The sequence below is a fragment of the Melospiza melodia genome, chromosome 10, assembly GCF_035770615.1.
Source record: "Melospiza melodia melodia isolate bMelMel2 chromosome 10, bMelMel2.pri, whole genome shotgun sequence".
In the NCBI taxonomy this organism is placed as follows: Eukaryota; Metazoa; Chordata; class Aves; order Passeriformes; family Passerellidae; genus Melospiza; species Melospiza melodia.
This window is the reverse complement of record NC_086203.1, coordinates 11,975,145-12,044,348: the sequence shown is the minus strand read 5'-3', so window position 1 is coordinate 12,044,348 and position 69,204 is coordinate 11,975,145. Positions and strand designations below refer to the sequence as shown.

Below are 69,204 nucleotides of genomic sequence, written 5' to 3'. Positions count from 1 at the left end.
TTTGGTTCTCTGAGCCATGGAATTGTCCTTTCCCTCTCCTGAAGTCTCCTTGTGCCTCTCCCAGCTTCTCCAACGAGATGAATGCTCCATCAGCAAACAACCCTGGCTGACTCCAAAGAGGTGGGGAAAATCAGCCCTGAACTATTTCACTGAATGCTGGTGTAATTCTGCCCACAGGGTTCCTAAATTAGGGCCGTAAAAACAAACTTAACCCTAGCACGTCCCAGTTTTGATCTGTGTTCTGATGTATTCTCATAACTGTGTTTCCTGGATGAGATTTTCTGGGAATTCACAGGCTTCACCACCACTCTGCAGGTGTAGCAGTGCTCAGGTTTGAGGAAGAATTAAATATTTTATCTCCAGCACCAAGGGACTGGCCCAAAGCACCTCTCCTCCCTTTGTAGGTTCCATCTCATTAAATGAAAATTTAGAGGAGTGGGCTCAGACATTCCCTTGGCACCTGTACAGGGTAAGGGTATCACAGAGACCCCTGTGAGGAACAAGGAGCTGCTGGATGAGGCTCTTCCCTCAGCCTGGAAAGCTGCCCAGAGCCCCTTGGGGAGCTCAGCCCCGAGCTGCAGCTCAGTCCTGTTCCCAACACCCCAAATTCTCCTTGCTCAGAGCAGCTCCTGCCCACAAACCTGCTGATCAGGTTGGCTCATGGGAGTGTTTGTCTCCGAACGCTGCAGTGTCACCCTCCCTCCCTGCAGGAACCCGGGAGCAGCCAACACCCAAGGTCATTCCCAGCCCCAAACATCAAAACACATTCTTGAGGTGCTTCCCATTTGTTTCTGCTCCTATCACTTCGCCCAGTCTGAAGCTGGCTGGGAGCTGCTTCCAGGGAAATAACCAGAGCAGATAATGGGTTGTGTCCTGGGATACACTAAAGACAAAAATGAGTGATAATTTCTGGAAAATAACAGCTTCCTTCTGTAAGGAAAACAAACCCAAATAATTCTATTTATTCTTCAGGTTTCAGGGACAGCTGATTTTTCTCCTAATTTCACACACAACCTCCTTTTCCCTATCTTTTGCTAGATACCAGTCTTGTGCCATTTTCAGGCTCCCATGGATAAAACATCCCTCTGGATGACTCCTTCCATTAATGTGACCAACCTTGGAGACAGATATTGATGATATAATGGTGACTGTGCTTCCAGCTGCCTGAATCTTTAAGGAAGAATTTTTTAAAGACTTTAATATGAAGCATGCATGTTAAAGCTGGTGATAATATTAATAATATGAGTCTCAGATGAGTTATTACGTATTTAACTAATGTATTATCAAAATAGGATGGCAGTGAGGAAAAACAAGCCTTACTTGTGAGCCATGACAAGCTTTACACCTCATTTTATTGAAAAACAAATGCTGGAACCAAATGCCATCGTCCTCTTAGGTGACTCTATCTGCTTTTATAGTGTTGACATGAATTCCAAAACAGTCCTAAATAATATATATTGTGCCATCCACCAGGAATTATATAGTGAGTGTGTGTGTGTATATTATATATATGTGTGTGTGTGTGTGTGTGTGTGTCTGTATTATATATACATATATATTTTTTGTATATTTATACACAGACTATATAATTCCTGGTGGATGGCACAATATATATATATATATAGTGTGTATATATATATATAATATTATATATATATAACATATATAATATATATTATATGTATGTATATATATTATATATTTATATATTATATGTGTATATTTTATTTATATATAAATAAAATACACATATATAAAAATTTATATTTTTATATATGATATATATATATGTAACATCCACCAGGAATTAGGGATTGTTTGAAAGCCCAGTGGCTGCAGCTCTGAATTCCATACACACAATTTGATAAACTCTGCAAACACCAGATATTAAATAAATATTAAATAAATACCCTGTTTCTTTTCTTCTGGGGATGTGGCACTGGGGACACAGGGCAGTGCTGAGTTAATGGTTGGACTTCATGATCCTGAAGGTCTTTTCCCACCTAAATCATTCTATGACTCTTTGATTCCACACCCAAAGATGGTGTAAAATTGGTCAAATAATAATGAAGTACTGAGGGAAAAATGCCTTTAAGGTGAAGTCTCATTGCTCATGTGTGGGGTAATTCAAACAGCATTTCCATGTGCCAAAGGGATTGGGATTACTCTGATTCCTCCATCAGTCTTTAAAATCTCCAAAAATCACTATTTTGTATTAAAAAGTCATCAAGTGTTGGAATAAATCAGCCAAGACTCCATCTTCTTCATGCAGAAGGCTGAATCTTTATTGTAAAGGTATTTTATAGGGCTATCAGAAGGCCCTGTGCCATATTTCATTGGTTCACAACACATTTACTCCTGGTTTATTGGTCAGTACGTGGTATTTTGCATATCTATCAAACTTCTGTGGTTTTAGTTAGTTTATATATTTTTTTCTACTGGTTCTCATGGGACAAATCCCTTGTTATTGCAGGTGCATTTGTTTTTCAGATTGTTGTGTCAATGAAGTCTCACTCTCCAAACAGCTTCACATGGGAACTTGTAACAGTTCTCAGAAGTGACAGGCCAGATTTGGCAATTTAGCAGAGCCTGGTTTCATAAGGCCTTTCTTTTATAATTCTTCAACCTGTCCATGCCATCTCCCCCTTTTCATTAATTTAGAAAAGACTCGTGTTCTGATGTGCAAACAGCTCACTCTTGTGGGGGCATTATCTCATTAAGGTTATCTGTTAGATGTGGGATAAGACACATAAAATACCAACTCATCAAATTCTATCATGTCATTGGCACAGGGTTTCACAGCATGAAAAAACAAAATCATGTCCAATGTCTCTTAGGGAAATGGAAATAAATGGCTATTGTTTTAAAGTCCAAACAGTTGAGTTAATTCCCCTTTCTTTTGTTTTAAAAACAGCATGTATGGCTCTTGCTAAGAACACGAAGGGAATAACAAAACAAAACAATGTATGTAGTGAAACAAGAACCTGACAACAATCAGGAATAAGTCAGGTACAACAATTAGGAATATTTCAGATAATACATAATACAAAATTAATAACACATGTGAAATTGGATGATTATTAATCACTAAAATACTCTACCACCACCCCACAGTCGGCAAAAGATGACAAACCTCGATTCAGTAAGGGCTTGGATAATTATTTCTGGATAATAATTCCCAAGCTCACTCTAAAAATAGGTTCAGCTGTCATACATAAAGGGTCAAATTGCCAAATCAAAGTGACTGGAATCTCATTTTGATGCAGAAAACATCTGGGTTTATTGGCAAGTTCTCCATCCAGGTAGAGCCAAGGCCTGGCCACTGCCCAGGCTCCAACTGGGAGGGAATTCCCTGAACACATTTTACAACAAGGCTCCTACAAATAGCAGTTATGAGTGAAGGCCTTGGGGTTCAAGAATAATCAAAATATCTAGTAGCTGGATCCCTCTGAAGCTTCCTTCAGGACAGAGATGCTTCAAACACAGCAAACTGCTGGAGTGCTTCTGTAACAATAACTGGGAAAGCCACAAAACCAGCAGTTCAGAGGAGGCTTTCAATGAAGCTCAGTGATCTTTTCTTGGAACTCTGAAAAATACTTAAAATTATGAGACAGCATTGGGTCAAACCAGTGCAGGGACCAGCCAGAAAGCTCAGCTGGTCCAAGAGATGCACAAGCAGCTAGACAACAAAAAAGAAGGATCCTGAAACATCTTATGCCTTTTAGATAATTGCACAAAGAGATGTTAAAGTAAATAAGAAGTTGCCTATAAATACAATAATAACATCTTATGAATAATGCCTATTATAAAATCAGTAAATTCACTTCATGTAATCAATATATCAGTAGTAACGGCCTTAGGAGGTTAAGATAACACCTTTCCAAACACAGTACCTGTGACAGCAAAATGAAACAAAGGAAAACACTAAAACAGCTTGCAATAAATAACAACCATAATGGAGAATCATCACTGACTCTTCCATGCCATCTATGGAAGACAAAACAGCAGAGAGTGTAATGAGGAATAGAATTCTTAATAATAATACAATCTTTAAAAAGAATAAAACCAAGGGTGAACACACTGGTCTTTATCCACAAACAGGTGTTTGTCAGGGTTTCATCACAGCTGTTTTAGTCAGAGTAGTCTGATCTCTAAAAGAAAACAACTGTATGTCTTACAATGCAGAAAAGCAATATTTAACTGTCTTAGAGTGCAGTGCAAGATGTAACCAGAAGTTTGTATTCTATCACTGTCTGTTAAACCAGGTGGGGGAATGTTCTTTACCTCTTTCACAAACCCATCCTCCTTCCAGGAGATATTTTCTGTTAATGGGCCAGTGAGTATCCCTGCAGGGCTGATAAAATTCCATGAAGATAACTCATCCATAATCAAATTAATAGAACATATCTTAGTATTACTCAAATCTGACAATATTGGACCTTAACTTTGCTTAATCTTATTAATAATAAACCTGCAGACAATCTGTGAACAGAATGATTTTTCTGGAGGTATTAAAAAGGGTGTGAAAAATCTGTTGTAAGTTTATTAATGTAGATTCAGGTATAATGGAAGATCAAAGATTACTCACTGCAAACACTTTTAGATATATAAATTCCTAGAGCTGTGGCAATAAACCAGGTGCACGATTAAAACAACTCTGTCTGCTTCAGAAGCAAAAATTTTTTTTTGGTGAGCTAATTATTTCCAAACTTTAACGAACTGCTGCAGATAAAATTCAAGGTTATGGGGCTTAGCTAAGAACTCAAAATGAATTGCTGCAAATAATCTAGGGAGGAGAGGAGGGGAGCAGCCATGGTTCTGAGGGCCCTCTGGCCCTGTGGTTCCTGAGGCAATGCTCCAGGTGAGGAGGAGCAGGAAAGGTCCCCCGGATGTCTGGGAGCTGATGGAGCCCAAGCTGGACCAGCTGGGTCAGGAGATGAGAGAAGCAGAGATGGAGCCACATGAAGGGAAAAGGAGAGTGGAGACCCTCTGGCCCATCTTCAGCCTCCACCACCAGAAAATCTGTTACATCTTTGCTCCCTTCCACACGAGGAAAGCAATCAGCAGAGAGCTCTGAGTGTCACCATCATGTTTCCTGAAAAATCCCTTAGCCAGGATTTCTCTCCTGGGAAGCTGAGAAGTGTGGTGGTGTTTGCAGGGATCCCAGGATGAGGGAAGAGACAACGATCTGACTCCATGTCTCAGAAGGCTTGATTTATTATTTTATTATATATTTTATATTGAAACTATACTAAAAGAATGGAAGAAAGGATTTCATCAGAAGGCTGGCTAAGAATAGAAAAAGAAGGAATCATAACAAAAGCTTCTGTCTCAGAGAGTCTGAGCCAGCTGACTGTGTTTGGCCATTAATTAGAAAAAACCACACAAGACCAATCACAGATGCACCTGTTGCATTCCACAGCAGCAGATAATAATTGTTTACATTTTGTTCCTGAGGCTTCTCAGGAGAAAAAATCCTAAGGATTTTTCAGAAAATATCATGGTTACAGAGAAGCCTCAGAGAAAAAGGAAAACAATATTATCTCATTTGCTTCTCCTGTGTTTTGCTGCTTTGGAATGGGGTTTGGACATTGTTTACCAACAGGTGCTTGTTTGATTGGTTTCATGTAAATTGTTTTTACTCATTGGCCAATCAAGGGCCAAGCTGTGTGGGACTCTGGAGAAAATCACAAGTTTTGATCAGAAGCTTTCTAGCCTTCGGTCTGTATCCTTTCTCTATTCTTTAGTATAGTTTTACTATAGCAAATTTATACTGAGAATATATAATTTAGAATTTAATTTTAATTTAAAGAATATATAATTTAAAGAATATATAATTTAAAGAATATATAATTTATAAAAACATATATTCTTTTATATAATAGTAACATAAAATAATAAATTAGCCTGCTAAGAACATGGAGTCAGATTCATCTTTCCTCCCCTCATCAGGGGGTCCATGAAAATACCACATATGAGTACTGCACCAGGGAGGAGACAAAAACCTGACTGCCCAGTGGAAGAAGCAGGGCTGTGGGAGCCTCTGCTGCCTGTGCTGCATCCAGACTCGGGGCATGAACTTTGGGAGCAGCTGCAGCTGCAGGATCCCCAAAAGCAAGCTGGAAGTGGTGACTCTGCACTTGTTCCTCTCCTCTGCAGTAGTTGTTCTTTCTCCCAGCTCGGGGACAGCAGAGAGGTGGTGCTGCTCTTCCTGAACACTGTCTCTGCTGCTAGAACTGGTGTCCACTTGGTGCTGGGGTTGCTGTCAGCTTTGGCATCCATTTAAGGTTGTTAAAAGTATGGGAAACAACCCCAGACTGTGAAACCCTTCCCACCCAGAGCCACGGCGTGCCTGGAGCTCTGAGCCTGCTGCTCTGGCTGTGCCTGGCTCTAACACCCTCCCCATGTTTGTTTTTCAGGGCAGAATCACTGAGTGCACTCACTGTGATGCAGAGACTGCTCTGGGTGAAACCTTTTGCCATCAAACCTGTTTTCTGAACTCTGAGGGACATCCTCCTCCTCAATGGACTGTGAGTGCAATTACAGCTGCTTTCTGTGATGGCACATTTCTGTCTAATAACTAAAGCAGCAGCATGATCACCTGGATCATGCAGAAATGAGGGGTGCTTTGGAGAAGGGTTTTGTGTAGCTATTTATTTTAAAATAAAGGCTGCCTTCCTGGGGTAAAAAAAAAAAAAAGAGTTTTGCACTGAATAATTTTGAAGTTACACAAAGCATGCAAGTGGGTTTCCAACCACTCCAGAGATCACTTGGGAAGAAAAATCATCAGGGGAAGCAAAATGTGCTGTGTACAACATTACAAAATAGAAATTGCCCCTCCTCACACTGAGCAGTAGGACTGGGGGTATGTAGCATGAGAAGGAAGTACCTGGAAGGTGACAGAGCACTGGCAAATGCATCCTGAAAAGTTGAATGGAAGCCCCTTCTGCACTCAAATCAGAGTTTATGTGAAAATGTTAAGTCTATGTGCCAGAGAGAGCTATTCCTAGAGCCATTCCTATTCCCTAAGAATGCACCACAAGATTTTATAAGTAATCAATTCAAAAAGCTAGAAAACAGAAGAAAATTATTTATTTATACAGCGAAGATCACACCTCTTATGAATTATGAACTATGCATTTATATAGCAGGCCATATGTGCTCATGAATAAATCCCTTTCTGAGACTCAAGACTTTGGTAGCTGTTCACTAAGTTAAACTTTACACATGTAAATGAGGAGAAGCCTAGGAAATGAAGATAGTTCCTTCCTAAGTAAAAGTCTTGCTTAAGCCAGTGAAACCCCAAGACCTCAGAAAGGTTTTGAAATGTCCATTTCTGGGACTGAAATCCTTAAAACAACTCGAGAACATCCCAGAGAAGAAGAGCAAGACCCAGCTGTGTGCACTGAGGAGAAAAAGCTGCCTCATGTGTTTAGGATGTTGTCACTCTCCAAGAGCATTTAGGCTGAGGACTTTTTGTATTTGGCTAGCATTGAAAATTGTAAACAATACTGTAATTGTTTTGTATTGTGAGAACAATTAGCTTTGTAAATTTAGCATTGAAAAATTATATGATGGTACAATTATGAGGAGAGAATGGTTTCATTTCTATTTAATTTATATGGAGTTGACATAAAAAGAGTCAAAGTGAGAGCAACTTACAGGAGTTTTCACCTGTAAATTTTTACCTTTGCAATTCCAAACACAGCATGTTTGCACTGCTGGGGAACCCCACAGTATCTGGGGATTTTTTAACCTTTAGAACTGCCTCAGCTGCATTATTGCTCCAACTTTGAGCCTATAACATAATGAAAGCACGTCTATTTACAGCATGTCTCACACACACACCATTGTCACAGCTGTGAACTGTGCTATGCCTGTCCCTGTGCTTTTCTACCTCCAAGCCAGCACCTTTCTGTGACCTTTTACTCATCCTCAGCTTGTAGCTTCTCATGCAATTAAAGTGAGCCACGCTTATTTTTAGCACGTACAAACATTCTAGGAACTACAGAGCTGTTTGTCATCTCTGTTGGTAGAGCCCAATTGTTTTCATTTGTTGCTTGGTGGAAATTACCATGGAATTCAGTTATCTTTTTGTTGCTGGCAATGCTTACATTTCTTAGATAATTTCTCCTCTCCTGTGAGTTACTCCCACTGCTCCTTCCTGACAGGCCTATCCCTAACATGGCTTTGCACAGCTTTAGGTGAACATTTCTTTTTAAAGAGTATTTCTCATCATTATTTTGGTATTTCTATGGATTATTAAATGCAGCTGAAAGGATGCTGTCAGGTTTATATCCACATTTCAATTCAAGGTGGGATAACCTCACTTAGCTCACTCTCCTGTATCCTTTGCACTATTTTGGGTGAAACACCTCACTGGAAAAAACAATAAAGCAGATAAACCACTGTAATATTAACACAGATTTTTTCCCATTGGATATCTCTCTTTCTGCAGAGAATTTATGTCTGAAAGGAATGTGGCTATAATATTTTCCATTAAATTATCATGCTGCTAAATCTTTCTTGGCAAAAGTTGTGGTAAGGTGCAACAACTCAACTGCTTGCTTGACAGCTTATTCCAGGAATAATGTAGGGGGAAAAAAAAGTTCTACTCATTCCTTCAGTAATGAGATATTGGCAGGGGGGGGCAAGGTTTGAATCCCTTTTGCTTTGGCAGGCTGCAAACAGGACACCAGATGGGAGATATTTAATAAATAAACACTGCAAAGGCTCTGATCCACCTATAGCCAAGTCCTGACTCAGCCTCCTCTTACTGAAATCACTTGGAGCCTGGTCAAGTGCAGATAAAGAGCTCATTTCAGCATTGGATCTCAGCTGAGCATTGCTGCAGCCAAACTAGGTTAGGAACCTGCTGCAGGGAGCCACAGCAGTGTGAGAGGTCACAGCAGCTCTGCCTTGAGCCCTCTTCAGTCAAGTCAGCCTAGACCAGGCCATGTCCTCTGCTGCCAGCTCTGGAAAACTTGGTAAAGCTGTTCCAGCACCTGGCTGTCTCAGCTCTGCCACTGCCCTCTTGACATTATTTTTTCCCTAAGACTCTATTTCCTTCCCAGAGTTAACTGTGTGGAAAACACCAATCACTTGTTTTTAAAATTTTAAAAGTTTAATAGTAATAAAATGGTTATAAAAATAGAAATACAATTAGAGAAATACAATAGAAATACAATAGAAATACAATTAGTAATAATAATTTGGACAATCTGGATTAGAACAATAGGAGACAATAGAAACAAAGAGTTACAGACATCTGGGTACCCATTTTCTGGGCAGCATAAGCCCGATAAAGGACACACGTTAACAGAGGATTAACCCTTGAAAACATTAACCTGTTGCATATTCATGCATCTCATACATGATGTATAAATTCCATTCAAACACAGGATTCTGTCTGGTCATTGTCAGCTTCTCCCTCTTAATCCCAACAGTGCCTTCAAGGCAGGAAGAAATTCATGCCTTCTGATAAGAGGGCAATAAATTCTTTTTCTCTGAAAGGTTTCGGTGTCCTGTGGCTGCTGTCTCACTGTGAGTCCTTCCTTTAAAAAAGTATCTTACATAGCATAGTTTCTATTTTAACTTTTTTTTAACTAAAACTATATTTACCACACTACTTAAGAGAATTAATACAGCATCACTTTCTAACACAACACATATAATATTCATTTTAATATTTGCAAAAAGCCAATCATAAAATACACATTTTTCACAACTGGAACAGTCATGGGGGGATGGTCCCTCAACAAGATGAAGCTTTGGGGTCAGGTACAGTTGCTCAGTGTCAAATATTCACTGATACAAGGTGGGCTGGTTATTAATCTCAAGTGGAGGCTCCAAAACCCATTAGATCCAGCCCAACAGGACTGAGCAGCAAAGAGGTTTGGTGGTGTGTCACAGACACATTTTATGAAAAATCCTTTCCTTAGGATTTTTTCTCCTGAGAAGCTGGGAGGCCTCAGGAACAAAATGTAAACATTGATTATCTGCTGCTGTGGAATGCAACAGGTGCATCTGGGATTGGTCTCATGTGGTTGTTTGTAATTAATGGCCAATCACAGTCAGCTGGCTCGGACTGTCTGAGCCACAAACCTTTGCTATCATTCTTTCTTATTCTATTCTTAGCCAGCCTTCTGATGAAATCGTTGCTTCTATTCCTTTAGTATAGTTTTAATATAATATAATATATATCATAAAATAATTAATCAATCCTTCTGAAACATGGAGGCAGATCCTCATCTCTTCCCTCATCCTGGCACCCCTGTGAACACGGTCACAGCTGTGGGATCTGATCTCCCTCTGGAGCCACAGCTCAGGAGATGCCCTGTCAGAGCAGACAGAATGCCTCATGCATTCAACTGGTGGCAGCAACACCATGGAACACCCGGGTTTATCGAGTCCAATCATGTTAAATTAATAATAGATATTTTTTTTTATTGCATTTGTAATGAACACTGCAGAGAGATTGTTGGTCACTGATTCCTCATCAGTAAAACTCAAAGTTTGGAATCGCTCGCGCAAGTGGCTGGGGCAGTGAGAAAGAAAAGCATTTGGAGCAAGGGAGGAGCCGGGGCTGCAGATTGACTGCGGCAGATGCCCGAGGGCAGCCACTGATAAGAGAGCCGCACTCCGGGGACAATCCCGGCACCTCCATTGTCCGGGATAACCGCAGGCACTGCTCAGAAAGGCAGCAGAGTGAGCAAAGCTGCCCTTCAGTGGAACCTCCCACTTCAGAGGCACATCAGAGCTCCACCAGCACTGCGCACATAAACATCTCTGCTGTTCTCACAACACAGAGCCTCAGGCACTCCAGGTTTTGGAGGTTATCCTAAAATATTTGGGGGTGTTTGGTGTCAGAGCCACCCTCAGGAATAGTCTTTGCAGTGCCACAAACACATCAAACGCTGCTGGGATTTTTATTTAACATGTTGCCAGCTCAACAGCCATAGCATTGGGCTCAGGCTGAGCTGTCCCTGTGACCAAAGGAAATGACCCCGGGAAGGAAGGTGGGCACAGGGTAAAACCAGCATCCCAAGCAGCTGGCAGCCAGCAGGTTATCCCATAGGCTGTTTGAAAAATAACAGAACAGCACAGGGAGGTTTGCATGTTCCTGCCATGTCCCCAGAATGTGCTTCAGAGCATATTTGGTTGAGACACTTTCTCCACACTGGTTGTGTCAGGTTGGCCTCATGGTGACTTCATCTGCACTTTTACGTTCCTGTTCTCCTGGGACACCAACCTGTGCTGCAGGGCCCCCTTGTACCATGTACCTTGTGGCCTTTTATCCTGAATAACTGACTCCAATCTCTTCAGAGAAACAGAAAGATGATTGTGTAGCTGCAGCTCTCAGTTAGCAAAGGAAGTTCTTTTTGCCTGGTTCTAAATGTAGATATCAGTGCAACAGTCATGAGCTAGCTCATCACTCTTATGTTATTATATGCACAAAATAAAAAATTATTGGAAATCTCATCAGCTAATTATAACAAATCAAAATGGACTAAGCATCTGGAATCAGTCAGTGTGAATGCTTCTCCTCAACCAGACTCATTTTGCCCTAGAAGACTGCATATAGCTAATTTAGCACAGACACACTCCCAAGAAAAGGAAACACAATCAGCCAGCAACTGCATCAGTTCTCTACCCACAGCTCCAACCACTCTGAGGAAAACTGCAACAACACGGGTTGCAAATTTGGATTTGTTGTTTTATTTGGTCTTAAAAAGATCTGGCTCTTTGTCCAATACTTGCAAGGGCTGTGTTAGGAGAGATGTGTTGCTGAAACAACAGACTGCCTTCAGCAGGGAGGGCCTGGAGCTCCTCTGAGCACAGCTATTCACAAATTGCTCTGGAGCCTTGGGGTTTCTGGGGCACACACTGACCTGACATCAAATTGCATTTTCCTTGTGTGCAAGAAATGCAAAGGCTTTGTGCTTCCACCTTGTTTGCTGTCTCCTTTGTTTTCTCTAGGAAGCACTGAGCCAGGAATAGATGCCATGCTCCTCACTTTTGTTCTCTAACTGCAAGATTATCCCTGGCCTAAATATCAAAGAGAAACCTGCAAAACAAGAATTACAAGTTTTATGAAGATACAGCAAGCCAAATTACTTCTTGAGGCAAGTACACAAACTAAATGCTGTTGAAAGACTCTCTTACTATCTGCTGGGGGAGAATTTCCTCCATTATAATGAAACAAGCTAAAAATATCCAGTGTAAGAACACTGGAGCTGAACGTGAGGCAGTGCACTTAGGGAGGATGATTAATTGGTGTGTCACCAGCAGAAACACTTCTTGAGCAAAGCATTTCCACTCACTGCTGCACCCTGCTTCCACTTCAGCCAAGGGAGAGTCCAGGGGATGATTTGAAGTTCTTTTAGATAAAGAGTTTTGATTTGCTCAGGGCAATTTATCAGCTGTATAATCACAAAAACTTTTTATGACAGTAACTCCTCAGGTGCCACCAAGATTAAGCTTGGAGTTTCCTGGGGTCATGGACAGTCCCAGAAGTACAACCATCAAAACACAAGAAAAAGTTAGAAAAGTTTTATTACAAGAGGTTTGTCAGTCTGAAATTCCTGAATCCTCTTACAAAGACTCAGAGAGAAGCCACATTTTATGACTTCAAAAAAAGTAAAGATTTTATGAAAAAAAAAATAAAATTATGATATAAGATTTGTTTCTTCAGCCTTTGTAACATTGATCTGTTGCTTCGTTTTTTTCATGCAGTGAAAAAAATTATGGTTTATTAGCTCTGAGCACTTCCTTAACTCCACACAATATTTTTCCTCCCTTTATCACCTGAAAACTGCAGTGATCTATTGAAACAAAAAGTGGGACTACTTGTGAACAGGATTGTAATGTATCCAAGGCAACCAAAAGCCATGAAAATTATGCTGGACTAGGACTATGACAGTAGAGATTTAAAAAGTAATTAATGGGAAGAAATGCTTTACTGGGGAAAATGTTATTACGAGTTCAGAGTCCGCTGGCAACACTGATGTTTTACTGAGGCTCATCCCTTTCCAAAACTTGGGATGGGTTTAGTTCTTAGTTCTGTAGAAAATACATGTTACAAACCACACCACACAGGCACAGCACTCAAAACACAAATGAACCCAAGTCCATCTTAAATGAGCTGCACTTAACAGGGAGGAAGAGACACACGTTGTTACTCATAGTCTAATTAAAGAAACTTAACAGTGCTATAATATTAGATTTACAGCATGAGGAAAGGTCAATCCAAAGCGTCTCCAGATCTGCCTCTCACACATTTCATCCCTGAGCCCGGGGCTCTGTGGGGGTTTCTTGTACCTGACGAGCAGGAAGAGAAAGACATTTAAACAAAATGATGACAAATTGTGGGTAACGCCGGTGCGTTGTACTTGATGCACTATCCACGCAGGAGTGCAGTTTGGGGCAATAACTAGCCTAAAATAATTTATAAAGTTCCCCGGCAAAAGGGAGATGATTTATGTGAAACATCCTCACAACGCTGAACTAAGCGCTAACGTTACTTCTGAGCTTTGCGTACGCATAGAGGCTGAGAGCAAATCCTGCTCAGCGACTCGAAGAACTTTCCCCCGCAGGGTCTGGGCTGTGGCGGTGCCCGAGCGGAGCCCTCAGCGCTGAGGGAGCCCCGGAGCCCTCCCGGCCCCGCGTCCTCCATTTCCTGCGCCGCGGCGGCGCCCGCGCCCCGCCAAGATGGCGGCGGCGCCTGAGGGCCGGCTGAGGGCGGGATGCGGCCGCTGCCCGCTGCCCGCTGCCCCGAGCCGCCCCCCCAGGGCCCCTCCAGCCCCGCGGGCTCTGCCGAGCGCGGCACCGGCGCCTGGCGGTGTCCGGGCAGCGGGACGGAAGTTTGAGGGAGTCCCAGCTAGGGGAGTCTGTCGGGGGACGGGGAGGCGGCAAGTGTCGGGCAGGTCTCGCTGGGGCGCGCGGGGTTTCCCGCTGGAGGCGTTGGGCTGCCCGGCTCGGGACGGGAATCGGTGCGGCTCCCCGGTACAACATGGAGTCGCCGCGCGGAGCGGAGTGACTAGGCCAGACCGGGCAGACAGGCAGGGAGTGAGACGGGCAAGGGCTCCAACGCTCCCGCCAGCTACATGAGTGTATGCGCCACCGCCACTGCCGGGGCTGCGCTGCGCCGGGGCTGCGCTGTGCGCGGCGCGGGGAGAAACGGGCGGTGAGTCACGGGGACGCAGCGCGCACCGAGCGCCGCCATGGCCTCCCCGCCCGCCCCCGGCCAGCGCGCGGGACGCACGCCCCGCCCACCCTCCGGCCGCCACGGTTGGGCGTCCCCGTCCGCCGCTCCCATTGGCCGCTCCGCAGCGCCGCTCTGCTCCCATTGGCCGAGCGGGCTCCGGCGAGCCGTGCGCACAGCGGCGGGGCGGGGTGAGCCGACGGGCCGTGTGCACACCGCGTGTGGCGCAGGCAGCGGGACCGGTGGGGCCGAGCGGGCGAGCGGAGCTGAGTCGTGCGGGGGCCGCGGCTGCGGGGAACCGGACCGCAGGTACCGCCGGGGGGCCGCGAGGGAACCGCAGGGGAGCGCCCGGGGGTCCCGCGGGGCCCCGAGGCGGCAGCGAGAGCACCGCGCGGGACGGCGATGGCGCTGGCGCACTCCGGCCTAGCGCGCGGGAAAGTCCGGCCGGGCGGGCGCCGGCGCCATTCCCGGCCCTGCGGCGCACTGGGCAGGCCGTGAGGGCCGCTAGAGCCGTGAGGGCCGCGGGCCGGGAGAGGGCGGCGGGCGGCGGCGGGTGAGTCAGGTCTGGGTTCCGGGAGCGCCCAGGGAGCCTGCGCCGCTCGGGGGAGGGAGGCCGGGGCGCTGGGCGCGGGGGGAGCCGCTCCGCTCGGCCCGGGCGCGGCCCGCAGGCGCCTCACGCTCGGTCTGGGAGCCGGGGGTGGCGGGCGGCGGGGCCGGGGCAGCGCTGCACGTGGCCGTGGGGAGAGGGGCCCGGCCGGGCCGCCCGTGAGCCAGCGAGTTTGGGGAAAGATCGTCCTATGAGTTTGGGGGCTGCGGAGAACGGGCTGGAACGAAATATTTTCTTCACTAAATTATTTTTCTTGTTTTTTTTTTTTTTAAATATAATTTTGAATCCCCGCTGAAGTCCCGTCGGCGGGGCCGCGGCCCGCGCACCACGTGGTTGCCCACGTGTGGGGCGCTGCCGGAGAGCGGAGGGTCGAGGTGTCGCAACTGTTCGCTCCTGCCACAGGCACGGATGGTGGCCTGCTCTAAATCCAAATGCGACCTATAAATGGATAGGAAAAATAGTCCGTGCCATCTGCAGATCGCGGGCTGCGGGGCGGCCTTTTATTCGAGTTCCTGTCTGGCGTGGTTCTCAAGTAACCGCTGTTAGTCATTGAGGAGCCGGCATTGTCACAGCGTTTATTAAATTTAATAGTGAGTTCTGGTTTCCTGTGCGCGCTCAACGTGATCCCATCGCCACGCAGCATTGGGGTTGCCCAGCCCGCGTTTCCTCCTTCAGTGCACACTTGCCTGGAGTAGCAATCCTGCATCCGTCCTCAAAGGGAAAAGGTTGAATAGGTTCACTAGAGCTGTGCAACGGTCCTGAGAGTTACAGGTTTAACCTGCCATTTCAACTAACTTTGTTAATGTCTGGGCTGGATGTTGTGTTTAAAGTCTCACATGTTGCTCGTGGTGTTTAAATTTAAGATTTCATACAGATAGACATAAAAATTAAAGGGGAAGATGGTAAAATGTGCATATTTGTTCAATAGGGTCTAGCCCTTTCCATATCAACTAGTATGGATAGGCAGAAAGTGCTAGTGAGTCACTCCTTGATGAACTTTTGTTCTCTTTCTTGTTTGTGTCAACAGAGATATCTCAGAATTACTTGTCTAAGTGGAGTCATGATGTCCTTTTGGCCTGGTTTCTGTCCCCTCTTGAGTCTGAGTTAATGTTCAGCAGTCCTGGCTCAGCCTGGCTGTGACATGAACTGAGGGCTCCTGAATGGAGCAGAGGGATTAGCTTTTCACATCGGCAGCTTTCCTTGAGTTTTCAGACTAGTTTATTCCAGAACTGGGGTGTTGTTACCTACTGATCAGAATACTTCATTTTGTATCTTGTTTTAGTGAGAGCAGAAGAGGGAGACAGGAGCATCACTTTGCTGTTGCAGCTTTTCAGGTTACAGTGTGGAAATAAACTGCTAACTACGATGGCTTTGGTCACAGTGCTGTGTCCAGGAATTCTTACAACGCGTTGCTTAGGAAATAAAAACTCCCAGGTGGTATTTCTTGTAAAATGAGTCATGCCTTGACTTCTCTTTTGAAACGGAATGCTAGCTTGTGATTAGCAGGCCTTTGTGCCTGTTCAGTGCTCCAGAGGACAGCAGGGCTGTGCTTCCTGTCACCTTGGGGTTTCATCACCGGGCTCTGCCTGTCCAGCTCAGGTGTGGTGCTGTGGGTTGCTCACAGCAGCCCGGGAGGGCCCTGCCGGTTTCCCCAGGGTGCCTGTGCTGGAGCAGGGGCTGTCTCTGCTCTGTGACTGAAGGAGTGAAGTCCTGCTGGTTGCAGGTGCTGTTTGTAGGGCACACGAGGCACTGGAGTGAAGAGAATTGCCCCTGTTCTGTTGGATCCTGAGTAATCCCAGAGGTGCAGCTCAGCTTCCTTTTCACTATGAAGAGCCCAAGTTAGTTGTATTGTAGTTAAATTTGTTAAAACAACTTCTTTGGAGGGCATCTAGGTTAAAAGCCATGTAAAATGAGGAGTGTTACAGTGGAGCTTTGTGGCAGTGTTTTACATCATCAGGTCTGAAGGGGCTGCTAAAACAGAGCTGAATATTGCTGAATCTCATGCTTGAAGGCTGGAGATCATTAGCACCTCTCCTGTTCTGAGAGTCTTGAATATGTATTAACTGCAAAGCCACAGAAAAACAGAGTATGAGACAGGAAACTTCTTGTGTCTGAGGTGTCTCCTACAACTAGGAGAATTATCAAGAAACTCCCACTTAAAGTTTGGTGCTCAAGTTGCACTGAAAAACTTCAGCTGTGTCCTAGGAAAGTGCTGTGGTGCCACAGGGATCTCTGTCATCAGTCCCTGTATGGCCACCACACAGAACAAGGTCTAAAATTCACTCTTAATAATGTTTCAGCTTCCAGCTGCAGTTTCAGAGGTCTTTAGGAGGAGTTAAATAACTGCTTTCTGCCTTCTCTAGAAAGGCAAGGTTTGAGGTGAGAAAGCACAACTAGACCTGAGTTTCTGGGGGAGTTTTGGGAGCTAATCCAGGAGGCAGTGCCTTGTGTATTTGACCTGTCTCAGAAATGCCAGATGAGGCTGAAGTTGTAATTTCTTTGCCATTACCACTTTTCCTGCCCTGGTGAGGTAAAAATCTGGTTCTGCTATGTAAGAAGGGAGGGGACGATGACACATGGACAGACAGGACAGGCTGCTTTGTGTAACACATCTGAGCTCTGCAAAACAGTGAGAGCTGGGACTGAAAACTTTCCAAGAAGACTTAGGTAGGTAGCTCTCTTACAGAAGGCTTGCTTAAGGTGGCCTTGATAGATAAAGGAGCTGCTGGAAACTTGCCTGTGATGACAGAATGGAGGGGTATTGACTAACAGAAGTGTTTGAACTTGGGTGGTTTTACTGTGCTCATTTTTTTCTCTTGGAAGTAACTGAAAACTGTAATGGTGTCCAGAGTGCTTGGAGGCTCTCCATTTAAGGGCTTGTCTTCTGAACCAGCCTTTTCTGGATGCTGCTCCTTGAAGGTGGCTCTTGGCTTTCTCTGCAAACTGAATTACTGCAGTTCACACTGGTGGGCAGTTCTGTCCTGTGAGGCTTGGTTGGATGCAGGCAGATGAAAGCAGTGTCAGCTGCAGCCACCTCTCACTGGTAAATCCATTTGCAGTTCCAGACCCTTTACAGGAGGATGCAGAAGTTTAACATGGAAATATAGTGGAGAGAAACTGCAGGCAAACCCTTTGGATGTGTTTAAGGGCTCTGAGGATGAGGCAGCATGTCTGTAATCACATTTGTATGGCAGCTGTAACCTTGCACTGCTGTGAGCTCAGGGTGGGCACAGGGGCTCTGAGGATAGAGGTGTTTAAATGAATCTCGGGCTGGAAGGATCCTTGCACAGAGACTGGAGTTTGACTTTGGATTTCTGCTTCAGTTTGTGTAATCTTTACCAATTTGCTGTATAGCAGAGACAGAGAAACTTGAGGTTTTCTCTTTGAAGGGGCAGTTAAAAAGGAAAAACCTCTGAATCAGATGTAGAACTTGTGTATTGGCATTCCTTTGGGGCAGTGAGGAGTGAGCTCTTGTCCCTCCTGCACTGGCAGAGGGACAGACTGGCTGTAGGCTGCCATTGATCTCGGTGTGAAAGCCCCAGTGTGGATCTGGAGCACTCTGGCTCACCTGTCACACATTTACCTTTCACCCTGTGTTAACCTGGCTGGGTCTGTCAGTGCTTCCTGTGGGGCACTGCCAGCAGCTCCCAGTCCTGTCACCTCCTGCTGGAGTCTTGGATTCACGCTTGGGAGTGAAGCCTCCTCACTTGTGCTGCAGGTCTCTTACAGCTGGTGCCTGCTGTTTTGTTCTTTTTGATAGATTTTGTGTTGCAGTTTGATAATGCTTTAATGTGAGGACTGTTGTAATGAAGGATATATATATATTTAAAATTCAGAGACCCCATCCTGGCCCTGTTGCAGATGAGCAGCAGCAGCGCTGTGTGCCGCGCTGTGTTTTCCTGTTGTGCAGTGCCGACACGGTTGCTATGCCAGCAGGGATAACCAAAGGCCGGGAGTGCCAGTGCTGCCAGCGCACGGGCAGAGCTCAGCCGGGCTGCCCTCAGGGGGCGCTGCAAATCCTCAGCGCTGAGCTGTGTGTGTGAAATCGAGTGAATCTCTCTAGGTGCTCCAACAACCAGTTTTAACTTTGTTCAGATGTGTCTGTGGTCTTCTTGCAGCTTTTCACTCCTAAACTGGCCATCTTTCATTTTAAGGGCAAAATCTATCATCTAGTCCAGCTAGAAGTTAGATGTGGGGTTACAGAGATGACATGCTAGAGTATGGACCACTTGTATTTTTAATTCTCACCATTTACTGTGGTTGGAATGACCATTTCTGTACAGAAGACCATCAGAGAGAGGAACAGTTTTGAGGGAGGATGGATAAAAAGCCACACTAAATACTTTGGAAATAGCTAAATGGCAGTTTGTGTTTAGATGCACACTCTATATTTAAGAGCTAATTCTGGTTCCTGCTGGAGTGAAGAAAGCTCCTGTAGTGGCTTTCTTCAAGACTCAGCTTGTGGGAGTTCCTGTAATCTGGGATGCTGGAGGTCTGGGAGGAGGGGAATCATTCTGTACCATGAATAAACTGCAGGGTTACAGGGGGATTACCTTGAAGGGGAAACAGGTAAACCGTGAAAGATGCCAGATAATGATTCTGCTTCTGTTGGGTAAAGAATAAAGAGTAGGGAGAGGGTATGTGAGGTATTAAACTTCAGGAGACTTCATCAAAACAAAGCTTGACATGCATATTTTTAAACCAGTGTACTTTAAACTTGTCTTCAAGCACGTTTTAAAAAAGAGTTTAAATGTGTAACTTCCTTGTTCTTTTCTGGCTCTGGAGGTGTTGTGTGAGTGTCCTGCAGCTCAGGGGAGGTGAGGCAGTGTGAGCACAGTCTGGGACTGCCCTGTCCATTGGGGTTGTGCAGGCTGACTCTGCTCATGCTCCATTCCCAGTGTGGGCTCTCAGAACTGCCTGTCTGATGCTTCCAGAGCATTCTAGGGATGTTTTGCCCAGTTAGCCTTCTCCATAGTTAGCAACTATCTGTTGTCTTAACATCTTAAAACATTTTCTTTTGCGTATACCTGGAGTGGAATATGCATCCTGAGCTAAAGGTTAATTACAAGTTGTAGTTTTGCTTTTCAGAGTTAAACTGCTGTTTAGGTCAGAAAAGACCTAAAGTCTTCAAATGTGAAGCTAAAGGGCTTTTGAATGCTTTAGGTTTAATACTGCCCATTCTTGGCTTCCAGTCAGTAGTAAAGGCAGTAGCTGCCAGGCAGATCCTTCGAGAGAAAATGTAACAACTACCAAGAGGAAATAACTTGTAGAGATTAAGTTTCTGGCTTTTGAGTTTTAACTCTGAGCAACAAGTAAGAAGGTGCTTTACTGAAAGAGATTATGATATTAAGGCTGCTACTACAATAGTTAAAGGGATTTCCTTCTCTTTTTCCCTCTCCCTGAATATTTTGGAATTTCTTGCAGTAAAGGGTGGCTACAAAACACTTAGAGGAAAAGTTACCTAGCAAATTGTCTGTTCAAAGCTGTCTTACTCAAAGCAAAGTGGAGGCAAACTTGTATCCTCTGCAGTGGTTTCAGTGATCATGATCAGATACTGTACAGGAAAGTACTGGCTTAGCTGGGAGTCCTGTATGGTTTGCAGTGCCTTTGCTGAGGGGCTGGGGAGCCTCTGAATGTCTCATTTTAACGTGGCCTTGGGCTGGGGGAGCAGGAGGTGCTCAGAAATGTCCTTCTTGTTCAGACAGGTGATCTGCAGCCATGAGCAGCAACGAGTGCTTCAAGTGTGGCCGTACTGGGCACTGGGCCCGGGAGTGCCCCACTGGGATGGGCCGTGGCCGTGGCATGAGGAGCCGTGGCAGAGGTGAGTGCAGGGGCTGGGCTATTGGAAAAAAGGCTCCCGATATTCCCAGTTAGATTGTGCCTGGGCCGGTCTGACCCTCGCTGCTGGGCCAAAGGCAGCAACTGCGGTGTGTCACCCCAGAGACACCTTGGCTTGCTGGATATTGCAGCTGGGCACTGAACAAGTCCAGGCTTGGTAGGAACCCCGTTTACCTCAGGAGGAATAGCTTCAGGCGATGGTGAAGAGAAAAAGGATGGATTCTGCTGGAGGGTTTAATGTCCAGAGGTTTATTCCATGGTTACAGAGGTCTGAACGTGAGCAACTGCTCCAACAGAATCCCCCCGCATGGTCTGATCACGTTTTTAAGCTCAGGGACAGGGGAGGGGAGGTACAGGTGAGCCACCAACCAGGTGAGAGGGGCAGGGTCTCAGGGGAAGATGACACCCAGACAGGCCAATGACCTCTGGGCATGGGGGCATCCTTTGAACTTGACCAACCACACGACGCCTTGCTGGAATGTTCAGCCTGATTGACAGGACTCACTCAGCATGGGGGCAAGGGGGAAGGGAGAGAGTATAGGCACACCTGGGAAAGTGACCTGGAAGGCCAAAATGGGACATCACAGCACACCACAACACTGGGCTCTGTGTTTGTGTGCACAGCAGAGCTCCAGCTGCTGCTCTGTGCAGTGCCAGCCTCTGCCACACCCCAGTGAAGAAGCTCAGAATCTCATTGGTAATAAGAACCAGGAAAATTGCCTCTACCTAAGAGTTTGGCTGGGGGCTCTGAGAGTGAAGCAAACTTGTCAGTTCAGTTTGTGATTGATTCTTAAAAGTATTCTGAATGTAATACTTACTCCTGGTTTTGTTCTTTTACCAATTTCAAGCAGGCTTCCAGTTCATGTCCTCGTCTCTGCCGGATATCTGTTACCGCTGTGGTGAGTCTGGCCATCTTGCCAAGGACTGTGACCTTCAGGAGGATGGTAAGTATCACTAAATATTCCACCTCTTCAGTGCCACAGGCAGGGCTCTGGGGCTGAGGAGAAGGGTGCTGGGCTTCCCTGGGAGCAAGCAGCGCACGTGCCCCGTTCCCAGCACGCTGCCCCTCGTGCTACCAAGGTTTTATAGTCTTGTTTGGTATGTTTTTCTTATTGTGGAAGCCTGCTATAACTGCGGTAGAGGTGGCCACATTGCGAAGGACTGCAAGGAGCCCAAGAGGGAGAGGGAGCAGTGCTGCTACAACTGTGGCAAGCCCGGCCACCTGGCCCGCGACTGCGACCACGCAGACGAGCAGAAGTGCTATTCTTGTGGAGAGTTTGGGCACATTCAAAAAGACTGCACCAAAGTGAAATGCTATAGGTAAGGACTGACAGGAGGCAGCTGTGGGATGTACCTCTTGGGCTGGATGTGTTCTGTGTCCCACTGTTGTTCAGAGCTAAGGCTTAAACACCTGTTAGCAAGGCGGAGTACAGATTCCATGCTGTTTCTCTAGATGGCCACCCAGTGCAGGTGCTCAGTCACTGGAGCTGTGCAGAAAGGGTTGAGTCCTGCTGCAGAAGGTGGCAGGAGGCACTTGGCTGTAGCAGAGGTAGGCACTCTGTGTCTTCTGCCAGAGCTAACAAACCCCAGCTGTACTGCCCAGCTGACTGGCACAGCCAGCCCCTGCAGGAGCACACTGAGGATGCTTTGCTTATGGGAACAGTGAATAGAAGTGGGTGTTAAATTGGTTTGAAATGCCATCTTCTTTGGAGTGTTGTCTGGTTTTTGAATGCAGTATATACCAGAAACAGCAAGTTCCTGAGAGCAGTATTCTTCACCCCCACCAACATTCCCTTCTGTGGAGGAAGGAGAGAGAACATGGTGTATTTGAGTTAAAACTAATTATTCTCAAAGCAAGGCTAAACTGCAAGCATAAGCATTGGGAACAGGCAAAGCCCAGGACACAATTGGGAAAAACCCTGCCAACACAGCAAGCTGATGTGCAGTGATTGTGGCACATCCAGTGATTAATGGGCGTTGATCATTTGGGAGCAGCTGATGGCTCTGCTGAGGACAAACTTGCTTCATGTCAGAGAACTGTGGAACAGAAGCCCTGAATGCAGGACTAGGCTTGCATGAAGCTGAAGTAGACAGTGTCCTGGGCAGAGCAGGATTGCTCCTGTGGGTGTTGTGGCTGCTCTGACAGAACCTTTGCTCTTGCAGGTGTGGTGAAACTGGCCATGTAGCCATCAACTGCAGCAAGACCAGCGAAGTCAACTGCTACCGCTGCGGCGAGTCAGGGCACCTTGCACGGGAATGCACAATTGAAGCTACAGCCTAATTATTTTCCTTTGTCGCCCCTCCTTTTTCTGATTGATGGTTGTATTATTTTTCTCTGAATCCTCTTCACTGGCCAAAGGTTGGCAGATAGAGGCTACTCCCAGGCCAGTGAGCTTTACTTGCCGTGTAAAAGGAGGAAAGGGGTGGAAAAATCAACTTTCTGCATTTAACTACAAAAATGTTTATGTTTAGTTTGGTAGAGGTGTTATGTATAATGCTTTGTTAAAGAACCCCCTTTCCGTGCCACTGGTGAATAGGGATTGATGAGTGGGAAGAGTTGAGTCAGACCAGCAAAAACCCTCTCTGGGTTACAGGGAAGTGATCCTATGCAGGAGGAATGAAATTCTGGAAGTGTCTAAACTTCCTCATAACTTTTATTTTATTACAATGGCCTTGGATTGTCTGACCTCAGTAGCTGTTAACACCAAGTGATATCTGCATCAGGCCCTACCTAGAGCATATAGCTGAGTGGGAGTAAACAAACAAGATGCAATGCCTGTTAATGGCCATGAGAGAGAGAGAGAAATCTGAAATAAATCTAAAAGTAACAGTAATTCAGTCAGTGAATGTTAATGTTGGAGATACAGAACGCAATGGGAAGCTTTTGAATAAATATCTCAAAGTCAATCTGAAACCCAGACATCAGTGCTCATAGCATAAACAATTTGGAGCTATTCAGGAGTTGCAAATAAATGCATTTTCACAGAAATCAAGATGTTATTTTTGTATACTATATCACTTAGACAACTGAGTTTCATTTGCTTGTAATCGGTTTTTAAAGTAAGATGGTAAGAGCAATTGAAGTCCTAGAACATAGAAAATGTAATTTTAACTATCAATAAAGCTGGAGGAGGAAGGGGAGTTTGGCTAAAGTTCCTTTTGTTTATTTTTGGTTTTCCTGTACACAGTGCAAAACAACATATTAAAAGGGGTATGTGGAGGTTCAGCTTGGCCTTTTCTTTTCTGCTGTCTCATGTTGAGGTCCTGTCTGCACATGTTCATGGGAGTGGGGCTGGATGGGGGCTGAATACATCTGTGCTGAGGCACTTCAAGCATTTAATGGAAAAGCCACTGAAGGAGGGGTTGCTGGAGGTGCAGTTCCAAACTCTGAGTAGGTCAGAGTGGTGTTTGAGCTGCCATAGTGGCACTGAGAACCTAAAGCCTCTGCACTTGGCCTGCCCCTGTGCTGGTTCACAGGGGTCAGTGACCAGGAAGGAGCTGATAAAGAGAGGCTCTTCACATGCCCTCAGGAAAGTCAGCGTGCAGGGCTCTGGGCTGGGCAGGGCTTCACCCTGAGGCTGCTGCAGAAGGGGCTGCTCACACCTGGCGTGAGGACTGGGCTGTGCCTGGAGTGTCTGAGCTGCTGCCTGTGCTCAGCTCTGGCAGCTCCCCTGGAATCTGCAGTGTGCTGCACTCATGCTCAAATTGTCACTCTAAAGGTTTTCCTTTCCAGTCCCAAGGGCTGTGGGGGCTGTGCTGTCTGTCCTGCAGGAGAAGTGCCAGACTGGCATCTGTGCTGGAGACAGCTGAATTGGCACTGCCACTTGTACCTCTGGTATCATTACAGTTACTGTCAGGGGAGCATTCCTGGTGATTTTGGAAGCAGCAGTGAAATGTCTGCATTCTCCTGGGGTAGTGCAGATAGCACATGGTGGTTCAGCCTGCTAGGTTGGGACAAGTTCAGTCTTTGCACACAATTATCTTTGTTAAACAGCAGTAAAGCTTGGACTTAGCTGATTACAACGACATGGGAGTCTTTGGGACTTCAATGACAGCTACAAAGTGGTGTTTTCCTCTAATAAAATCTATATACAATCAGAACAAGATTTAAAAGCTGAGGAACACAAACTAGGCTGTAAGTTCCAGAAGGAGAAAATGACTTCAAAAGATGTCTCTTCCTTGATCATCTTTCTGTGAGAACGTTGTTGCTGCTGTTCATAGTCAATTTTCCCAAGAGAACAGGAGCTGGAAAGCAAGGGGTGATTTCATTGTGGGACATGGGAAAAATCAATTCTCCCTATGTTTCATGTTCATCTTTTTCACTAATGCTGAGGCCTCTCCTCATTCCTTATGGCAAACTCATGAAGTGGTTACAGAGAAGGACTGTTCCTCGGGAATTGAGTGACCAGACAAGGGACAGTGGGCACAAACGGAAAGGGGAAATTCACATCAGGTATTGGAAGGAGCTTCTTTGCATGGGAGGGTGGGCAGGCCCTGGCACAAGTGCCCAGAGCAGCTGTGGCTGCCCCAGGATCCCTGGCAGTGTCCCAGGGCAGGCCGGGCGGGGCTGGGAGCAGCCCGGGGCACTGGGAGGTGTCGGTGCCGTGGCAGGGGTGGCACTGCGGTGTCCCCAGTGTCCCCCCCGGCAGTGTCTGAGGCCAGGCCGGGGGGGCTGGGAGCAGCCCGGGGCAGCAGTGGTCGGTGTCGGTGTCGGTGCCGTGCCAGCGGTGTCACTGCCGTGTCCCCAAGGTCCCCCCGCACCGGGGCCCTCCCTGCTCATCCCGGCCCCCCGATCCCAGCAGCGCGCATGCACCAAGCGGGGTCATCCAATCCTGCGCGAGCGGGGTGCGCAGGCGCAGTGGGGAGCGGGGCCGCGTTCAGTTCCGGGGCTTGGAGCTGCTGCGTGCACGGAGCGTTCGGCGGGACCGGGACTGAGGGCACGGGGGAGCCATGGTGAGTGCGGGGCTGAGGGCACGGGGGGTGCGGGGTAGGGACTGAGGGCACGGGGGAGCCATGGTGAGTGCGGGACTGAGGGCACGGGGGAGCCATGGTGAGTGCGGGGCTGAGGGCACGGGGGGTGCGGGGTAGGGACTGAGGGCACGGGGGAGCCATGGTGAGTGCGGGACTGAGGGCACGGGGGAGCCATGGTGAGTGCGGGGCTGAGGGCACGGGGGAGCCATGGTGAGTGCGGGGCTGAGGGCACGGGGGAACCATGGTGAGTGCGGGGCTGAGGGCACGGAGGGTGCGGGGTAGGGACTGAGGGCACGGGGGAGCCATGGTGAGTGCGGGGTAGGGACTGAGGGCACGGGGGAGCCATGGTGAGTGCGGGGCTGAGGGGCTGAGGGCACGGGGGAGCCATGGTGAGTGCGGGGCTGAGGGCACGGGGGAGCCGTGGTGAGTGCGGGGCTGAGGGCACGGGGGAGCCGTGGTGAGTGCGGGGCTGAGGGGACGGGGGAGCCGTGGTGAGTGCGGGGCTGAGGGGACGGGAGAACCATGTTGAGTGAGTGGCTGAGGGCACGGGGGAGCCATGGGGAATGCGGGGCTGAGGGGACGGGAGAACCATGGTGAGTGAGTGGCTGAGGGCACGGGGAGCCATGGTGAGTGCGGGGCTGAGGGCACGGGGGAGCCATGGTGAGTGCAGGGCTGAGGGCACGGGGGAGCCATGGTGAGTGAGTGGCTGAGGGCACGGGGAGCCATGGTGAGTGCGGGGCTGAGGGGACGGGGGAGCCATGGTGAGTGCAGGGCTGAGGGGTCACTCAGCTTTTGTTGTCCCCTGGTGCCACTGCCCGTTGCAGGGCTCGGAGGGGACCGGCCGAAGCTGGGAGCGCTGGAGGAGCAGGCCAGGGCCCGGGGTGCCTGAGGCCGCTCTGTTTGTGTCTTGCAGGCTCGAAACGCGGAGAAGGCCATGTGAGTGCAGCGGGGACACCACCGAGCCCGGGCTCACCTCAGAGCTGGTCTCACACATCCGTGGCTGCTGGCCCTGACTACCTGATCTCACACGCCTGTACCTGCTGGCCTGTAGAACACACATCTGTGACTGGCTGGCCCATAGAACTCGCTGTTCTGCCTCTTTTAAAGCACTGACAGTTTAATGATATTTCTGGGTACTCAGTTGTGCGTGTGCTGGCCCACAGGCAGTGGGAGTTTGAGGGCACCTGCACACACGTACCTGGTGCTGTGCAGTTCCTGTAGCTGTGCTGGGTGGGTCTGTGCAGGAGAGACCCTGTAGTTGTTCTCCTGCAGGCTGGGGGATAGGTACACTGAAATGTGCTGTAAAGGACCCTTGTGGTTTTAGGCAGTTCCCATTTTGGGAACAGAGATGCTAGGCCAGATCAGTCAGCATTTCTTTACTTGAGAAATGAACCACTGAGGATTTTGGGTGTTGAGAAGTCGCTAGCTGGAAGAGCTGGAGGGGGTCAGTGAATGTGTTCAGGCCTTTGTTTTCTACAGACTAATTGAGTCCATAATAACCACCCAGAGCAAAGCTTGTTCCTGCTGGAATATGGATTTGTGACAGTAAATCTGCTTTCTTCTCTTCAGGACGGCCTTGGCAAGGTTTCGGCAAGCCCAGCTTGAGGAAGGAAAGGTCAAGGTGAGGTGTAAAAGCCCTGGAGGTTTGGTAGCTCAAGGCAGGCCTTGTTCAGAGCCCACGTGTCCTGTCTTTAGAAGGAAAATAGTTCAGCTGACTATTTCACACTCACACAGCCAGGAAAATTCTCCACTAGAATTTCTCCAAACTTTTTTTACTTTTCTGTTTTGTATTGCATATCATGCAGCGAAAAGGGGTTTAATACCTTTTAATAAAAAGGTAAAGCCCTTTAATAAAAGGTAAAACTGAGGGGAAAGGGACAAAATAACTGCACACAAAACCCTAGAAGCAAGATGATGCATCAGTTTGTGTAAGCAAGCCAGTGGAATGTGAAGAAGTTTGAGAAGATGCTCTGTATAAACTGGAAAAAAATTAGGTAGTTTAGGAGTAGCAGTTGAGAAAAGCTTAACCTTCAGAAGGTGGTGTGTGCTGAAAATGGTGAAAATGTCCTGAATGGAACATTTGTTGTATTGGAGAGGATTATGGGGTGAGAGATTTTGGTTTGGATGAAATGGATTTAATTAGTTTTTGTAGTCAGTGATAGTTTAATTGTCAGGGCTGTAAATCATCACTGTTCTTCACTTACTAAAACTCGGTGGGAGCAGAAGGCCCTGGAGCTTGGCAGCACAGTTTGGCATTAATGGAGCAGCAGAGCCTGTGTGAAATGCAATGCCAGTGCTCAGCTGGGTGTGATGTGTGTGCTGTTCTGTCCACAGGAGCGAAGGCCTTTCCTTGCCTCAGAGTGCAATGAGCTGCCCAAAGCTGAGAAATGGAGGAGACAGGTAATGCCAACCTGGGGATTTTCTAATTCTGTAGGAAGTGGAACTTTACACTTCCTGCTTAGCCTGCTTACAAGGAGTTTTCCACACTTGCAGTACCCTGAGAGTTAAATCAATGAACATTTTCTAATATTTTACAGCTCAGTGTTCAGAGTAGCTCCTACCATGTCAGGTTGCTGCAAGGCCATGTCCTGCTGGGTCTTTAACATCTCCAGGGATTTAGATTCCAGGTTTTGGGGCTGCTGTTCCAGTGTTTGATTATCTTCCTAATGATTTCTTTCCCCTTGAATTTAACCAGAATTTCTCCAGTTTCATCTTGTGTTTTATTGCTACTTGTCCTATTGCTATGCACTTTTCAAACAATCTTGCTCTGTCTTCTTTGTTCCCTCCACTGATTGAGAAATTAATTTCTGTGTTCTTATTTGACTAGATCATTGGGGAGATTTCCAAGAAAGTGGCACAGATCCAAAATGGTAAGATTCATCTAACTATGTTTTATTTTTTGAATATCCAGTCATAAGCAGTTACAGTAAAAATCCCATTTCACATGAACTGGACTGTTTCCATTGCATAAATACTGAAATTCCTGTGGTGTTTCTCTGAGCTGCCTGATTTATTGTTTCTTTCCTCTCTAACAGCTGGATTGGGTGAATTCAGAATTCGGGACCTGAATGATGAAATAAACAAACTCCTGAGGGAGAAAGGACACTGGGAATACAGAATAAAGGAGCTGGGAGGGCCAGATTATGCTGTAAGTGTGGAATGGTGGTTCTGCTTACAAGTGACTGCTGAGAAAAATATGTAACATTTAGTTAGACATGAATGGCTTGGCAGTGTTATTTTTATTCAGCCTCCAAAACGTTTGGCTGTGTTAGAAGAAAGTTTTAAACTATGAACTCTGTTTATTTTCCAGAGGATTGGCCCAAAAATGTTAGATCATGAAGGGAAAGAGGTCCCAGGAAACAGAGGCTACAAATACTTTGGGGCTGCAAAGGATCTGCCAGGAGTAAGAGAACTTTTTGAGAAGGAACGTAAGTAAAGAGCAGCTCCTCTCAGACATGGGTCTGTGTAGTATAATATCTTGAGTAAAATGCTGTTGTAGTTTGTGGGGAGTGCTGGTGACAGCATTTCTGAATGTCTTAGGTCATTAGTGAAACACTGAGCACACATAATTAATTAAATGCTAGAGCACCTTTGGCTGTTTGCAATTAAGGAAATGTAGTACTGGTTCCTACTGGGAATTCCAAATGGTAAGGACTGATGGCCTATAGAAACTTCCAGCATAAGAAGTAAACTTCATTGAGAAGTTGTAAATGGTACTCAGAGTTCAGGACTAGAAGAAGGGAAAGTTGGGTTGAACATAATTTTAGAAGCAGGATTGAATTTTCATAATGAAAAACTGGAGGTAAGGGGATGAAACTTTGTCATGGAATGAGTGGGAATTGCTTGGGCCTGAAAGTGAGGCAGAGACAAATTGTGGGAAATACTCCAGGGTGTGGGGGAACCATTGGGTCATGCTCTGGGACTGGTTTGTGCAGGCCACAGGGTGACACCAGTGCTGGAGCAGCTCCATCGTGCTGGGGGTTGGCTGGCACCAGGCAGCTGTGGTGCTGTGGGGTTGGGGACACCTGGGGACACTCAGCAGGTGGTGGAGGTGACCTGTGGGTGACAGTGGTGTCCTTGCAGCCCTGCCACCCCCACGGAAGACTCGGGCTGAGCTGATGAAGGACATTGATGCTGAGTACTATGGCTACAGGGATGAGGATGATGGGATCCTGGAGCCCCTGGAGCAGGAGCATGAGAAGAAAGGTATGTGAGATTCCAAACCTGCTCAGAGCAGCCAGCAAGGGCAGCTGATGGACTCTGAGGTTAAGGCACCTTTTTTTCTGATGTAGAGGATTTAGGCAAGGAGTTTAAGTCCATTGGAAGAGCTCTGGCAATAAGACCATGCTGCTCTGGCTGGCCCTCAGCCACACTTGCCATTTTCCTTTGCTCCCCAGTTATAGCAGAAGCAGTGGAAAAATGGAAGATGGAGAGAGAAGCACGACTTGCAAGAGGCGAGGAGGAGGAGGAAGAAAACATCTATGCTGTCCACGAGGAAGAGGTAGGGGTGGCTCAGGTGATGTGACTTTCCATGTGTCTTCTGTGCTTCCTTCCTGGACATGGCATTACTCTGGCAAGGACCTGTCTGCTCCTGTCCTGGCCCTCTCCCCACCTCAGAATCAGAAGCAGGGGAGTGCTCTTGGCCCAGGCTTAGGGAGTGCTGGGGGCTGGCAGGTGAGGACAGACTTTCACTGCACTGAGAAACACCTTGCTGTGATTTCAGTGATTTCAGTGGCACTGTTATTGTCAGTGGTGTGTTGATAACACTGCTCAGTCTGGCTCCTGAGCACAACCTGCCTCAGCAACAGCACAAGCAGCTTTGGGGACAGGATAATGTCACACTGCCACTGTGTGAAAACTCAGGGGGTGCAGGGCCTTGTTTGCACTTGGATCATGGTGCAGCAGGGCTTTGCTGGTGCTGCTGTAACATGGCTGCTGCTTCTGACATGAGATCTGCTCCCAGTGAGATCTGGAGGAGGGTACTGGAAGCAAGGTCCCATTTCTCAGTCTGTATCTAGGTGGGTTAAGCACAAGAATAAAAAGGAGGAATCCGTTGTGACAGTGTTCACAGGGGTGCCAGGATGAGGGAAGAGATGAGGATCTGACTCCATGTTTCAGAAGGCTTGATTTATTATTTTATGATATATATTATACTAAAACTATACTAAAAGAATAGAAGAAAGGATTTCATCAGAAGGCTGGCTAAGAATAGAAAAAGAAAAAATGATAACAAAGGCTCTGTCTCAGACTCTCTGTCCGAGCCAGCTGACTGTGATTGGCCATTAATTACAGACAACCACATGAGACCAATCCCAGATGCACCTGTTGCATTCCACAGCAGCAGATAATCAATGTTTACATTTTGTTCCTGAGGCCTCCCAGCTTCTCAGGAGGAAAAATCCTAAGGGAAGGATTTTTCATGAAAGATGTCTGTGACAATCCATCAGATGGATCTCGTGGCTCCTCCAGTACCTGTTTTACTTGTATGATCCCATGGTTCATGAGCCCAGCTCTTAGGTGAGGGACCAGAGCAGAACAGAGCTGTTCAGGGAAGTGGTACCCATATTTTTAAAGCACTTGCTGCTTAGCTGGCTCATCTTCTGTTCACAGCTTTGCTGTGGCAGCCAGAGTTATGGAAGGGAGGAAATGCAGCTTTACATTCATGGCCATGCCACAGCAGAGCAAAGGCCTTAGGAGAAATGGAAGCAGTAATGCTGAAAATGTCCAGGAGCAGGGTCTGCATGTGATCCTTGTGTTCTTTTGGTGCTGGCTCCTCTTCACTCATTCCTGTGTTTATAGTGTTGATCATGTGTTGTTCCTTCTGGCAAAGCAAATGAAAAAGGGTTTTTTATGACCTCTATAGAAAATAAACTTGATGTGATTTTTTCACTTTTCAGTCTGATGAGGAAGGTGGCAAGGAGAGAGAAGGTGAAGATGGCCAACAGAAATTTATTGCACATGTTCCAGTGCCAACTCAACAGGAGGTAAGGCAGAACAGCACTCAGCTGCAGAGATGCACACTGGCTTTTGCAAGACACATTTTCCTTTACATCAGGTCATCAGTGACAGTGCCCTAAATTTGTGATTTCTGGGACTTGACTCTGCAGCTGTTTAATCCCCTTGCAAATGCTATAACCCTTTTCACCTGTGAATTTCCAAAACCTCCCTAAGTATTCCATAAATTGGGAGGTGTTGTGGTATAGCTGAGCATCTGGGGTCTCAGCATCTCAGCTGAGCTGAATCCACCCTGGTTTTGTCTCTGCAGATTGAGGAAGCTCTTGTACGAAGGAAGAAGATGGAGCTGCTGCAGAAGTATGCCAGTGAAACCCTGCTGGCACAGAGTGAGGAGGCAAAGACCCTGCTGGGATTGTAACAGTGCACAGTGCCTGGTCAGTGTGGGATCCCTCTGAGAGCAGCAGGCTCCTCAGTTCTGGTAGCAGTGGGTTTTAGCTCTGCAAGTTCCCTTGGATGTGGAGCAGACTGCTGGGATTTCAGTGTGGTGTGCAGGAGGACCATCACTCTGGTTTCTCCACTAGGATGACTTGTGCTCCAGTGCTGGAAAGGGAAAACCTTGGTGAACTTGTCTGTGCATCTAACAGCTGCCTCCAGTGCTTCCAGCTTGGGAAAGGGTCTGTGCTGTGGGGCCTCCTGCAGAGAGAAGCACACCCAGTGAGCTCCTAAGTCCTGGAAGAAAACCCATGGTGTTCCTGCCATCCTGTCTGCTCTGTCCTGGCTGTGAGTGTGCACAGCTTCTCATGCTGGCTATTGTTGAGCTGAGAAGTAACTCACACTATTACACCTGCTTTATTTATTTACCAGAACACCCTGGAACCTGTCTAGAGGGGCCTTGAAGGCAGATCTTAGGAGTGACTTTGGAGCAGATTTGATTCTTTCTAAAACACTTGCAATGTCTAAAACCTGTTACCTTTTTTGTGGTTTGTAACTGTGCCTGGATGAATTGCTTAAATGCTGGATATTCCAGCAGCTACTGTAAAAAACCTTGTTGAAACATTTTTTTATTAAAACTTATTTACAACCTGATGTCTGTTTTATTCTAGCTCAAAGGATTGTGATGATGCCCTAGTGTAGCCAAAGATTGTGATCATAGACAGCCATCCCTGTAGGGATTGAAGCTCTGCATCCCCTACTGCTCTTGGCTTGTGAATCCTGGGACAGGAGGCAAGGTAGAGCCTGGTCAAAGTCTTATGGATGATTAATAGGTCTGAATGAATGGCATTTGAAGGTGGGCATCTGCAGCCCTGGAGATTTTCTGTCTAAGGAACACAGTATTGAACAGCCAGGTCTGCAACCCTGCAGAATTTCAGTCTAAGGAACAGACTTTTGAACAGCCAGGTCTGGGTCTGTTCAGCATTTCTGGATGCTCTCAGTATTTATCTATTGCAATCTATTGTGAATAATCCACTCCAGAACAAGCTTGATGAAGTGATCAGACAAAAAAATTGGAATTGAAGAAGTGGAAAGCGTAGCTGCCAAATTAAAACTAAAAAAAAAAAAACCCAGAATAAATCAAAAGCTCAATTATTGGTAGCAAGCAGACAACTAACATCACAAACACATTCTTCTCTCTTCCTGGCAGCAGTGCAGCTTTCTCTGCTTTGTAAGAAAGCAGCAAACAATGTCTTTATGCTTATAATGATTTGTTGTAGATTTGCTTAACTGTGTACTGGAGATAACCAAACTAGATTTAAGTAGGGAAAAACCAGCTGATGGCCTGATACAGTCTGAGGGCTTGGTGATACCAGTGGTAGATCCTTCTGCCACTGTATGAATCTACAAGATAAAAGAAGACACAGGGGTAAAGGTAGATCAGGGACAGAGTGATGGTAACAGAAATACAAAAGAAGAATAAACTGAAAGAATGTGAAAAAAACAACTGGATTGTAATTCATGTTCAAAGGAGTATGACCAACATCATGATGTAAAAGGCAAGTTTATAGACAGGGCTGATCTCTGCCAGCCAACACAGAAAAGGAATAAATGCAAGAACTGCAGTGTGTAACTGCAGGGCAGACTGGCTGCTGCCTGGCTCTGCTGTGCCAGCTCCTCTCTCTGTAGCTCTGAGTGTGGAGCATTTTTGAGCTGAGTGCTCTTGGCTGCATCTGAGGGAACAAATTGCACAGTAATTATTTCCCAGAGTGGCCTATAGCAAAATCCTGTGTCCTGCCAGGCTCTGGGACTGCTGGTGCAGCCAGGGTGGGGAAGCTGCTGTGGTCACAGCCTGGAAATGGATCCTGTTTGTCCTGGAGAGTGGAGCAGTGGGCAGGCTCTGCTCAGCTCTGAGTGCAGCTGTGCTGGGATGTGTGTGTGGTGCCAGGCTTGTGGCTCATTCCATCTCTGCAATGTCCCAGCCCTGAGCACATCCAGCTTAGAAAACAGGTACTGCATGTATTCTTACATGTGTGCTTCAGGGTTCTGCCCGTGTGTGGTCCTGGCCTGAGCAAGGGGATGAACTCTCTAATTGTTGTGTCTGCTGCATCACTTTGGGCCTGCTTTTGTCTCTTAGAAGTGCATTTGTGTGTTTGATTTAATGCCAGCCATGTCAGTGCTGCAGAGGGAAGGCACCGTCTTTGTTCTGACTCCTGGTGAGTGCAGTGCAGTCACTGAAGGATCAGTTTCTCCTCGCAGCCACAGGGGTGCTGAGGAATATTTGTTGGCAGCACTAGGAAATAAGTGGATTTACCTAATCTGCATTAACAGATGAGCAAGATAAACAGAGACAGCTTTGCAGAGTATCCATTAACTAATGACATTCTGTGCTGTGTGTCTCACTTTCAAGTTTAGCTGCAGGGGTGCAGAGCTGAGGGGCTGTGGTGGCTTTCTCCCAGAAAATGAATCCCAGAATGGATCGGTGTCACAGACATCTTTTTATGAAAATCCTTTCCTTAGGATTTTTTCCTCTTGAGAAGCTGGGAGGCCTCAGGAACAAAATGTAAACAATGATTATCTGCTGCTGTGGAATGCAACAGGTGCATCTGGGATTGGTCTCGTGGTTGTTTCTAATTAATGGCCAATCACAGTCAGCTGGCTCAGACTCTCTGTCCAAACCACAAACCTTTGTTATTCATTCCTTTCTATTCTTAGCTAGCCTTCTGAGATGAAATATTTTCTTCTATTCTTTTAGTATAGTTTTAATGTAATATATATCATAATGTAATAAATCAAGTGTTCTGAAATATGGAGTCAGATCTGGGTCTCTTCCCTCAACATAAGACCCCTGTGGCCACTGTCACAGATCAGTTTGGAAGGGACCACTGTGGGATATCTGCTCCAGCAGGGCCATCCCAGAGCACAGGGCACAGGATTTGTCCAGACACTTCTGGGGTAGCTCCAGTGAGACAACTCCACAGCCTCTCTGGACAATGTTCCATGCTCAGTCACTGCACAGGGAAGAAGCTCTTCCTGGGCATCAGTGTCCAAATGAGTGGCACCGCCAAGCAGAGCCTGCTCCATCCTCTCGGCTTCCCTCAGCCTTTCCTTGAGGAGAGATGCTCCAGCCCCTTCATCCCTTGGCCGGGCAGAACCAGACAATGTTTCTTCTCGAACACAGTTATCTCCTGGCTCGGGATGTCGCGCTGCCCGCTCTCGGCAGCGCCGCCGGCCGCGGCGCTCCGGAGGAGCGGAGCCCTGGCGCGGCGCGGCGGTGTCGCTGCCCCGCTGCCCGGCTGACGCTGTGCCGTGACGCGGTGACGCTGCCGGTGAGTGACGCGGGCCGGGCGGGCGGTGCCGGCCCCGCACTCGCTCGCCATGCGCCGGGCGCTGCCGCCGCTGCGCGCCCTGCTCGGGGCCGCCCGCCCGCCGCGGCCGCCGGCGCCCCGCGGGCAGGGGATGCGCGGGCGGAGCGGGCACAGCGCGGTGAGCGGGGCCGGGGCCCGGGGCGGGCGGGCCGGGGCGCAGCGAAAGCGAAAGGGGCGCGGGGCGCGGCGGAGCGCAGCCGGGGATGCCCGGGGTATCCTCGCTTCCCCGGGACGCCGGGACGGATTTGCCGGGCGCTGCCGGCCGCAGCTCCTGTCCCGGGGCTGCGTGTGCTCCGGCCTTACGGAGCGAACCGGGGAAACTCCTTCCGACCGCTGCCGGCTCTGTCCGCGGCACAGCACTCCTGCCACCAACAATTCCTTTAGGGCCAAAAGGGAAACAAAGCTGCTGACTTCAGTACCTTTATCTGTCATGATATCTATCATATATATATATATGTTCACTTCTTTCCTTATTGCTTTTTCCCCCTTTCTTCCTGCTAGTGTTACTCACTGTAAAATTCCCATTTGTAACCTGTTATCTGTACATCTGTTATTCATATGTCGCAAAATTAACGTAAAGGATCGCATCTGCTACAGAATTATTCCAATGCCGCTGTAGTTTCAGCAGTTTCTGGTACCCATTCACAAAGCCTGGGAAGACTGCTCTGCGTTTATTAGCGAGCCTTTAGCAGCATCTCTGCAGCAGTTGGGATATTTCTGACCTGGCTTTCCTGAAACGGGTGCAGGCTATGTGGAGACCAGGATTTCGGGGGTTTTGTTCTTAAAAGGGTGATGACTCTACAGAGGAGAGAGGAGAAGGCTTTAGGGGGAGTTCTTGCATGTGAAGACAAAACCCCAGCCTAATTTAAATGAATGGGAACGCGATATATTTCCAGTGTTGATGTTATTAACCCGGGCTGCCTGGGGGGGCGGATTCCCGCTGCTGTTTGAGCTGCACCCCATTCCCAGCGGTGCCTGTCCCTGTGCCGTGCCCGCTGCAGGAAGAACGCGGTGTGTGAATCGCCCATGTGGAGCAAAGTGCTGCTGGAGCAGGCAAAGTGCCTTCTCCTCCTGCAGAGGAGACGCGGCAGCAAAGGCTGTTCCAGCTCCCAGGGCTGAGTCCTTTCTGTGCCTGTTGCCCCTAACCCCTCTCTCTTTATCACTGACCATAATCCCGAGGTTCCTGATGATAGGTTTTGTTCCGTGCTTTCCCAGCCCGATCCAGTAAGAGTTTCATTGCTCGCACTCCTCTCTCTGTCTCTACTCCTCCTTCCTCACTCTCCTTGCTGGGGTTCACCGAGTCCAGCTCCTCACTGCCCCAAAGGCAGGCAAGGAGACATTACATTTTACAGTTACATTTTGGTAATTTGAGCAGCACTGGTGTAAGGAGGTGCTGACTTTGCCCTGTGTGAAACTGGGACTGAGGCCATGTGTGGGAGCACAGCAGGCCCTTGGCCGTAATCAAACTCTTGTGGAACACAACAGTTTTACTACAAACACCTTGGAAGGGAGCAGCCAAGTACAATACTTGTGGTACTTTTGCCCAAGACCTGCCCACTGCTGAAAAATTTACTTTTGCATATTTTGTTAGTATTCTGTGGAGGGTTAAGCCATTAAAGTGTGACTCACTGGCACAGCAGCGTGTATTTTGTACCTCTTGGCATCAGTTTAAGTTAATTTTTCCCTATCCTCTGAAACAATCTGGAACTATTTGTAAGGCAAAATAGCTCTCATGAGTCTGTATGCACAAGGCAGAGGGAGTTGTGGTGCTGCTTGTGTCAACATGTTTTTAGCATGAAGATGTGCCTGTAAGGCACAATAAGATGTGCAGGGTTATAGCTCCCCTGCTCTCACTGTCTGTTCTCAGGGGGCTGTAGCTGCTGTAAACTCTATTAAATATGTAATATTGAATGTAATATGTAATATTGAATGTAATATGTAATATTTAATGTGATATGTAAGGACATGCATAACCAATGTACCCTCTGATTTCATCCCTCCTCCCAGCCCCGCGTGCTGCCATCCTTTGGGTTCCTGTTTGACATCGATGGGGTGCTGGTGCGAGGCAGGACCCCCATCCCTGCTGCCAGAGCAGCCTTTGGCAAGCTGGTGAACCCTCAGGGACAGTTCCTGGTGCCCGTGGTCTTTGTCACCAACGCTGGGAACTGCCTGCGCCAGAAGAAGGCTGAGCAGCTGTCCCACCTGCTGGGGGTTCCAGTGAGTCACCTCAATCCCATTTATTGCATGTTAAATTGCATGTTAGATGTGTTAGTTTCCATTAAATGCTGCTCAAAAAGTGCTGTCCAAACCTAACTGGTAAAGGCACTGGTTTTTCCAGTAGTAAAGCTAAAGGTATTTCTTTGGAAAGATGGTAAGTAGTGATTCACAGGAGCATCTTTCCACAATAATAGCCTGGCTGGTTGCTACCTGTCCTGGTGAAGGGGTGGGGATGTGTAAGCTAAAAGAAGGTGGTAATCTGGTACAATTAAATCACAGCTGCAGTTTAGCAAAGGGCCCACAATTGGAACCAGTTCTGATTCTCCTTCCCTTGGTGATTTTATCAAACCAGGAGAGAAGGCTTGCTCATGTAGAATCGAGCTGGGAGCTGAAAGGGGGATGTGTGATAACTTGTCAGTAAGGTATTTTTTTTTTCTGGCATATTATCAATACATCATTTGTGCAAGGAGAAAATGCTGATTGTTATGTAATTCCTGGAATCTGTCACATCTGTTAATTGAATCTATGTACGAACAACTTCTCTGGAATACAACAGAGTCCTTTTGTTTTTAAATCCCAAACAGATTTCCCAAGATCAAGTGATGATGTCCCACAGTCCCCTGCGGATGTTCAAGCGTTATCATAAAAAATGTGTCCTGGTATCTGGACAAGGACCCCTTCTTGATATTGCTCGAGAGTATCTTTAAAAAAAGAGTTTAAAAAAGCCAACAACTTTCTGCCAATGTGTTTTCCTTAATCAGGTTCAGGGGAGCCTATGGATGAAGTGAAAATCAGATATTTCAACCCTACAAATGCAATAATAAATAGTAATGATAGCTCCTAGTATGGTGCCAAATCTATGTTTTGAATGTGGTTTTATACCAAGTGCCCAAAGGACTTGAATAATATTGATATCATGGTGATATCAAAATTTCAAACTGTAACTTAATAACCTTAACTTTTGCATAAGCTTTGCTCAGGCTTCCATTAAGTCCCTTCTGCACTTCTTCCTTCAGTAGGATTTTCATTGAAGTTGGTGTAAATCATAAGTTGTAAAAATGTATATACAACTTTTAAGCATAAGTATAGAGTATAAGTATACTCTATTTGAAGTACAAAACTGAGAAAAAGATATTGAAGGTACTGTCTCTTAGAAATGCATTTCTAAATTCAATATTCATTGGGCTTGGCTCAGAGAGAAGTAGATGAGAGGACTGAAAACAAAACAGAAGAACTTTGGCCTCTCATTTATCAGATAATATTTTTGTCTCACAGAAGGAAATTCTGTCTTTGATGTTGCTTTCATTGCTAACTAATTTGTCAGTTGAGTACCTTTAACTGGTTAAGGTGGAATGAGCAGTCAGGAAACCTTTCCCTGTGAGCAGCTGTGTGTCCTTAGCTGGCTGCCCCAGCCTTGGCTTCTGCCAGCCCATCACCATTGACACTCTGAGGGAGAAACGCCCTCTGCTCGATGCAGTTGACCATGACAGAAGACCCAATGTCCTGGTGAGTGACATTTGTGTTTCAAACCTCTCTGTTTGCTCCTTGCATGACATCCTACAACAGGGATCAATATTTGACTACCAAGATAATGCTGCTGTTCTTACATTGTATTTTGACTTTTCTGCTTCCTTATTTGTTTTATTACAACATTCTCAAGAACTCCTTTCTCTCAGTAGTAATTCTTGAACCCAGCCTTTGATTTTATAGCCTGCTGTTGTGGGAAAACTCACAATCTAATACAGATACTTAAAGCAAAATCTGCCTTGGAAAGCTGATCAGCTTCCTCAGAAGGTGTGGAAGATCACATAAGCTTTTCCCTGAATATATGATTGTGTTGCTATTGTTTCTGATCCATGAGGTTGCTTTGATTGCAAATGAAAGCTTTGAAGAGAAACAATTTTCCACAATTTAAATGTCAGCAGTGGGTACAGTGGTTCCAGCTGGATTGTGCAGAATTAAAGCAGAAGTGAACATATCTGGGTGTGCTGTACATGCTCAGGGCCAGCCTGCAGAGTGGATTTCCTCACTGGTACTGAGGACATTCTCTGTGGCTCACAGGATCATAGCTCAGCTGTGGGGAAGGTCAAGAACCTGCTTAAGTGTTTGTCACCACTCAGAGTAAATTATGGAGTGCAGGCTCTTAAATGTTCAGCAAATATATTACATGTTATACAGTGCATTCTTTGTTAGAAGTGTTAAAGAAAAACATCTCAAAATCTGTTTTTCAAATGTCCTGGTACTGCCGGAGGCCTCTTACTCCTGTGGTAAAATAAACATCCATGCTTTTCTACACAAGTAGTTAAAACAACTAATTAAACAAGTAATTTAAACAACTGAAATCACAACACAAGGAATTTTAACAGCTGGAGTTAAAAAGCACCAGAGCAGCTGAGGAGAAGCAGGAGGCAGGAGCAGGTACAGCTCAGTCACTGCTGTCCCTGTGCCAGAGGTGCCACCTCAGAGAGGAAACACAAGTTTCTGAGTGAACTGACATCAGGAATATATCAATACAGAGTGCATTTCCTCTTGCAGGGGCAGGAGGCAGCTGTGGGAGCTGAGCTGGAATTTATTCTGTTAATAGTAGATGTTTCATCTTGTAGAAAACTTTCACTCTTTTCTTATTGCAGTCCCCGTCTGCTGTGGAGCTTCCCAAGATTGAGGGTCAGTTATCCTTATTTAACTTGCATCTATCCATGAATAAATGAAATAGCTTTATTTTATTTTATTTTATTTTATTTTATTTTATTTTATTTTATTTTATTTTATTTTATTTTACTTTATTTTACTTTACTTTATTTTATTATCATAAATTATTTTTAGATTGCTGGGCACTTTCAAAATTTGTCTGAGATAATCCTACAATTTCCTTGTTAATGACATCTGTCATTCATTTGAAAGCATCATGCCTTGTAAAGCTGTTTTTTAATGTGTGCAGTTTTCAGCCCCTGGGTTTTGAAGTTTGAAGGGTATATGAGGTCTCCTTTCCTTTTCATCTGCCCTTAACGGATTATTGTTGCTCTCCTTTTATAATGAGCTGATGTTCATTATTCAGAAATAATTAATCTTGTTCTTACAAGTAGTCAGGATGAAGCTGTAGTATGAGAAGGGTCTTGTGTTCACTCTCATCTCATCTGAACTACAGGAAAGTAGAAATTGGACCTTAGGATTTAAAAATATCCATGTCAGATTATTGCTGGAGATCAAAGCAATTTTTAAAAACAACATCCAAATTTTGTTCTGAGATGAACAAATCAACATCTTTGGTGCTGTATTTAAATACTGTGTGCAAACAGGGAATTCATAAGTTATGGAAGACTTAGAAATACAATTTAGAAGTTAATATTGTAATTTCTGGAGAAACTCCACCTGTAAAATAAAATTCCTAAACCTGTAGATTTTGCAGTGGGGTCTTGTTACTTCTGAGATTTCTGTGACTGGATGTGCATGTGATATATTAAACCCCTAAATTAATGTGACTGATCAGTTCCTGGCTATATTAAATGACTTGTTCAGTCTCTTTAGGCCAAGCTTTAGGCCTCAGTGCTCTGTTAACAATTCCATGGCTGTTGTGTGCCTGTGCTTCTCCCAGCTGTGGTGCTGTTTGGGGAGCCCGTGAGATGGGAGACCAGCCTGCAGCTGATCATCGATGTTCTGCTGACCAGTGGCTATCCTGGCAATCCCTATGGGCAGGGGAGCTACCCTCACATCCCTGTGCTGGCCTGCAACATGGACCTGATGTGGGTGGCTGAGGCACAGTCCCCAAGGTAGGTGCTTTATTCATGTCACTGGGATTTATTTGGGGCTTCCTCGTTTACCCAGCAGGATTCAGAGTCAGCGCTTGAATGCTTGATGGCTTGGCTTTGAATGCAGCCTCTCTAATGCACTTTCAGCTAATGCTGCCTGGCTGCATTATTGCATCCAGGAAATCACTTCTCAAGAGAAAAGCTGCTTTTAAGCTCTAAACCTTTTGTTTCCTCAGTCCCAGAACAATGGAGAAATAGAGGTATTTTTCCTGAGGGCCTCAGAGCCTCGGTTCAAAGGCAAAAATGAAAAAATTATCAAGGCCATTGTTTCATTTCATTAGGTCCCTCTTTGGTATTTCTCTTTTCCTGGTAGGGTAAAGGGCTGACCCTGCTGGTTGAAAGCAATGAGTGGTTCTGAGCAGAGGACAATGCAGTGAGGTCTTTAGGGAGCACAAGGGAAAACAAGCAGAACCACTGAAAAAGGTGCCAGGACCTCTTAGAGAGGTTTTGTTTGATTTGGCTTTCAATAGAAGGTACTTCTTTAATAGGTTTGTTTCCCCTCCCTTCCCCTCAGTCTGTAATTTGAAATAGAAATTTCTTACTGTGACTTGGTTGCTGCCTCAGTCCTGGGTCAAAGATCTGCTCAGATAAGTCTTTGGAAGCAGAGGCCATCTCTAATTAACACACTGGAAAAGATATCTGTGTGATGGCTTCAGGCTGCACTAAGGCAGCCAGGATATCTCCAGTGAGCAATTTTAAAATTAGATAAATCTGTTGTGCCATCCCAGTTGTGGGTTTATTGTGTGTTTATAGTTGTTCAGCTAATCAGCTCTAAATTTTCAGTGAACCAGCTGCAGAAATATTGAGTGCTGCACAGAATTTGGTAGTTGCAGGACACAATTTATTCCTAAAAAATAATGAAATAAAAAAACCTAGTTTGATGTTTTAAATCTGTGCTTAATGTAATTTGATTTGGTATTATACCTGTGTAGGTTTGGGGATGGAACATTGATGGTTTGGTTTTATATCTCTGTAGGTTTGGTCACAAAACATTCATGGTTTGGTTTTTTATCTGTGTAGGTTTGAACACAGAATGTTCATGGTTTGGATTTATATCTCTGTAGGTTTGGGGATGGAATGTTCATGGTTACATTCATGATTTGGTTTTTTATCTGTGTAGGTTTGGGGATGGAAAGTTCATGATTTGGTTTTTTTATCTGTGTAGGTTTGAACACAAAACATTCATGGTTTGGATTTATATTTGTGTAGGTTTGGGCATGGAACGTTCATGGTTTGTTTTTATATCTCTGTAGGTTTGGGCATGGAACGTTCATGGTTACATTCATGGTTTGGTTTTTTTATCTGTGTAGGTTTGAACACAGAATGTTCATGGTTTGGATTTATATCTCTGTAGGTTTGGGGATGGAACGTTCATGGTTACATCCATGGTTTGGTTTTTTATCTGTGTAGGTTTGGACACACAACATTCATGGTTTGCTTTTATATCTCTGTAGGTTTGGGCATGGAACTTTCATGGTTTGCTTGGAAAACATTTACAAGAAGATCACTGGCAGAGACCTGAAGTACGAGGCGCTGATGGGCAAGCCCAGCAGGCTGACATACCAGTATGCAGAGCACCTGATCCGGGCCCAGGCCCTGCAGAGGAGCTGGGAGCAGCCCATCCAGACCCTCTATGCTGTGGGGTAAGGTCTGCTGAGCCCCACAGGTACAGCAGGAAACCCCAAACCCTCTGTGCTCTGGGGTGCTGAGCCTGACAAATACACCAGGAAATTACTCACAGTGTAAATGCCAGCCAAGAAAAACACATAACCCTTACCAGCTTGTTTCTCCTGTTATTAAGACCATCTAACTTTCTTGGTGCTATGGAGTATCTTTCATGACATTTCTAATTTTAATGACGCTTTACTCTTTTTACGTGTAATTTCTGCAGGACCACAAAAAGTGTTTTATACACAACTAAGATTTCTCCTGATTTTTTATTTCGTTTTTTTCTGTAATAGGCTGTGTGAATCTAACACAAAGGGTTTGCCTGGTGTTTATTCTGTTAGGTTTAGTGGTGTAACACCAACTCCCTTTGAGCAAAGGACAGTTAGAGACTGCAGAGCTGGACTTGATCTCTGAGGTCATTTAGGTTGGTCATATGCTACTGCATGTGCTGCCACATCACAGAATCCTTTTCAGAGATAAGGATAAAGCTGCATTGTATAAAAGACTGTTTCAGAGTCTCCAAGACGTTTGGCAATATAATAAGCTCATTCATGGGCTGCTCATACCTTGATTTTCTCTCCCCTTGCCCCAGTATGGAGAGTGATTCATGAAAACGGTGCAGTAAAATAGCTGAGGGGTTGGACTTCTCCCTGTCTGCCTGATTCCACACAAAGTGGTGGAAAGTACACAGTGAAGTGTTAGATGAAATTGAAGGGATACACAGAATAATTAGACTCCACAGTCTGATGTAGTTATGAATTGGGTACGTATTGTCAGCAGCCGACACAAGCGAGATAGCTCTCGTGAAAACTTGTGCCCTGAGCCTCGGTCTGACTCACATCTTCATTCTCAAAGATGTTCCATGTTCATTACATTGCACAACCTTGCCATGCATATTCAACCCCTGGCCCCTCCTGCCCTGGCCTCGCATGGTAATCAGATCCAGGTCCTTCTGGGCATGCATTGTTTGCTGTGGTGTTCGCACAGGGGTCTCTTAGTGATCTCTGAGGCCAAAGACTGTGGTCTTCCTCATGACTGAACTTTGGAACTTTTCTCCTTTGCACGTGTATTTTGGTCTCTTGGTGTTGTCATTATAGTGCACGAGTTCTATTGTCATTACATTGCAAGGGTTCCACGTTGCCAGAGTTTCATACCTCCCTGCTGTTCCTTGTAGGCAGCTCCTCCAGGCACTGCCTCTTCCTTGTCCTCTCAGCAGCCAACTGACTCCAGCTCTCACCAATCCACTCTTTTATACCACTTGTTCTTATTGGCTGCAGGTGTGGCCTGTTAACATCAGGCCTGCTCCTAATCTTTAGTAATTGGTCCAGCTGCAACTCTTTAGGGGATAAGATTACATTCTGTACCACCTTCATTCACCCATCCTGTATCCCCCTACACCTTGGTGCTTATCTGAGTACATCTGTGGGTCTTGATCAGCTTGGAGACCGAGGAGCCCCTTTAGCTGGGTTTCTTGCATCTCTTGGTCTTCTCGTGGTATTGTTTCTGATGCAAGAAGCTTCAGAAATTTGCATTTTCCTATGCCCTTTGTATCATGGCAGAGGTTTCTTAAGTAAAGGTTAAAATTCAGCACATAATTCTACAAGCTAAAATTAAAATGCTTCATTCATATTGCTAACTCAAGTGAACTCCAAAAATCTCTTGTAAGATCCCTGTCTCTGGGGCTGTTTGAGTCACTCCAGGCTGGCTATGGACCCTGCCCTGCACGGTCTGACATGGACAAAGCAAAAGATGAGAAATGCTCTTCTCCACGTGGGAACGAGTGTCCTGTTCATTGGCTTGGGAAGGGACACCTCAGACTCTGGTGAAATCCCAGGTGGAAAAGAGGACATTGCCTTCTTGCAGGGGACCTTTACACCCGAGGGAACGGGGTGGGGAAGAGAACTGCAGTCAATGGGATCCCATGGAGGAGGGGTGAAGGGAGGGATAACCAGGGGGGGCAGATCACCAGGGCAGAGGGGTGGATAAGGGAGAAACCATGGGATGGGAGAAGAGAAACAACGATCTACATGATATAACATACTCAGTACAAATTTCCCATCGCCCAGTGCAAAACAACAACCAAATAAACAATTTAGTGCAATACAAAAACCTCTGTTTCAGAATGATGCAGTGCAAGAATGCCTTTGGCAGCTGCAGCTGCGGCGCTGACCGAGTCTGTGCTTTGCAGGGACAATGTGATGACGGATGTGTACGGAGCCAACCTGTACAACCGCTACCTGCAGCAGAGCTGCCCCCGAGCCCGGCTGCAGGCCCAGGCTGCTGCAGGAACAGCCCCTGCCCAGCTTCCCCAGCACACCCAGCACATCCAGCCTGGCCTCGGCTGGGACACGGAGCTGGCACCTGCAGGCACAGCCCCTGGCCTCGGCTGGGACACGGAGCTGGCCCCCGCGGCCGCTGCCCGCTGCAGGTCCGTGCTGGTGTGCACAGGGGTGTACGACCCCCCGAGCGAGGGGGCCGTGCCCAGCAGGGACAGCGTGGCTCAGAACGTGTTCCACGGGCACAGGGATTTCAGCTTCGACCCCGCCCTGGTGGAGCCAGACCACATTGTGCCCGATGTGGATGCTGCTGTGGACCTGGTCTTCCAGCTGGAGAACTTTGCGCCTCGTTGAGGTGAGGGGATTTCTGAAGGACCACTCAGTGCTGTGCTTTTCTTGCCCAAACACACTGTGCTTTACAGGAGTGCCACAAAGTGCTGCCTTCCAAATTTTTTAACCTCTGAATCAATACAATCTTCTATTAGGTATGGTTATTAGTAGTACATGTAGGTACATGTGTGTGTTTAATTATATTGAATATCAATAATGCTTTTTATACTGCTTCTAAATATGTAATTTATGGCTGGAGTTACCCTTTGCTGTCTTCCTCTTTGTTATGTTAGGGACTTTAATAGCAATATTTCATAGTAACCTATTCATGTACTGGTACTTAAATCCCTCCATGACAGCACCTCCTTATGTTTGCTGGAAGATTTAGATTTTAGGTGTTGATGATCTTGAGGATACCAGATTGTGGTGCTGGGGTCACTCAGTCCATTCCACGTGGGCTGTACAGAGCACAACAAGTATTAATGCCTGGAATTCTGCAAGTACTGAATGCTCCCTTCAATCAGAGTGGAGTTCAACCTGTTCCACTTTGGACTTGCTCTCATCTGACCTGCTGCTGCCTTGCCTTGTGCCTGTTCTCCCGTCCCTGGAGTTTTATTGCTCCTCTCTGCTGTGTGAAGCCTTAATTGTGTTGGAACTCCATAGTCCAGGAAGGGAAGCAGCAGACCTGAGTGCCCTCTGTGGCCTTTTTGCTCTTTGCCTTTCTATAGGCACTTCCTTTTCCTTTTCCTTTTCCTTTTCCTTTTCCTTTTCCTTTTCCTTTTCCTTTTCCTTTTCCTTTTCCTTTTCCTTTTCCTTTTCCTTTTCCTTTTCCTTTTCCTTTTCCTTTTCCTTTCCCTTTCCCTTTCCCTTTCCCTTTCCCTTTCCCTTTTCCTTTCCCTTTCCCTTTCCCTTTTCCTTTCCCTTTCCCTTTTCCTTTTCCTTTTCCTTGTCCCTTTCCTTTCCTCCCCTCTCCTCCCCTCCCCTCCCCTTTCCTCTCTTCCCCTTTCCTCCCCTCCCCTTTCCCTTCCCCTTCCCCTTTCCCCTTCCCCTTTCCCCCTCTCCTTTTTTGAATTTTGAACCTTAGAAAGTTTTAGCAGTTTTATTTCCTGTGTTTCTGTGAGTTGGGACGTTACACTGAATCAGTGACTACTGCTCAGCCAAAAAGTGCCTCCTAATTTACTTGAAGCCTCATACCACTGTGGTAATTAACTGGCCTTTAGTGTAATATATTTCATCTCATGTTGATGTTATATGCTGTTTAGTTCATGGATTTTATAGCTGTTAGTTTAAAAAGAAAAAGTAATTTATTTTTTTATTATTTTCGTAAAATACTTCTAAAGTTTTCATCCCAAAGATACCTTTGAAAATATTTTTGTGTTGTTATAACACATAAGCTTGGAAAACATAACCCAATTAATTGTTTTAAACCAAAGTCACCTTACACACAGAGATCAATCCGCATTAGGGACTAGTCAGGTTTTTAAGATTGGTGGGTGTTTTTTTTCAAATCAGAAATTGCACAAACACAGCCTGGGTGCTCATTCTCCCAGGGTCCTCCTGCAGGGCTCTCACAGTGACCCCCTGGCCAAATCCCTCCCTGCTCCTCACCCCAGCAGCAGCTCTGAGAGCCCAGGGCTGCTGTGCACTCACATTCTGTGCTGTGTTCCCTGTGTTTGCAGAGCCCTGCAATCCCCTGCCCTGCCAGCAATCCTGATTCCTCTTTGCAGTGGTTCCTGAGCAGCTGTCAGTGTCTCCCTGCATGCAGTGTGAGGACACTGCCCTGAACAGTTCATTTCCTGCTTCTGCACTGGAAAAGTATTTACAGCAGCACATTCTTGCCTTTTTATTGGTACAATGAACAGATATCCACCTGTTCCTTTAGCACTTTCCTGTCATGTACAAGGTATTTGCAAAGAACGCTGAACTTAAGTAAAGACTGTAATTCTGTAAGCTCAGGATGATTTAAAACCACATTGTTTCAGTACTAAAGCATGTTGCAAAACTCTCTAACTTTACCAGAATTGGTGAAGCAAGGAATAAAAATGTTGGGAGTTGCTGAAGAACAGAAAAGGTTCTGTGTGTTTCTCCTTTTTTTCCTCTACAATGTGCATGAACACTTCAAAAGGTTCATGAAGGAACAGCATATGGACCTCTTAGAGCTCATCCCCCATGGAAATATTAACGTAAAATGTGTTTGTGGAAAAGGAAGGCAGTCCCTTTTGCTCTGTCACATCACAAATCTAAAACCCTCCAAGGCTCAGGGTATTCCACGTTCTCCAGCTCCAATGACTGAGCTCCAGCCTGGTGAGAGGCAGACCCTGAAAAAGCCAAAATGCTGAAAAAACACCAGATGGAAAGAAAGGAAAGGAAATTATTAGAAATAGTGACCTGGATAAAACTACACACGGAAGGCAGTTGCCAAAAGAGGTGGAAATCTCCTTCCATCAGTGTAAAGGGGGGAAACTGGGATTACTACAGGAATTTCTCTGGAACTCAGTGGTGCCCTGTGTGCTCTGTAACCTGTACAGAAATGGGGACTAACAGATACCACAGCACATCTCACACAGCCCGTGGTAAACTCTTCTGTCTGCACAAGGTGAGTTCTGGGGTGATGAAATAAATCCCGTTTTCAACATTGACAGAAACAGGCTGCACACTTACAAGTTTCAGCAAAGTGTTTCTGTGAGTAAAACAGATGAGTGCATATTCCAAAGAGCACAGGTGGGTTTACTTTGTGTAAAGATTGCTTTAATTTGTATAATTCAGACCACCTGGCACTCAGCAGGTCTTAACTAAAACCTCTCCTCCTTGCATTGTGTTGGTTTTTATGCCAAGCTCAGAATTCAGTACTGGGATCATGGTAAACATGCCTTGCAGTTTAACAGCCAGCAGGTGATTTATTTATTTATTGCTTTATTTATTGATCTGTTCCTGAAGCAGGAGGAGCACCTGGTGCACAGGTAAGAATCTCAGAATCTGATTTTCTATAGGATTTGGGATTGGTGTCTTGTTGTATGGAATTGTATGTGGGAAAAGGCTTTTTGCTAGTTTAACAGCTAACCTTCTGCCCATAGATGTGGAGGAAAAATATTCAGTGAACTTAAACTATAAAAAATACAGGTTTGGGGTTTTTTGGTTGGTTTTTTTTTTTTTTTTTTTTTTTTTTGTGTGGGTTTTTTTTTTTTTTTTTTTTTTAGGTATGAACTACAAAATATTAAGCGAACTTAAACTGTAAAAACACAGGGGTTTTTTTTGCATGTACAAACTACATAGTGAAAGGTCAGGTCACCACAGCCAATGAAAAATGGTTGTAGTGTGTGTAGATCTCTTGTATCCAAACTAGTTCACATTCTTGGAGAATTCCAGGGACAGTTCCCAGAAATGGGAAATAATTTCTGGGAATCACATGCACTTATAACAAGCCATTAAAAGGGAAAGTTGGGTTTTTTTGCCCACACAGATTTAGAAGCTCCAGTTCAATGTGCAGAAGATGAGACAATGCAGGTCAGTCCCTCCCAGGAGCAGATGTTACTCACTGAGTGATGCCTTCACTGTTTCCATTTCTCACCAGTTCCCTCCAGCACACAGTAAAAATGAGTCCTCAAAGAGAATTCAGTGACAAATCCAGCTGCAGCAGCACTGTGAGGAGGCAGCTCCAGAGCCTGGATTGCACTGACAACTCCCCCTTTGGCACCTGAGGCTGTTACTGAAGCAGCAGACAATGCACACCAAGAAATTCAATATTTGGCTCCTGTGGATCACCAACTCCCAAGTGCTGACGCTCAAATCAAAGAGCCAAGCAAAGAGCAAGGGGTGTTGCTTTGTTTAATTCACAGCACTTCAATCAAGTCCAGGATGTAAATGTTCCCCTGGGGAGGCACAGCATTGTTCACACTTGATTGCAAGCACTGGGAGGGTTATCTGCACTTCTCCAACACCGAGCATTTGGGGTTTCATTCTTCACCTCCCAGACAGCTCTGCTGGAGAGTTTGCTGAGTGGAACAATTGGAAGTTGCATGCATTGCTGGAGCTGATGGACATTTGAGGGTAAGAGGAAGTTAGTTCAGCACCATTTGTTTAATTAAGAGTACATTAGGTCATATCTTGGTAAAAGTAGACCATACATCACTGTAGGATAGAATACATCATTTCCTAAAATTGATTTTGTTTCCGATCATATACCACAAGGTACATGCATAAAATAACAACAAAAGGTATTAATTGCCAAATGTTTACTTTAATTAAACCTTTTTTAATGATACACAGTACAATGTATCCACTACTTTGCTAAAATTCACAACAAAAGCAGGTTTCATGTTTAAAAATACTTTTCATAATAAATTCATAAATAGATGAAGGTAAAGTATAAAAAATTACTGTAGTATGCAAGCTTGCTCCCTTGTCTCCTCAAATTCCAAATCATTTAGTCAGTATTGAGATAAGAAAGTTTAAAAGCAAAACAGTTACTGATGATTAGAAATGTACAGCCTGCATCTCTCGAAGAAACCTTGAGAAGCAACAGATTTGTCCCAGAAAATGCAGAACCATTTTAACACTGTTATCACCCAAACCCCTCAAATAATTTTGGAATGCAGTGAATGAATTCAATATGAATTAGAGATTTTTTCCTTCCCCCCCAGAGGTGTGTGTGAGCCAGACTGGCCGGGATGCTCCCTGCTCTGCACTCGTGGGGATTTCACCTGGCGGATCTCAGCGAGCGAGGCACAGGAGAGGGAAAATCTGCCTGACAGCACAGAGCACATCTGCCCAGCAGAAATCTGAAACAGAAATCTTTAAAAAACAGTTACAAAGAACTAAATTCACCTTCTGCTCAGTACCAGCCTGTATTTTCTGGCAAGCAGGACAGGGTCTGGTGTCCCCCACTGGCTTCCCCTGTTTTGGGGAATGGTTTTTGTGTCTCACATCATTCCAACACAACTCTGTGGGGAATCCCTGACACTGCACCACCAAACCCTATCAGCAAAGTTATTCTCCTCATCAATATTATCACTCTCCTAAGAAAGCATTTATTTTGTCAAGTATCAAACTACTTTTCACACTTTATCTATTTCAATATCATTTATAAAGGGAAAAAAATCTTACTTATGCACAGCATTGAACTAGGAAATGAACATGAAAAATGCAGAATAATCAAGATGCTCTGCCTTTCACATTAATGATTTTTTTTCTCTGATAATTATTTCCCTTTAGTGCAAAACCACTTCCACACAAGATTTGTGCTTTATTTGCAAAGGTACCGAGATGCTTTTGAAGACACTGGGAGGCCTCTGCCTGCAGCTTTCTGGCTGTGTGAATTCTGCTCCTTTAAAGGTCAGGACCTTCTCAGCTCCTGGCTCACTTGTAAAAAATGTCTTCAAGTTTCCAGGACAAGTTTGCATGCCATGTCCAAAGGACAATCCCCCAAACCCTTGTTTTCACATATGACACCCCAGGAACCCAAAAAAAGCAAAAGTTCCACTTTTGGTGAAGTTCTTGGAAATCTATCAGCATTAGCTAACAGGAGAGCTATTAGTGGTTTTAGCTGGGCTTCATTTGGATTTTTCCCCCTGAAAAACCTGCTTGCCAGTACAGTGAGAGTAAGAAAATCATCAGACTTCTCCTCTGTTCTTCAGTATTCTCATTTTACTCAAATTTTGCTTTGCAAAGCAAACATTTGCAGGTTTCTGGGCTGACATTTGGTTTTATATTGATGTAATTATAAATATTTGTACAAGTTCCATCCATGATGATGGACTGGACGAGAAACTGGAGATAAAATGAGCTTAAAATCAATACAAAGGGTAACAAAGGCTCCTGGGAACCACATTCTGCTGATGATTTCATTTCAGTATCTGCCTCTGCATTCCACTCCCAAGTGCTACAAGGCAGAGATCAATGTCCCCTCCTGTGCTTCTGTAATATTTTTGCACACTTTGGTCCTGCCAAAAAGAAATGATAAATACTAATGCAAATACATGATCAGCCAAGGGGATCTGCTTAAAAGCAATTACTGCACCATAGCCTTGTTAATGTTCAACTGGCAGTAAACAGATTTCCTGGCAAATGTTGGTGCTGTGAACTCTGAGCAAGCACTACTGAATTATTCACTTGATGTACATCAGTGCCCATTTGTACCCTCAGAGGTGAAACTCAGCTTTTCACCCATAAATCACAGGTTTATTGCTCCTCACCCTCTCCACCCAGGTACCCTTTTGGTTTCAATAGGATTAATGGAGTTAAACCAACCTAATTCCTGAATTCCATGGCTGGGTGAGAGTTCCAGGTTTGATAAAACCTTCAGCAGAGCACTGAAAATCTCCACATTTTCTGTTTATTTCTGGCCAAGGAGCTCCCAGCCTGGTGGGCAGTGAACAAAGGAACGGTATGGTAATGAAAATAAACTTTAACTACTGACAGCCCAAGCACCACCAGCTGCTAATCTAATAAATAAACCAGGTCGTTGGGTTTCTTCTGAAAAAAAATTAAAAATAAACCAAGTCTTCTTCTATTTCTTTTGTTCAGTTAGGAGGGCATGCAAACTTGTACTCCACTTGTTACAAGACAGAAGAGCCAAGAGTTAAAAGACAAAACTGATTTAAAGCCATGGTTCTAGTTTTCTGCAGGAAACTGAAAATGAATTGGAATTGGTGCCTTCATTCAAAGTACAGCAAACAAATCTCTGCTGCTGTATTGCACATTTTCTGAGTGAACCAGACTGACCTGCAGGCAGAGCCTCACCCTTCAAGCCTAGTTTAAGAGATAAATCCAGGCAAATTGTAATGAAAAGTGTAGTGCCTGGTCTAATTCTACTTATTCACTAAACAAACCTCAAAAAGAAGAAAATGGATCAATAATTCCTCAGTTCTTCATCTACTGTAAAAACACAATCACTCACTGGCTGCACTGGAAGCAGGATTTATGTTCATTTTGCTTCTTGTTCCAGTTTTAGGATGAGTTGCTATGTAAACTATGGATTTCAGTCTGAGAAGCAGCAATACTGCTCTCAAATGCAAGTGGGTTTTTCTCAGCAGTGAATAATTTGGCACTGATGCTGCAGGAAGTGGGGCTGAGCTCATCTGGGGGTCCCAGCTCCTGCAGAACTGCAGGGCCACGACCCGCAGGTACAAACTGCAATGGGTCATGACAGAAAATCAAATGTCTGCAAATATTCTGTGCCTGAGGGGCCTCACAGCAGCAAAAGCAGCCACCAGCACTCAGTTTGAGCCTGGACTGACTTCACAGCTTCTGCTGAGAGCAAACACAGGGAATACACCAACAGCTCCAGGGCTTGGAAAATTCCCATTCTCATTCCCAATTTGAAATTCCCAACTGCCTAACTGGGCATTTATTGCCTACTGTCTTTGGAAGCAGGAATATCCTGGAAAACCATCCAAAAGCACTACCAAGTACTGCGGCTCAGCCTGCCCTTCTGCAGAAAATACCAGAATTGTGAAAACTATACTGGTTGGAAAAATTTAAGGCCTTTTCATTCTCACAGCTATAAAATTTAAAAACTAACCCCTTAGACAGAAGCAAACAGGCTACAAAGCACACATCACTCCTCAGTTAACTACCTCACAGTTTAAAAAACCAGTAAGAGCAGAGATTGGTTCAATATTTGCTACAGGAAGATGAATAGGATTAAAATTGGTATCCTTTAGCCCTTTCCTAAATCTTCCTAGTTTTCATGACACTGGATATGCTGGATGACTGAACTGGTGCAGCCCTCACAGCAAAACAATTCAAGTCCTTTCTGACCTGGATTTTTCGAAGAGACAAGACATTCCCTTCAAATGGTGCTTCTTGAAAGTGACTCCTTCCAATTATCAGGATTGCAAAACTCCCTTGCCATACCTGAACACCTCTGCAGAGTTTAAAAATATTGCTGCTCCTGCTCTCTTTGCAAATCCACTTTTGTAAGGTGCCTGAGAGTGAAACTGCAGAGGAATCCATCAGTACCTCAGCTACATCTACAAGGGACTCTACAGAGCTGCAGCTGAAAGAACAGCATTATGAAATTTGTTTTATTTTATGTAGACTTTTGATCCACTATGAAAGATTTTTCCTGCTGAGTGTTCTAGAGAAATGAAAAGCAAGTGGTAACTTGTGATAGGGAGAGGGGAACATTTGGGTACAAAGCTGGGAGGGAATCACTCAAAAAGACACTGGTCTCTCTGCACTCATGCAGTTCTCAGCTATTCTGAGGTCTTCTTTCCCATTATATGCCCATGCAGTATTTAAAGAGATGGTTTAAAAAACAAAACCAACAAAAAAATCAAATCCACTTGTGCCACTGATGCACTCTGGTGATGTAACACCAAATGCCTGACAGAATGAACCCTGTGTTTGACCACCAGGCACATGGCAGGAGATCTTGGCTACAGCCAGGTCAGGGCTTCTCCAGCTCCTGCTTCCATGGTGCAGGGCTTGAGTTGTGGAATGAAATGATGAGACCTGAGGGCAAAATCTCAGTGATGCTTCCACCTGGAAAGAGGAGCTACCACTGTGCAAACAACAGGCAAATGAAATGCATCTTCCCTCTCCTCAAGGCTGCTTTAAATCACCCCCCTGCTCCAGTGACAGTGCTCAGGCTGGTTTTGCTTTCTGTTAAAACTTCAAATGGTGACAAAACCCGAGAGAAGCTCCCCCACCTGGGCCTGCTCCAACAGCAGCTAGCAATCCATAGACTGCTATTTGGTCCTGAAATCAAAATCTTGGCTCTTCTGGCCCTTGAAATACCATTATCAGACACTGACACTGCCTGGTCACTGCTGGAGTGCTGAGCATTTGCAGAGACACTGTAAAGACTCCCTGCTCCAAAAGTGACCTCCTTTGCCACAGTGCCATGCTAAATGCTCAGACCTTTGGGTTTGCATCAGTCTCTTCCCCAGCCAAACATTTTCCCACCCCAAAACACCAAGTTCAAAGTAATTTCCTCCTTTTTGTAACTCGTATGAAGGTTACAGAAAATAAAACCGTGGGGACAAATGTTGAATAGGTTTTTCAGAGGGTTTGACTTTTAGGACCACCTCTCCAAAGTCCCTTTTTAAAAATAAGACACTAAAGCAAACAGGATTGTGTCTAACTTCTACAAAATTGCTGGTTTCACAGGAGGAGGAGGAGGAGAATATGGCTACCATGCTACTCAGCATTAGGGTGAAGCACCATCTAAACTCCAGTAAAGTTAGGGATATCAGCTAGCTCTTATCAGCAACCACACCCCCAGCCTTCCACAACGTCTTTGCTGTCAAGCTTGATGCTGTCAGTGTTCTTCTCACTGAACATGGGCCCTCCATGCCTCATCATCAGCTCGGTGGCCATCTTCACAAAGGCCTCCTCCACGTTGCTGGAGTCCTTTGCTGAGGTCTCTATGGCACAGATGATGTTGTCATAGCGTTCAGCCAGGCTCTGGGCTTCCTCCAGCTGAACCTCTCTAAGGTCACTTAGGTCAGACTTGTTTCCTGGAGGGAAAGGGAACAACACAGGGATTTGTATCTGCTTGTTTGTGCCACAGGAAGGGCTTGGCAGGAGGGGCTTGGCTGCCCAAGGAAGATGAAGAATTTCCATTCTGTAGATTTTCAAAATGTGACTGAAAAGGCCCTGACCAGCCTGACTCTGTGAGCAGGAGCCTGGACTGGACAACCTCCCCAGCCCTTTCCAACATCTATTTCTGTGTTACCCATAAAGAACAGGAAAAGTAACCAAAGAGTGGTGCCTGTAGACCCTAACAGAAGGGAACAGGCTAGAAACGGAAGTTAAAACCATTCTGTGAAAACAGCAGCTGTCTGCTGATTCCTAAGGAAATCCAGAATGGTTCTGCTCTTGTATTAGCAGCTCTGCAGGCCCCAAGAGCCACATCTGAGTCCAAAACTCAGCCCAAAACTTTTTGGGCTGGAAAGCAGAACTTCTAGCAAAGAACTGACAAACTCTGATTGCCCCAAAGTCCTTCCAAAATTCCCTGTCTGCTCAAGTGGGTGTGTGCTCCAACTCACCAAAACACATGGGAAGGGAAGGGAAGGGAAGGGAAGGGAAGGGAAGGGAAGGGAAGGGAAGGGAAGGGAAGGGAAGGGAAGGGAAGGGAAGGGAAGGGAAGGGAAGGGAAGGGAAGGGAAGGGAAGGGAAGTCCACAGGAGCTGTGCTTCAGAACTGGGAAATCCTGGGCATCCCAGTTCTCCATAAAATGAGATGCAAAGGATTCAAAGAAGTCGAGCAAAGCAAACACCCCTGCTCCAGTGAATCAGCTCCTTTGGTAAAATTTCCAGTCGGGTTATTGCACACACCTCAATCCAAGCAGAACCAGAACCTGAGGCCACACTGCACAAGCAGGGGCATTCCCAACTCACCGATGAGCAGCTGCACGATGTTGGAGCCAGCATACTTCCTGACATCCTCGATCCAGCGAGGGATGGACAGGAAGGAGCCCCTCTTGCTGATGTCGTAGGCCAGGATGGCCCCGTTGGCGCTGCGGTAATAACTCTGCGTGATGGTCCTGAAGCGCTCCTGGCCCGCCGTGTCCCAGATCTGCAGCTGGGGGACACAGCAGGGTCACACAGAGCACACATGTCACTGTCATTTTTTATGAAAAATCCCTTTGCCAGGACTCTTCTCCTGAGAACCCTCAGAAATGTGAACAATAATGATCTGACTGCTTGGAATGTGGTTTGGAGGTTGCTTTACCAACATCTTTGATTGGTCCCATGTGAATTGTTTTTAATTAATGACCAATCCCAGTCCAGCTGTGTCAGGACTCTGGTCTGTCAGGGGATTTTATTATCATTCTTTGCCAGCCTTCTGATGTCTCCTTTCTCTTTCCTTAGTGCAGGAATAGAATAGAATAGAATAGAATAGAATAGAATAGAATAGAATAGAATAGAATAGAATAGAATAGAATAGAATAGAATAGAATAGAATAGAATATCAGCCTTCTAAGAAATATGGAGTCGGATTCATCTCTCACCTCATCCTGGGGACCCTCATAACCCCACAATAATTAATAACCACACACAAGGACACACAGGGACACGTGGGGAACTCAGCACTCCTGGACAAGTGACCACTATGATTAAGCAGAAGCCATGCATTGTTTGCTTTATGCACTAACCCTGCTGCACACCCTGATCACACATTTCCTATCAGTGCCTTTGCCTGTCCACATGCTCTGCATGCACCTCTCTGAAGATGGGACTGGTCACAGCCCAGTGGCTCACAGCTCTCTGCTCTTTCTTGTGGTCTTGGAACTCAGTTACTTAGCTTCTTCACTACTATTTTAGCACGGTTTATGTCCTAGTAACCTTGATGAATTCTAGAGGGCCCTAAGAAAATTCTGGTAACAGTTACAAGGGGGATGGCTGGTGCACACGGCAGTCTGAGTGGTTCAGATACATTGCTACAGTGACACACAGCGACACAAGGCAGCTGCTCTCCTCAGCCAAGGGACAGGACTCGATCCAAGAGCCTTGATCCAAATCTCCTGTCTGGGCAATGCACTCTAGCCCTGTGTTCATCTAGCCTCTTGTACATGATGTAAAGGATGAGAACATATGCTTGAGAACCTTGATACAGACATATATACAATAACTACACTTATATATATATATATAATAACTACACATATATATACATATATATAATAACTACACATATATATACATATATATAACTACATATATATATACATATACATACATACATATATATATATATATATATATATATATATATATATATATATATATATATAAAATCTATGCTGAGAGCTTGGCTGCTCAGAGTTTGTCCCTGCATCACTTGGGACCCTGGTTTCCTGGCAGATTTTGGAGCTCTCTGGTGTGCCCAGCCCAGCCCTTTGCCACCCTTGGCAGCAGAACGGGGTGCCAGCCTGCAGCCAAGGTCACCTGCCGTGTCACTGACACTGCACACAGGTTTTGGCCACCACACCTTCTGTGGCTCTGCCAGTTGTGCAGGGCAGGAACAAAGGGAGCAGGATGTGGTCACATAATCTGAGAGCACTGAGGCTGCTTTAGAAGGAAATATCAGACAATGAAAGGAATGTAGATAAAAGAGTGTGTCAACAAAATGCAAGCAATCCTAGGTCCCAACAAAGTCGGTGAAGGTTCTGTCAGTGTCATCACCTGCCCTTTTCTGGGTGGTAAAACACACATTACAACTGGGCAGGAAGAAATTATTGGTTAAGTACTTTTGCCTAAATCCAGCAGCATAAGAATTATGAGTTTGGTATCAGAGTTGGAGTTCCCAGTACAAGATGTCCCAGAGGAAGAAACGAAGTAATTCAGAGTGGACAAAAACAGCATGCTGCTCATAGGGAAGTTCTTCATAAATCCCATTGTTTTATAGGTTGTCTGATGTCCTGGAACATGATGGCTTATATTCCAGGATCTTCTAATCCAAAGTAACTGTGGATGCCCTCATCCTCAGTATAAATCTCTAATCCTTTCTGAATCTTCCAAAGCTCTTGGCTTCAATATAGTCACACTGAAATGAAAGAACTTCCTGCTATAAATTTATGTTCTGCTGCACTTTCACTTCTCTATCCCCAGCTGATAAATGGGAGACCACTGCCTGTCTTTTTGTGCCATTCCTTGTATTCTGCATCTCCACTGAACCAGGACATAAGCAAATACTGCTGGGGTTTTGAATCCTCCCATGGCATGGACTTTTTATTTATGGTTTCCCCTCCCTCTGAATCTCCTTATTCTGAAGGTTGTCAACAACTTAACACAATGTGCCAGAGCTATTTTATACCAAACAATATGGAACCATTTTTCCTTTTATTTCTTTTGCACAGCAGTGTTTTCTGTGTATCTTCTGACGGTGCTGCAGCTCTGAGCAGCAAATTTCCCTCTGGAAAAGGCTGTGCTGATAAGATCTCAATTTCCTGTGCTAAGCAAGCACTCAGATCCAGCTGATATATGTGCAGCTGAGAGGGAATCCACCCCAGCAAAAAGGAACTCTCAGGGCAGGGGAAGGACTGTAATGGACTCAGAAAGGCCCAAAGCAAATGATTATTAATGAAACAGATAATGGTGCAGAGCAGGCAGCAGCAATTAGCAGGGAGCAGGAAACTGGGGGCAGGTTTATGGTGATCTCTGCTCTCAGGTCTCCCACCAGCCCTTTGTGCTGGTTAAATCTCAGCACCTGATTAGGTCAAGTGCTAGAAAAGGCTAAAGATGATTACCCAACTCTTGGGAAGGGCCCGAGGGATTCTGTGCACACAGACAAATTGGAAACACTTGAATTGAGAAATAAAATTGTTTTGGCTTACACTTTTTCTGTGCTGTAAATAAAAGTGCAGAGTGACTGAGCTAAGAACAACCCCCCCTCCAGTTTGGAAGCTTGAAAACCTTGTCTGGGCACATTGTTTGTAATTTGAATAATGTCTTCTGGCATTAAGAACACACACTATGGACACAGCAAGGAGGTATTACGAACCAGATCACTTAATATAAAGCAAATTGTATTTCTAAAGGAAAAATACAGCTAGTTTGCTCGACAGCATCTCTAGAAAATTCTAAGAAAAATATTTTCATGTAACATTAATCAGTCCGATACATGGTTAAAAATATAATTTAAGTAATTACAAAAATACCAGTTCTGATCCTAAGTAAACACTATTTTCTCCAGCATATCTACAGAGATAAATTTCACAGAATTCTACTGAAAAAGAACCATGACAACTATAAAAAAATACCAATCACAACTATAACCTTAACCAGCTTGTGCACAGAAAAAGTTTTATATAGTATTTCTGTTAAACTATATTTACAAGCACATAACTCTTGATAAAAAATAACAACTGAAAACTCTTTAAAAAAAAAAAAAGTAGTCATAGTATTTCTCATTCCTAAGTCCCTCAGTTTAAGTTAAAAGTTAAATACCAAAAGAACTGTACTAGCCACAGGTTAATAATAAAGATTTGCTCATGTATTCTTTTGTATTGTACAAGTGTATGATGTATGTTGTAAATGACATCATAATTATTAATTTTTATATTATTTATTAAAATAAATAAAATGTAATTAAAACAATTTAATATTTTAGTAATAATTAATACCACTAATTAATAATGTTTAATTATTACTTGATAATACTTAATATTTAATTTCTTATGGTTAATTTAAATGCTTCAGCTTTGTAAATAACATGATGGCAGCCACATCTGTCACTCAGTAACCTTTTAAAGCTGTTCCTGATTTTGTAATTACTTTGGCAACTCCTTTGGTGTGAGAGAAGCTGGGATTGCTGGAGAATTGTGCTAAACTCATTTGAAACTACTAATTAGAAACACCTATGAAATCAGAGATTGGTGGCAGGGGGACCACTGCTAGGAACAGAAGAGAGCAGGGAATAAATACTCCTTGTGCAGAAGGAATATGGCAGACTAAAGGAGCCACCTTTCTCATTGTTTCCCTAATTGTTTCACCTACTGAATACTCAATTACTCACAAATGTTAATTGTTTCACCACTGAATACTCATTTACTCGCAAAGCTGGTTGTTTTGGTCTCCTCTCAGCTTGGAACTTTTTGGACAGCCACACTCCTCATGGTGGCACACAAAGGACAGTGAGAGACCCCAGAAAAATTCTGGGGCAAGGAGTGTTTCAGCTGGATGTAAGAGGAAAAGAGAAGGTGGTAAAATTCATGGAGGTTCCCTGGAAGATCATCCTGGGATGTGTCTGCTCAGGCTTACAGAAAGCAGATTTTGAACTACAGGGACAGAGAAAATGCTGAGGATGTGAGTGGCAGGTTGGCCAAAGAGCACAGTAAATGACCATTATCAAATGTGGCCAAAGTGGCTGCTCCTGCATTGATCAACATATTCTTTATCAAAGGTTAATGCTTAACAGATGGCCCCAAGACACAGTAAATAATTTCTCCCTCCCTTACTTCCTACATAATTTATTAAGTACTTTCCTGATTCTTCTAAAGTACCACAGTTCAGGTGTGTTTGTGCTTGTGGAGCAGCATAAATAATGACTAAGTGCATCCTCCAGCTGACACCTTCCTTTGCAAAAATAGAAATGTCACTTTTGCAGCTAAATTCCATAAAATTTCCCAGCAGTGAAACTGGATCTAAAGACTGTGCTAAATGACTCTTAACCAGCTGTGTCTGAGTCCTGTCATCTCAAATGGCAAACAAAAACATACATTCCTGTAGGCTGGCAAATCACAACACTTGCTCCTAAAAACATTTACTGAAACAGCCTTGCAACTTAATCCAGGCAGTTTCTGCCAAAAGCAACATCTCTGTGGCACTGTATTTCAATTTAAAGTGATATTCATAGAGCAGGGAGGATAAACTGCACCATTCAAATGTTTCCCTACACTATTTTCAGAGAATGAGGAATCCCTCTTTTTTGGGAATGCAGGTTATGAGTGTGAAAGGAGTTGACAGAGAGCTACATTTTCCTCTGGATATCAAAGAATATTGCTTCCAATAGCTCTGCTTTTATCTGTGCAGCAAAGTCATTAAATCCCCAGTCAGGAGACAGGACACTTAACTAGACACAATTCTGTATTAGTGGCAATTTGGCCAGATCATGACAGAAAATATATTTTGGGTCATTCTGAAAGGGATGCAGTTCACAGCCATGAGGCCTGAATCAAAACAAATAATCTTGGTAACATATGAGCTGAAAAAGCCTGTAAATGAAAAAGTGCAATGGTATTTCTTCATTTAAATACCTCTTCAAATAAAGAAATATTTGCTGTAAAAGGAACGTGTTCGCAACTGTTCTTCTCTCCTGCTACTTTCTGAAAGTTATACTGAGGGAGAAAAACTGTGGGATAGAGGAAAAAACACTTTATGTAAAACACTATGAACTGACAGCATAAAGTAGGCATTAAAGGCAATTAATTAGCTCACAGGAGGTAATTCATCAAAAGAAAAATACTTTTGTTATTACTAACCATGATTTATGGACTTGGACTTAGGAATGTCCTTGCCTATCATTATGTAAAATGTTGGTTCCAGCATTTTATAAATATCTTTTCTTACAGTGACATAACAGTTATAAAACGTTTTTGTTCTGTTTGCCAGATTTTTTTCTACCACTCAAAGAACAAGTAATTATTTTATCAATAGGACTTTAATCACTATGCATTAAGTGATTAACAAGACCAACTTTTAGGCACTACAGTCTGCACTCTAGGATTCAGAGAAATCTGCTTTTAGAGAAAGCAGTATGCCACAATTTCAAACAGCATGTACTGGAACATTTCTGTAAATGAAGACAGCCTGCAGACATTTCACAAAGCTGATCTCTTTCTATATGAAGTTTAGTCAGCTCCAGCAGTGTGTGGAACTCCACGTGAGACACTTGAAAGAAAACAGCTGCAAGGTGCAAGGAAAGCCTCAAGTTTCATAAATAATTAAAAAAAAAAAAAGTTATTTGCAGCACCTTAATCTTCAGTATTCCAACAGGCATCTTTTCCCTTATCAAAAAAAAAACAAAAAAAAAACAAAAACAAAAACAAAAAAACCACCAAAACAAACAAAAACAAACCAACACTCCACATCAAAAGAAAGTGAGACCTAAAATCCTTGGGTTCCAAATGTTTCAGAAATGTTATGTAACAGTGACAGGAACATCTGAAGTTTGAAGAGAGGCACATTTAACCTAAATTGTTTGTTTCAATCTCAAAATAAGTGTTGGGTTGCAGTGCTACCCTTAGCCAGACTAAAAATGAAGTTCAGGCCACTGGGGAGGGGGGACAAGTTTTTGTAGACACTTCGTTTTGAAGGAATTTCTTAAGATGAGCCTCTAAAACATTACAACAACAGGAATTATCTCATTCCTGCACCATTTGCTAAATAGAAAACAATTACTGTCTGAAGCAGCATAAACCCCTAAGGAAACCAAAGCAGCAGACAATTACCTGGCCTGTTTTTGTGAGGCAAGAAGTGCAAGCAGAGTGTGGAAGGGAGCTCAAAAAAGCGCAAGGAAATGCTTCTTTATTTCTTGATTCCAAGAGCATGCTGAGCAAAGCTAACCCAGGTTAGATGGGCTGCTCTGAAATCTCAATCCAACTGGAAAACTCTGATTTAAACATCACACACACCCCACATCTTAACTGACCAAACAAAAAAACCCCCCCAAGCAAATGCTTTCATTTTCAGGCTGTGTCCCTGACCCAGCAGCTGACAAAAGTATCTGTAAGGTCAATCAGCAAATGTTGGATTAATTTCCCTAAAGTAACACTTAAAATACTCTTCTTCAATATCTGCATTCCTCATTTTTTTTCTAAGTGGAAGGACAGAACAGCCCAAACAAAGCTTCAAGACCTTGAACTTCCTGCCTTGTTTTTGGTAAAACACTTAGAAATAATTCAGGATTTGTTACAGCCAGGCTGCTAATACTGAAATACCATGTGTAAGCAGTGACAATATGAAAATGCACACCTGGGAAGTTCTGGCTGGGTTCCTGGGGCACTCCTGCAGTGCCTGGCACCAGGAACAGACACAATTGTCACTCTCTGTATGCCCGGCATTTAAACAGAGGCAGATTTCCACCTTAAAGGAGAAGCCCCACTCCTCATTGCCAGGAAGGGTGGGAGAGGCACCGCCAGCTCAAACAGAAAACCTGAGTTTGTTCTTCAGCTCCCCAGGCAGGTGTGACAGGGAAAGGTGTGACACTAACAAGGAAATAAACACTGCTGCAGGGCATGGCCACTGCTAATCCCTCTCTTTTCCTTAAAAATGCCTTCATTTCTGTTTTCTGCACTTTTCTCACCTCAATCCTCAAAGATAATTTACATGAAAAAAAACAACAGAGGACTTTGACACCTACTTTGGTAAACACAGGCCAAAACTTCACTGCATCACTGCATTTGTGTGTCACCAAAAGCTTTACAATTCCGTCATCTTCCTCCAGGCAGTGACTGAATTAAATGCTTTTTAGTCCTACTGGGGATAAGGATAGCTGCAGAACCCCATTCTGGAGCGGATGGTGAAGGGACTAATCTACTATATTCATAACTTTCACTAAAAACTATATAACCTATTTATATAGTTTATCTCCTATAAACCCTAAATGCTTTAAACATTTTCTCCCCACTGTTCACTTGCACTCCTGCGCTCAGAGGGTAAAAACAGTTGCAGAAATCTGTGCTACTGAGAATCTGAGGATAGATCCATGGGATACCTGTCCTGGGCTCTTTCTAGCCCTAACAACCAGCTGATTTCCTCCAGCATAACCAAAAAAAAAAAAAAAAAAAAAAAAAAGAAAAAAAAAAGAAAAAAAAAAAAGAAAAAAAAGCAGATGTCAAATTTAGAGTTTATTGAAGAACCGTGAAACCGGCACTTCCTGTGACACCCTGTAAACAGTGTCTTAAGATAATAGCATGCCTAATTTAAGAACCTTCTCTCAATCTGCCAGTTCCACATCCCTTTCTGGAAACACGGCAGCCCAGCTGAGCTTTCTTCTGCCTTGTAAACACCCTAGAAAGGAGCCTGAGCAGAGAGCGCTGCGGCTGCGGCTGCCGCGGCCGGGCTCAGCCAGGGCTTGTCCGGCTCTGGGCGGAACCGGCCCGGCCCGGCCCGGCCCTGGGCGCGCTCGGCGCCGCCCGGGTCCCCGCGGGCAGCCGGGGATGGCGGCCCGGGCCCGGCCCGGAGCAGCCCGGGGGCCCAGCGCCCTCACCTTCACCCGCTTGCCCTGGATCTCCAGGCTCTTCATGGTGAAGTCCACGCCGATGGTGCTGCCCTGGCGCTCGGAGAAGGCCCCGGTCTTGAAGCGCTGCACCAGGCAGGTCTTGCCCACGCTGGCGTCGCCGATCAGCACCAGCTTGAAGAGGAAGTCGTAGCTCTCCTCGGGGTCGGGGCCGGCGCCCAGCGCGGCCACTCCGGGCATGGCGGGGCGCGCTGCGGCCGAGGGCAGCCGGCTCTGCGCAGCCCAGCGCCCGCCGCGGCCCCGCACCGGGACCGCCCCTGCCCGGCCCCGTTACCGCGCCGGGACCGCCCCGCTCCGCCCGGATCCGCACCGGGACCGCCCCTGCCCGGCCCCGTTACCGCATCGGGACCGCCCCGCTCCGCCCGGATCCGCACCGGGACCGCCCCTGCCCGGCCCCGTTACCGCGCCGGGACCGCCCCGCTCCGCCCGGATCCGCACCGGGACCGCCCCTGGCCGGCCCCGTTACCGCGCCGGGACCGCCCCTGCCCGGCCCGCCCCGCCTGGCCCCGGGTCCGCGCCGGATCCGCTCCGGGACCGCCCCTGCCTGCCCGGCCCGGCCCCGCCCGCGGCCGGGCTGTGACGGCTCCGTGCAGGGATCGCTGCCCCGGCACACCCGGGCCGGCAGCACCGAGCGGGGATCCGTCGCTGCCCCGGGCCCGGTCGCTGCCCCGGCACACCCGTTCGGGCCGCCGGTCCCCAGTGTGTGGCGGTGCCACCACCCCGGGCCGTGCCGTGCCGTGCCGTGCCGTGCCGGCCCACACGCGGTCCCGGTCCCGCGGTGCTGCGGAGCCCTCGGTCGCTGCCCGGGCGCAGGATCGCACAGGCCGGTGTTCGGCCGCATCCTCGCCGCAGACACACATTTTGTGACACATTTTGTGTTGAGTTCTGCTGGTTTCGTGTATTCCTGTTACAGAAACAAATAGGTGCCGCTGCCCTCAGCTCCAGGAAGCGCAGCTGGCCTGCCTGGCTGCTTCTCTCAGCTCTGCGCTGGGTGTGGTTTGTTTGCGCAGCACAGAACAAGGCTCGGGGCTATGGCTTTTCACCCTTGCGAGTTTCTGAGGGCTCAGAGACGGCTTTGGAGCTGTTAGCATCCAGCTCCGTGTCTGCCATGTGCACATGGATGTGTGTGACCATTACACCACGCACTGCTTCTGTGTTTTAAGATAAATATATCTCAAGAGTCTGGAATTACTTGTTTTAACTGCTATCTGGGTTATCTGCAAAGAAAAGCACTCTTTAACAGGTACTCTCCTTGTATCAAGATGCTTATAAAATCAAGAAGCTTATAAAAATAAGATTTACAAATTAAATACACTGTCAGAGCACATTTTGTTGTCCTGTTCTTTGTACCAAAGACAAGCAAAATTACATCTTCACCGTTTCAGGTTATAAAACTGTGACATTAAAGAGTGAGTTAAATTGTCCCACAGGTAGTTGGGCAGGAGGAGAGCAACCTGGTTATCTCTGAGCCAGCACAGCCAACCAGGCCAGCTTGGCTTGAATTGCCTCTGAAATCAGTCTAGTTTTGGGTTTTATTCCTTTATTCCACGATTATTCCTTTTCAGGTCTGGATATATTGTTTGGCGATCCATGGTTGCATTCCAGCCACAAGCAGAGGTTTGAGTCCTCAGTCAGGCTGGACCAAAGGCTTTCTGTCCCTGCAGCCCAGAATTAAGCAGGGCACTGCATCCTTGGATATTGACCAGCCAGGACAGAAAAGGTGTTAAAGAGATAATAAGACATCACTGTGTGTATGCTTTCATGCTAATTATATTTTCAGAGCTGAGAAAAACACTACTGTTTGTTAGGAGGAAGCAGTGCTAGAGATATCAGTCTTTAATATTCGTAACTCATTGTTTATTGTCCCATCATTTTAATGGGATAAAATAGGTGTTATTTCTGTGAAGATAATTTTAAAACAGCTATTTCGTTATGCTTTCTAGAGATCATTGCAAACATCCTTCTATTAGCTGTTATTGTTGCTGCTTGTCATCACGAGCCTTTAACTGCTTTTAAAATAAAGAACTCTTCAAACAAAACCCACAAATTGTCACATTGTATTGTTGGGCTTATGTGAGGGATCTGAGATGAGCTCTCTCACATTGTGAAAGCTCTAAGGAGTGCTTTGAGTGTTAAAAGATTTGGTTTTCTTTGATTAATCCCCAGGCTCCATTGGGGTTAACACCTGTTTCATACAAAGGTAACACAGGAAAAACAAAATGGGTTTGAGTCAATTCCAGTTTGTATCTGGCTGTATTTGAGAGTGGTTCATCAGAGAAGAGTAGAGAGTGCTACAAACACTCTGTAGCAGTCTCTGATCTATTACTACTCTAGCAATGCCTAGAAACAGCTCTAAAACCTGGGAGAAACCCCCAAAACTGGCCTTGGTCACATTTCCTGTTCTCTCTGTCCCGCAGGGGAAGTGAAATTTCACCTCCACCCAAGCGAGCTGCAGGGCCCTGGGTACAGGGGAGGCTGTTGGCAATTTCCACTTTGGATCTGGGGGTAGGGCTGGGTTATGGTTCAAAGCAGCTGCTGGAGACTTGAAGTTTAAAAGGAAATTAATTCAGTTCTGACCTTCTAAATAGTCGTCTACAGTGATCTCAGATGAAACAGGAAAAACACAAGGGAGATCCTAAAATCTGTTCCCCACTCTCCTGCAGCACTGGAGAAGGAGCCGAGGGCAGGGGCTCCAAGAAAGCTCAGAAACTCTGTGAGGACACAGTGAATTTACTGAATTCTCTGCAGCAGCAAGCATTCATTCCCACTGGGGCTGTAGAACAATCACCAAAATTGCTCATGAAAACCAAGTTGACTTGAGTTATGGCTGGTGGGCACATTGTTCCAAGAGAAATTTTCCAGCAAATTTCAACATTTTGTATTCACAGTGCAGGCATGGTGTTTGATGTGGGAGTGTTCCTTCTGTGGTACAGCCTTTCCCTGGTCAAATTTTGGTTAAGAGAATGTTTAAGCATCTGTAGTCCTTGATATAATTTTATGGCCTGCTGATTTGACAGCTGACTCAGCTGGAATGGGCTGAGTTCTTTCAGACAACAAAAGTAGTGATGTATTGTCATTTCTTTTTAAAGAGAGCTATTTGTTAAACACTGAAAATCACCTTATATTATATATATATATATATATATATATATACACATACACATATATATACACACACATATATAATATAGAATATATAGAATATACAATAGATATGTAATATATAATATATAATATATAATATATAATATATAATATATAATATATAATATATAATATATAAGATATAAGATATAATATATAATATATGATGTATGATGTATTATATATTATATATTATATATTATATATTATATATTATATATTATATATTATATATTATATATATATAATATTATAGATATAATATCTAAAATATATGAATGATTAAACTATTAAACTATTAAAATATTAAAATGTATAAATAATTATATATACATATAATATATGCAAAAAACCTACTTATTTGGGAGGTTTTGGTTTGTTTTTTCTTTTTAAGTAATAAAACCATGTTCCCACACTCAGCATTACCTGGCATAGCCCCATAGATTTGATGCATAAATTCTTACTCGTGCACATTAAATCATACATGATCTGCGACTCTTGGGTTTCTGAAAGCAAGCTGCTCTTGTACCAATCTAGTCATATTTTTAATATTTTGAGCTTTCTTTCTTGAGAGTACCTGAGTGTTTATGTTTACAGAAGATTTTGTCCTCTCTGTGGATGGGGTGTGGAGCTTTTCACCCCCAAAGGGCTGCCACAAATGGATGGATGGGTGTTTTGAAGCCCATCAGAGGTGAAGAGATATTCCTGCTCTACAGGAATCCCTGCTGGCAGCCTCACTTTGCCGTGTTTGTGCCGTGTGTGAGCAGGATCTGGGAGTAGCACAGGGACAGAGATGCTCTTTAGGGTGATGGTCAGAATTGGGTTTCATTGGCAAGTCCCACATCGTTACAGTGGGGTTTTCCTTCTGTGCTCTCCTACACCCTCAACCCTTTGTCCTCCCGAGCAGCAGTGTCCCAGCCCTTGGAGGACTCCTGGAATCTCAGAAAGTGATGTCACTTAGACCTATTCTAGCAGAATTTTTCCTTCTGCCTGGTGTCCTTTTTCTGTAGCAACACAGGTGGCAGCAGAACCATGGAGTTATAAGGAAATTGCTGACAAATAAACAGGGATGAAATCGGTGTCCAAAACTTCTCCTGCCAAGGATTTGTACTGAGTGCTCCTTCTAAGCCTTGCGATGAGGAAAACTGAAAATGTCTCCTGTCACAGACACCTTTCATGAAAAATCTTCTCTTTAGGATTTTTCCTCCTGAGAAGCTAAGAGGCCTCAAGAACAAAATGTAAACATTGATTATCTGCTGCTATGGAATGCAACAGGTGCATCTGTGATTGGTCCATGTTAGATGTTTGTAATTAATGGCCAATCACAGTCAGCTGCATCGGACAGAGAGCCAAGCCACAAACCTTTGTTATCATTCTTTGCTATTCTATTCTTAGCTAGCCTTCTGATGAAACCTTTTCTTCTATTCTTTTAGTATAGTTTTAATGTAATATATATAATAAAATAATAAATCAGCCTTCTGAAACATGGAGTCAGATCCTCATCTCTTCCCTCATCCAAGAACTCCTGTGAACACTGTCACAGTCTCCCTCCTGGTGACTCCCAGCAATGAAATATTTCTGTTCTGCAGCTGCTCAGCAAAGTTTGTGTGACTTTGTCATGTGTGATGTGCTCCTCACGCTTTGTGGGTGCTGCCTTTGTTATCAGCCAAGTTCCAGAACAAGCCGTGGAGAACAAAAAGAT

The 69,204-nt window shown here is 45.2% G+C and overlaps 4 protein-coding genes across 13 annotated transcripts; 3 read left to right on the top strand and 1 right to left on the bottom strand.

Moving 5' to 3' along the window:
- The first annotated feature begins 14,404 nt into the window (after positions 1-14,404).
- CNBP (CCHC-type zinc finger nucleic acid binding protein) lies at positions 14,405-23,874 on the top strand. 4 transcript variants are annotated; one of them, XM_063164388.1, is made up of 5 exons: positions 14,405-14,512; positions 20,512-20,631; positions 21,500-21,592; positions 21,767-21,968; positions 22,812-23,874. In XM_063164388.1, the coding sequence occupies exons 2-5, from the start codon at positions 20,529-20,531 to the stop codon at positions 22,927-22,929; spliced, it is 516 nt and encodes a 171-aa protein (XP_063020458.1). In that variant the 5' UTR covers positions 14,405-14,512; positions 20,512-20,528; the 3' UTR covers positions 22,930-23,874. The 4 variants fall into 4 exon arrangements, with proteins under 4 accessions (XP_063020458.1, XP_063020457.1, XP_063020456.1 ...); XM_063164387.1 differs by having other exon boundaries at positions 21,497-21,592; positions 21,770-21,968; XM_063164386.1 differs by having other exon boundaries at positions 21,497-21,592.
- Positions 23,875-25,502: 1,628 nt separating this feature from the next.
- On the top strand, positions 25,503-32,660 carry ISY1 (ISY1 splicing factor homolog). 5 transcript variants are annotated; one of them, XM_063164381.1, is made up of 11 exons: positions 25,503-25,601; positions 26,533-26,555; positions 27,189-27,240; positions 27,954-28,019; positions 28,447-28,489; positions 28,655-28,767; positions 28,930-29,047; positions 29,703-29,825; positions 30,017-30,120; positions 31,517-31,603; positions 31,885-32,660. In XM_063164381.1, the coding sequence occupies exons 1-11, from the start codon at positions 25,599-25,601 to the stop codon at positions 31,990-31,992; spliced, it is 840 nt and encodes a 279-aa protein (XP_063020451.1). In that variant the 5' UTR covers positions 25,503-25,598; the 3' UTR covers positions 31,993-32,660. The 5 variants fall into 5 exon arrangements, with proteins under 5 accessions (XP_063020451.1, XP_063020455.1, XP_063020452.1 ...); XM_063164385.1 differs by lacking the exon at positions 25,503-25,601 and adding an exon at positions 25,769-25,795; XM_063164382.1 differs by lacking the exon at positions 25,503-25,601 and adding an exon at positions 25,941-25,966.
- A 2,792-nt stretch (positions 32,661-35,452) lies between these two features.
- LOC134422386 (haloacid dehalogenase-like hydrolase domain-containing 5) lies at positions 35,453-49,791 on the top strand. 2 transcript variants are annotated; one of them, XM_063164377.1, is made up of 9 exons: positions 35,453-35,492; positions 37,382-37,591; positions 38,176-38,288; positions 39,004-39,097; positions 40,222-40,255; positions 41,184-41,358; positions 42,852-43,040; positions 45,254-45,696; positions 49,243-49,791. In XM_063164377.1, the coding sequence occupies exons 1-8, from the start codon at positions 35,466-35,468 to the stop codon at positions 45,693-45,695; spliced, it is 1,284 nt and encodes a 427-aa protein (XP_063020447.1). In that variant the 5' UTR covers positions 35,453-35,465; the 3' UTR covers position 45,696; positions 49,243-49,791. The 2 variants fall into 2 exon arrangements, with proteins under 2 accessions (XP_063020447.1, XP_063020448.1); XM_063164378.1 differs by lacking the exon at positions 49,243-49,791 and adding an exon at positions 47,351-47,741.
- Positions 49,792-49,888: 97 nt separating this feature from the next.
- RAB43 (RAB43, member RAS oncogene family) lies at positions 49,889-64,559 on the bottom strand. 2 transcript variants are annotated; one of them, XM_063164379.1, is made up of 3 exons: positions 64,329-64,559; positions 56,015-56,198; positions 49,889-55,132 (listed from the first exon to the last, which is right to left on the bottom strand). In XM_063164379.1, exons 1-3 carry the CDS (start codon positions 64,536-64,538, stop codon positions 54,879-54,881), a joined length of 648 nt encoding a protein of 215 aa, XP_063020449.1. In that variant the 5' UTR covers positions 64,539-64,559; the 3' UTR covers positions 49,889-54,878. The 2 variants fall into 2 exon arrangements, with proteins under 2 accessions (XP_063020449.1, XP_063020450.1); XM_063164380.1 differs by having other exon boundaries at positions 56,015-56,192.
- Positions 64,560-69,204: the final 4,645 nt, after the last annotated feature.

Excerpts from the sequence above, each read along its gene's own strand:
- CNBP (XM_063164386.1), top strand. The coding sequence starts at position 20,529 with ATGAGCAGCAACGAGTGCTTCAAGTGTGGCCGTACTGGGCACTGGGCC. Across the intron at positions 20,632-21,496 it reads CATGAGGAGCCGTGGCAGAG|CAGGCTTCCAGTTCATGTCC; the intron begins GTGAGTGCAGGG and ends ACCAATTTCAAG. Across the intron at positions 21,969-22,811 it reads ACCAAAGTGAAATGCTATAG|GTGTGGTGAAACTGGCCATG; the intron begins GTAAGGACTGAC and ends TTGCTCTTGCAG.
- ISY1 (XM_063164381.1), top strand. Across the intron at positions 27,241-27,953 it reads TTGAGGAAGGAAAGGTCAAG|GAGCGAAGGCCTTTCCTTGC; the intron begins GTGAGGTGTAAA and ends TTCTGTCCACAG. Across the intron at positions 30,121-31,516 it reads ATGCTGTCCACGAGGAAGAG|TCTGATGAGGAAGGTGGCAA; the intron begins GTAGGGGTGGCT and ends TTCACTTTTCAG.
- LOC134422386 (XM_063164377.1), top strand. The coding sequence starts at position 35,466 with ATGCGCGGGCGGAGCGGGCACAGCGCG. Across the intron at positions 38,289-39,003 it reads CTTCTTGATATTGCTCGAGA|CCTTGGCTTCTGCCAGCCCA; the intron begins GTATCTTTAAAA and ends TGGCTGCCCCAG. Across the intron at positions 43,041-45,253 it reads CAGACCCTCTATGCTGTGGG|GGACAATGTGATGACGGATG; the intron begins GTAAGGTCTGCT and ends TGTGCTTTGCAG.
- RAB43 (XM_063164379.1), bottom strand. The coding sequence starts at position 64,538 with ATGCCCGGAGTGGCCGCGCTGGGCGCCGGCCCCGACCCCGAGGAGAGC. Across the intron at positions 56,199-64,328 it reads TCCAGGGCAAGCGGGTGAAG|CTGCAGATCTGGGACACGGC; the intron begins GTGAGGGCGCTG and ends TGTGTCCCCCAG. Across the intron at positions 55,133-56,014 it reads CATCGTGCAGCTGCTCATCG|GAAACAAGTCTGACCTAAGT; the intron begins GTGAGTTGGGAA and ends CTTTCCCTCCAG.